At 39.6% G+C, this 72089-nt stretch overlaps 1 protein-coding gene across 5 annotated transcripts; it reads left to right on the top strand.

The window, feature by feature from the left end:
- Positions 1 to 38888: 38888 nt before the first annotated feature.
- On the top strand, positions 38889 to 71149 carry LOC131688954 (uncharacterized). 5 transcript variants are annotated; one of them, XM_058973611.1, is made up of 4 exons: positions 38889 to 39056; positions 48997 to 49534; positions 58650 to 58780; positions 70129 to 71149. In XM_058973611.1, the coding sequence occupies exons 2-4, from the start codon at positions 49390 to 49392 to the stop codon at positions 70276 to 70278; spliced, it is 426 nt and encodes a 141-aa protein (XP_058829594.1). In that variant the 5' UTR covers positions 38889 to 39056; positions 48997 to 49389; the 3' UTR covers positions 70279 to 71149. The 5 variants fall into 5 exon arrangements, with proteins under 5 accessions (XP_058829594.1, XP_058829595.1, XP_058829592.1 ...); XM_058973612.1 differs by lacking the exon at positions 38889 to 39056 and adding an exon at positions 39106 to 39123; XM_058973609.1 differs by lacking the exon at positions 38889 to 39056 and adding an exon at positions 39176 to 39522.
- The last annotated feature ends 940 nt before the right edge of the window (positions 71150 to 72089 follow it).

The raw sequence follows: 72089 nt of genomic DNA, 5'->3' as shown, positions 1-72089 counted from the left end.
GATATTCAGAGGGTGGCTTATTTCCGCATCAGTGTAGCAGCAGTTGTATCAAGGACAGGGGAGAGACAGGGAAAGAAGAGCAAAACTTGCAACTTTCGCTCGAAGGGGGGGGGGGGGGATCAGCGAAATAAATTTGCGCCTCAGTCTAGTAAGTCGTCGAGTACCGGATTGGCGGATGGTATTCTTCGGACCCGCGGGGAATCCTTCAAAAGTCATCGGACCTCGAGTCGCTCTCGCTTCAGTTTCCGGCAGGCAGGCGTAGTGGTAAGGGCGACGGCGGTTACATAGTGGCACTCTGGAGCTGATCGGTTCCACAAGGCAGGAGGAAACTCTAAAAACGAGAAATAAAAGAGAGGGGCTAAATTGGGATATTTATCGTTTTTATGAAGGTATAAATAAGGGACATATAGGGGAAATCACGAGTTGCCAGCATATCTCGGACTGGTACATTGGGTGGTCTACCTCGGGCCCGAAGGGATTCCTTTAACTGAGACCTGGCGTCACAATACCCGGCGCATACCCAGACAACGTGTTCGATGTCGTGATAGCCCTCGTCACAAGCGCACAGACTACTTTCCGCAAGCCCAATACGCCGCAAATGCGCATCCATGGTGTAGTGATTGGACATAAGTCGGGACATTACGCGAATAAAATCCCGACCCACATCCATCCCCCCGAACCAAGGCTTCGTTGATACCTTTGGGATAATCGAATGTAGCCATCGTCCAAGTTCCCCATTGCTCCACGAGGTTTGCCAACTGTTGAGCGTCCTCTGACGACAAATACTAAAAAATTCGTTGAAGCAGATTGGTCTTTCGTATATGTCACCATTTAATGCGCCCGCCTTTGCTAATGAGTCGGCCTTTTCATTGCCCGGGATAGAACAATGAGAGGGGACCCAAACAAAGGTAATCTGATAAGATTTTTCAGATAACGTACACAAGGACTCCTGTATCATCCCCAGAAAATACGGGAGTTGCTTTTTAGGCTTCACCGCACGAAGAGCCTCGATAGAGCTGAGGCTGTCCGAAACGATGAAGTAGTGATCTGTGGGCAGAGTGTCGATGATCCCAAGGGTGTACTGAATTGCAGCTAACTCTGCGACGTAAACTGAAGCGGGATCATTGAGCTTGAATGAAGCGGTGATAGTATTGTTGAAGATACCGAAGCCAGTGGACCCATCGAGATTTGATCCGTCAGTGTAAAACATTTTGTCGCAGTCGACTTCTCGGAATTTATTATAAAATATATTGGGGATCACCTGCGGGCGTATATGGTCCGGGATTCCACGAATCTCTTCCTTCATGGATGTGTCGAAGAATACAGTAGAATCAGAAGTATCTAGGAAACGGACACGGTTGGGATTGTACGAAGAAGGATTGATGCTCTGTGCCATGTAGTCGAAGTACAAGGACATAAAACGGGTTTGAGAATTAAGCTCGACGAGCCTCTCGAAATTTTGAATTACCAACGGGTTCAGAATGTCGCATCGGATGAGCAATCGATATGAGAGTTCCCAAAATCGATTTTTTAGCGGAAGAACGCCCGCCAGCACTTCGAGACTCATCGTATGGGTCGAGTGCATGCAACCCAAGGCAATGCGCAAGCAACGATACTGGATTCTCTCCAGTTTGATGAAGTGTATGTTCGCAGCGGAGCGGAAACAGAAACACCCGTACTCCATCACCGACAATATCGTTGTTTGGTACAACCTGATCAGGTCTCCTGAGTGAGCACCCCACCATGTTCCAGTTATTGTTCGGAGAAAATTGATCCTTTGTTGGCATTTCTGTTTCAGATACCTAATGTGACATCCCCAGGTACCTTTAGAGTCGAACCAGACCCCGAGATATTTAAATGTGAAAACCTGGTTGATCGTTGCACCCATTAATAAAAGCTGCAGTTGCGCCGGCTCACGCTTCCTAGAAAAAACAGCCAACTCAGTTTTCTCCGTGGAGAACTCAATACCCAGCTGAAGAGCCCAAGCAGACAAATTGTCCAAGGTATTTTGTAATGGTCCTTGCAAGTCGGCAGCTTTGGGCCCTGTAACAGAGACCACCCCGTCGTCTGCAAGTTGCCTTAGCGTGCATGAATTGGCAAGACAATCGTCAATGTCATTCACGTAAAAATTGTAGAGCAGGGGACTTAGACATGAGCCCTGGGGAAGACCCATGTAGCTAAATCGCGATGTTGTTAAATCGCCATGCGAAAAGTGCATGTGCTTTTCAGACAACAGGTTTAGCAAAAAGTTATTTAAAATTGGTGAAAGACCATGCTGGTGCAGCTTCTCTGACAGAATGTTGATAGAAACTGAGTCAAAAGCCCCCTTAATATCCAAGAAGACTGATGCCATCTGCTCTTTGTTAGCATAGGCCATTTGGATTTCTGTAGAAAGCAACGCAAGGCAATCGTTCGTCCCTTTGCCTTTGCGGAAGCCAAATTGTGTATCTGACAGTAAGCCATTTGCTTCAACCCAATTGTCGAGGCGAAACAAGATCATTTTCTCGAATAACTTCCGAATACAGGACAGCATTGCAATCGGCCGATACGAGTTGTGGTCGGAGGCTGGTTTTCCTGGTTTTTGGATGGCGATGACCTTCACTTGCCTCCATTCATAAGGGACAATGTTACCCTCAAGAAACTTGTTAAATAAATTCAACAAGCGCATTTTTGCAGTGTCAGGCAGATTCTTCAGCAAGTTGAATTTGATTCTGTCTAACCCTGGGGCGTTATTGTTGCACGATAAGAGAGCAAGTGAGAACTCCACCATCGAAAACGGTGTTTCGTTCGCGGTATCGTGAGGAGACGCGGCGCGGCACGTTTTCTGTACCGGGACAGAGTCCGGACAGATCTTCTTGGCGAAAGCGAATATCCAACGGTTTGAATATTCCACGTTCTCGTTGGTACTATTACGGTTACGCATACGTCGAGCCGTACCCCAAAGAGTGCTCATCGCTGTTTCTCTCGTTAACCCGTCGACGAACCGGCGCCAATAACTGCGTTTTTTGGCTTTCATTAGACTCTTCATTCGCCTTTCTAACGACGCGTACTGTTGATAGCTAGCGGGTAACCCGTCTTCCCGGAAGGCCTTATATGCAGTGGACTTTTCCGCGTACAGCTCTGAGCACTCTTTATCCCACCACAGGGTGGGAGACCGTCCATGGGTATTCGCGCTGGGTACTGGTTTAGTCTGAGCTTGATTCGCACTGTCGAGAATCAAGCCAGCCAAAAACCTGTACTCTTCCTCCGGAGGAAGTTCTTGAGTAGATTCGATTTTAACGGATATCGCGGTCGCGCAACTCTTCCAATCAATGTTCCGTGTGAGGTCATATGAGACATTGATTGTTTCCGATGGTCTTGAGCCGTTAGCAATTGAAATCACGATAGGCAAATGATCGCTACCGTGGGGATCAGGGATCACCTTCCACATGCAATCTAACTGTAGCGATGTCGAGCAAAGCGACAAATCCAACGTGCTTGCGCGTGCTGGTGGTGTAGGAATCCGCGTCATTTCTCCCGTGTTTAATATGATCATGTTGAAATTATCGCAAAGATCTTGGATTAATGTTGATCTATTATCATCATGAAGACAGCCCCATACCGTACCGTGCGAGTTAAAGTCTCCCAGAACTAGCCGCGGTGCCGGTAAGGATTCCGTGATATTACAAAGCGTTCGGTGCCCTACCGAGGCTCTAGGAGGAATGTAGATGGAAGCAATGCAAAGGTCTTTACCTTTGATTAAAACTTGACAAGCGACAATTTCAATGCCTGGTGTCGAAGGGAGGTTAATTCGGTTGAAAGAATAGCACTTTTTGATCCCCAAAAGTACTCCTCCATAGGGGTTTTCTCGATCCAGACGAATTATATTAAAGTCGTGGAAGTTGAGATTTATATCGGAAGTTAACCAAGTTTCACATAATGCGAAAGCATCACATTTTAAACTATTTAGTAAAAATTTAAAGGAATCGATTTTCGGGAGGATACTTCTGCTGTTCCACTGTAGAACAGTGATCGAATCGGTGACCTCGTTCGATGACTTAGTCATCGAAGGATACGATCGCTGCAAGGAGGGGCCATTTAGTAGTCAACTGCTTCAGAAATTTTTGCACTATAGGGAGAAAACGTATCAGAAGGCTTTTAAGAGGATCAGTAACATTGAAAGCTGTGAAAATTAAGTCCACTATGTCAGAAAATTTCATTAGTCCGCTACTGGACTGAGTATCTGTTTGAAAAAAGTGGACACTTGGGGTTTTGGATGTCCCTGGAAGTGGTGGGTACTCCTTGTTAGAATTAATATTTCCAAGTCCTGGAGCAAATTGCTTCGGCTTTTGTGCATCACTTCCGTTGGATTTATTGGTAGTAGATGGCGCACTCTGAGTGGACGACACCTTGGCACCCTTACGAGGCAATGTAGGGGAGGCTGGATTTCTCCTCTTCCTGGATTCCCCTGGGTTAACCAAAGATGTTCCCTCTCGTGGGTCGTCAGATTCTTGCTGAACGTTAGCCAAACCAGCATAGGGATTTTCGGACAGGACAGATGGCGAAGCATTCTTTAGCATTTCTGCATAAGAACGCCTTGAGCGTTCCTTAAGGGAGCGCTTAATTTTATCCCCGCGCTGCTTGTACGCAGGACATGATTTAAGAGCATGTGAAGGGCCCCCGCAGCAAATACACTTTTCAGTTTCTTTGTCGCAAGAGTCATCCTCATGCTCTCCTTCGCATTTGCCGCATCGTTTCTTATTTCCACAATATGTGGCTGTGTGGCCCAACTGCTTGCAATTGCTACGGTACGAACAGGCGAACTGGTAGGCGAACCTTGTCAAGGAGGATGTAGTTGGGAAGAGAGGACCCGGCGAATGTCACCCGAATCGAGCCTGATAGAGAGTAGGTAGTCTTACCTGCCTCGGTGTTTGCGGTATACAATTGTTTGCATTCCAAGATCTTAATCTGTTCAAGTGAGGGGTCCTTAAAGCAGCCAACCCCGTGCTCCAACAGTTCTTCGCATTTCAGGCCCGGTTCGGACACTACCCCATCGATTTCACAGGCCACACAAGGCACGTACGCTTTAAATTCCCGCGTAAAGCGCTCACAGCAAGCAATCGCGTTTGCCTGGCCGAGATCACTCACTAGAACACGTATCTTGTTTGCCCGAACACGTGTTATCTGAGTTACGGCCGGGTAATTAGCAGTCAGATCTCGAGAAAGTTTTAATATATTAACCGGTTTCTCTCCGGTCCGAAAATATACCACCCATGGCCCAGAGGAACCTTCTGGGTACTGCTTTATACGGGGAGCAATGCGAGTATTAGGGGGATCAGGGACTTCCATGATTACATCAGATGGTATTTCGCCCTCGGCCATTTAAGCACGAGGGCAGAGCGTTGTATAAACGGGAATGTGTCTTATTATTTGATTACAAGGTAGAGTAAAAGTAAGGAAAAGGAAAGAAAGCAAACGAGGAAAAAAAATAAAGCAAAACTTATCTGCAAACAACGTCGATTGTTCCGCACCAGCGAAAACAATGTACTGGATTTACTGCCGGCACCAGCAGAATGGCAGCTAATGAACGAACAAAGGATGACCTTGAATCACTGAAATTTACACACCGAACACCACTGTGAAATATAACGATCCGTTCCGTTCAAAGGTTGGGAGACGTATGGACCCGAGTATGATGATCACAATATCCAAACCTCTATGTTTTTTTTATTTCGATTATAGAAGTTTTAACCCTATGTGCGGGGTCGGGACTCGAACCCAGGTGCATTGCGTACAAGGCAATCGATTTACCAACTACGCTACGCCCACCCTCACCTCTATATGTTCATTACAAACAGATTTCAAGTAATGTTTGTCTGCTGTACAGAAGATGCCATCGTCGAAGCGGCGTCGTCGAAGCGGTACCAGAAACTGCGTCAGGACTCATGAAGACTTTCAAAGCTAATCCAGGAATTTCGGGCATGGATGTGGGAAATATTCTTCAAGTTTAGCGCTATCCAGCAATCAAACTGGACCGTAAAGCAAAACATTATGGCCAAAATCGCGGGTCTGAATGGCGTATGATCATGATCTGAACAAATTCAATAAATGCAATAAAAGGCTGATGAAACGTATGTCAAATTTGACTTCAAACAGCTTCCGAGACATAAGTTTAATGTTGCCAAAGATCACTGAGGTGTTCCCAATAAGTATAAAATTGTTGTTGCGGACAAGTTTGCCGGAAAAAGTATATCATCTGGCAGGAAATTTGCAGTTACAGCCACAAGACTCCAATTTTCATCACAACCAACAACGAGTTATACAGCAATGATGGTCTGAAAAGCGTCTAGCGGCTAATTAGGTATCACCGGGGCTCTCCCCAGTTTTTGCCAGATTTGGCGAGTAACCACTACAGTAAGAATGTATAATAGCTGTACCGGGATAATGACGTCAACGTACATGAGAATGGGTTGAACCCCCTAACCTCCCGGAATTCCACACAATCGAAGTATATAGGAATTCCACCCAAACCAAGTCTATGTACTCTAAATATATAGAATGAAAACATGGCTAAGGATGTTATTTCAATGACTAGATACTGAAAAAAGCAGCCGGCGATGTTGATCAGCAGCTTGTGCAGAAATTAAAGGCAGGTATCGTGCCCAAAGTTCAAATTTTCGTTCGAGAGGAATAAAAACCGCAAAAACTCACATTGTGTCTTTAAACCACAATAAATAGGCATCATTTTTTTCTGACAACGTATTATGCTAAATCATACTTCCAAAAATCGCTACCCTTTTAGATTTTAAATTGGCCTTGCTTATTGCAGGATACATAAGTCAAATGATAAAAGAATGTTTTAAATTTTTTTTCAGACTGCTCATACCAAAACACAACTTTAATTATTTGTAGAAAAAATCCTTGTATCAATAGTTCACATGTTATCTGCGATTGAAAAATGTTCAATTTAATAAACTTCATAAAATCATATTGCAAAAAACGTGACGATTATTTTACGCTAAAGACCACAAGAATTTTTTTTCAAGGAAGTTGAAAATATTTGATGTTAATTTCTTCTAGATTTAGGAAATAAATGAAACAACGTAAAATTCAATTACAAAATAAAATAACTATTTTACAATCGAATCGCTATCAGAAATCCAACTGATAATGAAGACTTAACATAACTGAAATTTTTTAAGCTGTAGCACGCCCCCCCCCCCTGATGGAAAAGGCTGCGCACGCCTATCTTCTATGAAAAGTCTTACTTGACCGCTTAAAAACAACTTTCGGGAAAACGCGTTTAAAGATAAAGTACGGTGTATAACTCGATTGTAGTACCTTACTAGATAATCTATTATATCGGGTCCGCAGAGCTCACCTTTGCACATTTTGCTCTCTCTGTTGTATTCGGGCCTGTTTTGCCGCGACACCCACTTTGCGTTCAGAACGAGTTATACGTTCACTGTCGAGTCGAGTAGCACATCTTTCAGCTTCAGTCCCCAAGGTAATTCCCATCATCTCCATAGCTTGTAAGATCGATGAAAATCCTTGGTTGAAGATACTGACTACTAAATAAGTCACAACATTAAGCGCCTGCCTGCCAAAATTTGTGCGTTTTGGCGCTAAGGAACAGATTCCACTATTCAGAGACTCATTGATGTTTTGGGTGTGAGCTCCTAAGCATCTTTCAAATAATTCATAAGATGATAGACTTTTGTATATCCTGACATGTTCGAATGTTGCTAAAGTTCCTTTTACTTCAGCCTGACGCCACTTGCACCAACTGTCCTCGCCGGGTGAACACTTTGAGTGTTGGAGATTTTCGTTCGATGACGAGCAGTGTTCGAGGAAACCCAGATTGCATTTCGCATATGTTCTACAGAATTTGAGTTTCTTCAAATCGCCAGCCCATAAAATTTTGTTAGCTGGCCGATTGATTTGTGCATCAACTTTCCCTTTCCTTTCCCACACATACCTTTGTTTTCTTTCTTCAGTTTTCGTAATCTCGTTCCCATACGCTCCTCAACATTTCCAACGCATTCTTTCTTCCGTACGATAATATCACGCGGGTTTTTTGTAAACGGCCAATAAGCATACTGTCAAAATTCACTTTGAGAGAAAATTCCAGACAAACCGTAACTCGTCGAGACTGAATGCTAACGTTTTATGAAAGAGAAAAGTTTTCTCTTTCGTTTACTGCTGTGATTTATAATCGGCGATTATTCGTTTTTCTTGAATTTCCTCCCAAAGTGGATTTTGACAGCATGCTTATTGGCCCTTTTCAAAAAAAAAAAAACGCGAGATATCGTCCCGAAAAAAAGCAATATACCATTCGCAGACGCTCACATATACATAAACCGTAAAGAATGGACCGGTGAATTCTTTAAACAATGATTTTCCATAGACAAGCGCCATCGTGGTGCCGCCGCGCTTAGTATCTCAGAAACGGCCGGAGATGGGTACCTTTCGATTCCCAGAAACATGCCAAGGAATATGATTTTCACCAAATCCTCTCTGTGGCGTATTCTTAGGTACATATAGATTGAAAATAAACAAAGAAAAAAATCGATTATTTGAAACCGTGAGAGTAGAAACCCCCTTAAGTTGACGATGTTCAGAGTGATTGCCTAGCCTTTCTATAGGAGAAAGGCAAAAAAATCGAGCCATTCGTATTGAATCACAAATATACACTACCGTGCGTTGGTCTTATCCCAACAGCGAACATTTTTTCAATACAACAATAAAAATACTGAATAGCTCTAACTCGTCTTCAATATACTCAGTTGACGAACTGAAATGTAGATAAAATGTATACTAAAGATATGGTGATTTAAGAAACTTTCGTTTGGTTAAAATCATAAATTCTTCCACTAAAATCTAGTATCCAGACGAGCATAAACGGTACTGTCGTATTTTTTATTTATTTTTATGACATTGGACTACGTAATGTTCTATGTAAATCCAGTTTGTCTTCAAATGCTTTACGTTATTGTACTAATATTAAACAGTCAATATTATTTGAATAAATATTTCGATTTCTAGGGCAACTCGTGGGGTATCGGTTTTACCCTTAATTCCCTATCCCTCGTCTCTGTCATTGCATCCGGGCTTCCTTGCGATACAGACGTCCAGCCAACGCACCGTACAAAGATTCATTTATCGTTGTCACTTGCAGTCAAGCGATTCTGGAACAGTAGGGTCGCACACGTGGCTGTGTGGTTGTTTTGTAGCTCTACACATCGGTGATAGCTTCTCCTTTACATGGTATCACAAGATGTTACGACCGGATATTATTCATAAGCGTGCGAAAAGCGGCGATGCTTCAAGCTTTGCTCTGAGCACTATGTTCAGTGAGGCCAATTTAGAGATGCCGTATTACTTATTTCATAACTTGAATATCTTTTAGTAATGTATTGTTCCTCTTCCAATTGGTGTAGGACATAGTTTTGCTTTGTTACCCGGTATTTTTTCACTTTTCACATATTGTTACATTTTTCCTCACTTTGTCTCACGTTGATAATACTTGATTCTGATCTAATATTTGGATGCTGAATTTGACACTTGTTTTTACTCAATCCGCTATTCGTATGTAATCCATGAAACTAGCAGCACCACTCCCAAGATCTAGTAATGATCAGTGTCCTGGAAAATGCAATATACTACAGTCCGCACACACGTTTCCCGCATGGATTCGATACGAATGTACGGAATTTCTCACTGTCCATCAGCAAACGAATTTATGGCCATCTCAGCAAAAGGATATCTGTTCAGCCATCTCTTCCTCCTTTTCCTCATAGCCGTCGCATACGGACTGCCCGTTTGGCCGTGAATGGAAAATGTCATTTCCTCCGTTTACTTCTGTCAGCTGCTTCTGGCGTCTGGTACTGGCCGGTCGCCAACCGTACCGAAGCGCAACATAGGTTGAGTACTTTCTCCCATTCAGAACAGGAAGCATGATGAATTTCCGCCTGAGCAGTCCTGCAAATACGGGTCTTTTGTATGCAACTTTGAATAAGACAGGTGACCGATGGCTTATAGAGATTTGTTCGAAAGCTCCGATGTCACTTTCTGCTTGGATGGAGAAATTATTCTACTACTGGTTCAAAAATTTAATGCTCCTTGTGATTTAACCCAAACTTTATCACTGTGCGATCGGTAACAGGAAACTGGCAATTCAATCAGCGCAAAACAGTTTGCTCCAAAATATAACTGACATCCATTAAAAGTTAGCCGAATAACTCAATTTGGACTCAATTAAATGACTGCAGGAACTGCAGCATATCGCACAAACTGCCTCGCAACTCAAAACCCTGTAGCGCTTTGAAACCTTCTGTCCTTTGTCAAAGAAATTAACTTTCAGATTGGATCCATTCATGCAGTCACAATTAGTTTATTTCTAGCTATAGACAGCAGTGCTGCTTCGATCACCTGATCCCGTCGTACACAGCTGATCCAATTAGCCAATTATTTTGCAAAATTATGGCAACGACCTCCAAACCGAAACAGGGCGCAGTAAAAGGCAAAACACAATGCGTCTCCACTTGGGTGCAATTCGCGCTTGTATCGCATGGTGCTGCTAACCAGGTAGATCGAGATAATAACTATCCAATCTAGAAAAAGGCAAAACTTCCTTCAAGTTCAAAGCACATTGATTGTTCCCCAGAAAATGTACTGAGTTTGATCAGTTTATTTAACACGGTACGACACGGTAAAAAATGTGTTGTCAAGTTCGTGAACAACATGGTTCGAATTCTGGAACAGTTAAGATTTTACTTTACGAAAACAGGAGCTACTGTCTATAGCTTTTCTTCCCTATCGCTTAGATTTCGTTCATTTTTTTCTATTGCACCTGACCAGGCCGTACGCAAGGGGGGGGGGGGGGGGTGTCATCTGAGTTTAGTCATTCTAGAAACAAATCAATAAAGAAACCAAGGACGAAATTTTGCGAAGGGTGGCTGGAAAGGGATGTATGTCAAGTTGAACGGCTTCTCTGAAGGATCGGTTCACGTTTCGACAAGCTTCAATATTAGCAACAGTAGTGAGTAGACAGCAGATGTCGGTCAGCGGACTTGCAACGGCAGCTAAGGAGGAATAACACGAAGTTGAAGAAAATTGGGATATCGTTGTCTAGAGAAATTTTACCAATTAAATTTTACCGCCGATGATTATTCCGTTGGAGCGGCAGCGAAATGGATCGCGGAAATGGGCATCGATATAGAGTGAAATATCGCCGTCGAGAAGTTCTCAGCAGCAGTTAGCAGATAAAGAGGAACGACTAGCAATAAGAAGGATAAGAAGCACGGCGAAGGTGATTGTAAACAGATGTCTCAACAGGTGACGATATTTGCAGCTGACCTGAGCAGGTTAGATATATCGCGAAGGTTGGACAGCAACTAAGGAAAAGTAGCTATGGATAAAAACATGACGATTAACACAAAACAAAATAAGCAAGAACACAATCCTTACTAAAGCAGTACTTAACGATTGCCCCGGATGGATGAGGATTGCGAGGTTTAGGTTTAGTCAGTTCGCTTAACAACTACTAAAACCCAATCCGAATCCACCACGAGCCAGCAGGCAGCGCACAGTGGTCGGAAATGCCAGAAACGTCAACTTAATTCACTTGAGGCAAAACCATTGAATATATTCACAGGGTGTCTTTGGAGGAATTGTTCGTATGAATATTCCCCACAATCTGATAAAAATTAAATTGTGGCATGTCTTACTATGATTGAACTAGAAAAATTAACTTTTTTTACTGACGAGGTAGAAAGTTGGTGTCTTCGACAAAGTATTGGAAAATGCTCGTAATGAAGAATTTTGTTGAAAAACTTGAACTTGCAGGACTCAAGGCTACCGATTTATAAAGCGTTTTCTAAGGCAGCCCCTCTAAATGTAGTTTTTTAATAGAACTTTTTTCACTGTGGCTTTTCATGCAAACGATGTTCCAGACAAATGTTGAGGTATTAAAACCACATAATATTGTTGAAAACTGCATGTAAAAATTAAATTATCATTGACTGCATGCAAAAATATTGTTGAAGACCACATGTTTAAATTTTTCCTGAAATCGGCGGTGCGGCACACACCTCTTGTAAAAATACTCGTATTCGTGTTAGAGTTATTGAAGAATTTTAATTTTTTTTAAGCCAGGTTCAATTGCGTGTAAGAGAGAAAGGTGCAGACCAAAATGGACGAGCAGGCACTATTTTCAATGTCCAGACTACGCATAATAAAGGTAAGAAGGTTTGATGCGTGGCACTCTAGAGCCCTATTAATAGGGTTAGCGCCTTTTGTAATGTTTTTTTCCATATAAAAATCAACAAAAAAATTTTTTTTCGGTTTTTCGGTTCGTAAAATTTTATAAAAATAATGGTAAAAAATGTTAAAATCTTCAAAAACTTTGAAACGAATGAGTGTTTTTACTTAGAGTTTTAAACAATATTATGTGATTTCAATGCCTCCACATTTGTTTGGAACATGGTTTGAACGAAAAGTCACAGTGGAAAAAGTTATATTATAAAACTAAATTTAAGGGTGTTGCCATAGAAAATGCTTTGTAAATCGGTAACTTTAAGTTCTACAAGTTCAAGTTGTTTACCAAAATTCTTCATTACGCGCATTTCTAAAACTTTGTCAAAGACACCAACTTTCTACCTCGTCAGCATAAAAAGTTTTTTTTTTTACTTTGATCGTAGTAAGTGCCTAATTTTAAATTTTATCAGGTTGTGGGGAACATTCTTACGAATAATTCGTCCAAAGATACCCTGTGAATATATTCGATGGTTTGGCCTCTAGTGAATTAAGTTCTTATTTTTGGGGTATTTGTGACCACTATGCAGCAGTGTCTTTTGATGACTCCTTTTCGATAACAAATATTTACCCACTTCGTTGAGCTGAGTCGTTTGGTGCACAAAACTAGGTCCAGGCCTCTGAAAAAATCTTCAAAGTTTGAGGGTTTCTGTACGTTTCTTTTAAAATAAACGTTAAAAAAATCAAAACCCCCCTTGAGAATTTTTTGCGCACGGGTCTGCACCTGACTATTCTTTATAGTTCTAGAAATGTAAGTTGCTCCCGTGTTATTTTTAGTTTTCTGGTACCAGACATGAGCTCGTTCATAGCATTGACAACATAGATCATAGTTCGTATCACCAACTATTTTTTTTATTCAATTTGTTTATTTGATAAGGCAGGTTTGCGTTAGCTTAAAGGTGCCAATCTTGGTTTGTTTTACATTTCAAATTACTTAAAACTAGGGGATTACATATTGATTTTTTTTTAAATTAAACTAAAGAGAATTTATAGCTATACATATACACAAGGGGGTAACATAATTTTCGTAAGATTGGGGGGGGGGTCATTTAGTTTTTATGGCAATATAGTTTGACATTTTTAGGAGGAAGATTATTGAAGCAAATAATTTTTAACTCAAGGGGACAATTTTGATAACTATCTTAAAACTAGGAATAACTAGAGAGCGTGATTTAATTTTGTAAAGATTCGGGGGGATTAATTAGAGTTATTTTTTGTGGTAGAAGAGTTGGGCATTTTCAATGAGATTATATAATATAATAGTTGGAACTAGATCAATGGCATAGGATGTAGACTCGGATGGCCTTCACCAAGAAGAATTATGTACAGGGAGTCCGGGTGTTCTTCCTCGAGTCGTATCATGAACTAGTATTCCCGCGTCAATCCACAGGGGAGTAAATTAAACCTGATCAAAAGTAAAAAATCTCAAACTCGGTATAAATCGACCGGTTTTAGTTGCTTTTGGCGTTGCATTTCATCCTCAAATATTGCGAGTTTAATTCAAAAGTTCAGGATCGTCTGAAGCAATTTTCATTTAAAAAATCGATTTAATCGAGCTAGTAGTAAGACGAAACATTTCTTAACCATATCGCTGTTGGATCCTTCATCATCATCATTATTAAATCGTACAAAATCAATAACACAAATGAATTTAAAAAATAAAGCATAAAAGAAAAAAGTTATCAAATGCATAAAATGAGTAGAATGGTTAATACAAATAAAATTATTAACCCTCAAAAAGACAAGCTAAAATTGTGACTTCAAGAACCATCGCTTCTAAGACCCAATGAAATCAAAAACCTATTTTTGTCATTTTATCAGTGAGAGAATTAAAAGCCCGAAAACATTCGATCATTTGTATTTAAAATTACAAGTTCACTGAAACTAGAGAACTGTAACTAGGCAGGCCTCAGAGGTCCCTTGCCTTTTTGAGGGTTAAAAGCGCATTAAATGAAAAATTAGTCAATATATAAAAATAGTGATAACATTAATAAAATAAATTAAATTGACTCAAACTACCAAATCGAATGAAATAAATAAAAAAGAATGACAACATGAAATTAATAAAATGAATAAACAGTTCGATATTAATTTTAATGAAATTTTGAAAGTGATAGTTCCGGTTTATTTTAAGTATTTCATATGGAAGTGCATTCATCAACCATATCTCCGGATCCGATCCGAACAAAGTTGATAGTGATATGGTTAAATTATCTTTTATCTATTTGAGAGTCCAGACATCTCCAAAAATGGGTGGCGGGAATAGCGTAAATGGTAAATCGATTGCCTTGTACGCAGCTCACTTGAGTTCGATTCCAAACCTCACACATAGGGTTAGAGATTTTTCCAAAACATTTTTTTTCTAATCCAACAAAAGAGGCGAATCACCGTATGGTTAAAACCTCTATAAACACAATTTAAAGGAATCTTCAAGAAACCCATGTGATATTTATGCTGGATTGTTACTACTTCCTCCGGAATTTCCGGAATCGACATGAATGATTAATGTAGCCGAAGGTACGTTTTAGCCATTTGTTGTTGAAACAAGTAAGTAGGGAGAGTTTCCTCTTAATTTGAACATAAATTTTGTGAAGATCAGCTCAACAAACTCCACAAATCTCATGAGAATTTATTTCAGGAATTCAACCCATTCCTGTGGGCTTCTGACGCCATCGGAACTAGACAATGTGGCCAAATGGTACCTAAATGTCCATTAATGACATAATGCTGCAAATACAAGTAATTTTGAGGCAATTCTTACCGTGTCGTGATGACCAGGTTCCAGGGGCCATCGATTACCAGCGAGACCCTCGAGGAAGTGGAGATGTTGACGGTCGAGACAATAAGCATTGTGAAAACCTGGACGATTGATGTCAAGTTACAGACACAAGACGGAGGTAGTGCTGATCAGCAACCTTAAAAAAAACCAGCGTGTCGTGATCATCGTCGGCGGACACTCAATTCTATCGATGCGTGCGCTAATGCATCTGGGTGTGATAGTCGACGATCGGTTAAATTACAACAGCCCTGTCGACTATGAGGGCTGCGAGAACAACTAACGTATTGGCAAGGAACTTGGGAGAAGTAAGATGCAGCACGAGACGTCTCCTGGCGGGTATGGCGTACCGGACTGGGCTACTGTGCCGAACCGGACAAAGTTGACAAGCACGCCCAATGGGTGCTGGCATGGGAAAATTCGTTCACTCGAGCGACTGGTGTTAACAGTGGATCAAAAGGAAATAAAACTTTAAGCTCACTTATTAATCATGAATAACGCACCAAAGGAGAAGTCTAGAAACTTTACAGTAGTTCACTAGATGCTCCAAACTGCGAATGAACATTGAAGCTTAACATTTTTAAGAGCAGCGTCAAATCTTCGCTCGTGAATGTTTGTCACATAGCTTCGCGAAGCTCAGAAAGGTTTCTTGATGCATGAATAAAACATACTACATATATTTTCATTGCATTTTTGCTGACAGAGCGCGTTATGGGTAGTTTTGTAATACACTACAAGCAATTTGTTCGCCTGAATTTCTTTACGGCCCATTTGTTGATTATCAGCTAGTCTTAAATAGGTAGATGATTTTCCAAGTATTAATTATATTGTGCGAATATAAAAATGAAAAAAAAACCTGTTTTAATCCACCTAGCGGTGCTATTATGCCTTTCTCAAACATGAACACGAGAATTTTTGCGTTGTTTATATTCATTATAAGCTTCCAAATGTATATATTACATTTTTATTATACACGACATGACAACTATATACAAGAATAAAAATCATTATTCGAGTTCTAAAACTTTGTAAAAGAAAAACAGCCACATTAATATTAAATTGAAAAAAAAGGTGCGAAATCGGCAAAGTCCCAAAAAGTCGATTTTTATAAAAAAAAATTTTTCGAGATAACATAAAATCTCGACGTTTCATGCATTTTAAAGATGTTTGGCATCAAAAATACGAATTCGATTTCTGAAATTTCATGGGGTCCCCCCTTTGAAAAAAAATTTGAGTTCCGGCTTATATGGGCATTTCATATGTGACCGGACGATTTAGTCTATATTTCTGGACCCATATAAGCGATCCGTACGAAATTGTATAGACATCTATGGGGATATTATAGCTATCATTTGGGACTAAGTTTGTGAAAATCGGCCCAACCATTTCCGGGAAACTGATGTGAGTTCGTCAATTTTGAAAGATGGCTGCTTTTCCCGGGCACTTCCGGAACCGTCTATGGTGGTCAATGTAGTCAACGAAAGTTTGGTTGGCCGTCGGTGACCTAGAACAGCAAATTTAAGTTGTTTGAGAGACATTTTAGCGAAATTTTTACCTTTTTTGCTTTCATCGGAGTATCGGTTTGAATCACAATTTGCTATGTGATCGCACGCCACAACCTGTAACTCCGGAACCGGAAGTCGGATCGGGATGAAATTAAATAGCCATTTACGGGGACCGAGAAACCGATGTGACTGTTATTCTGAATTTAGATACTTCCGCCGGGGCTTCCGGAACCGATGATGGTGGCCAATGTGGCCAAATAGACTTTGAATGGATGTTAGTGACCTAATACTACAAATCGAAGCAGTTGTGGTCATATTTTGTAAAAAATTTTCACCTTTATACATTCATTGCAGAATTTATTAAAATCGACATTTTCTGCGTGTTCGTACTCATCACTCTGTAATTACGGAACCGGAAGTTGGATCCATTAGAAATTCAATAGCAGCCTATGGGAACGTTGCACCTTTCATTTGAGACTAAGTTTGTCAAAATCGGTTCAGCCATCTCTGAGAAAAATGAGTGACATTTTTGGTCACATATACACACACATACGCACATACACACACATACATACATACACACATACATACACACACAGACATTTGCCGAACTCGACGAACTGAATCGAATGGTATATGTCAATCGGTCCTCCGGGCCTCCGTTAAAAAGTCGGTTTTCAGAGTAATTCAATACCTTTCTATTGAGAAAGGCAAAAAAAAAACTGTGTGGTCCTATGCAAACCGCGAACCGCTCGAGAAGAGCTTCGCGAACGATTCCTTCCGCGATGGGGAAGGATAGAATAAGGACGCAACTGATGTGCTTCTTCGTTGGTTGTTATAGCTTTGGCTCGTGTGTGTTCGTAGCGACAGGTTACTAGGTATCATTTTGGAAGCTAACAGAATGCATCACAGCTGAAGAAAGCTTACTTCTGAAGTGCGAACGAATGGTTCGCGATGCGATTTTTCCAATACTTGAAAGGATGTTCGTTTCGCGAGCACGTACAGAACGATATTGCCGGATGCGGTATACGTCATTGCCAGTATGATTCCCATCTTCATCACTCTGGATCACGTGTAATGCTACCAGCAGAGGAATACACCAAATGCAAGGAGCCTGGTCAGAGTGAACTCGTTGGCTAAGTTGCAACAAGAGTGGGACAATGCGGAGAAAGTAAAGTGAATCAACTGGTATCGAGTATACTCTTCGGGCTGCAGAGGAAACGACGAAAGGACAAGCGCCGCCGCGAAACAATGAATTAAATTCTGGAAAAATTTCGCCGCTAGGAAACTTTCCGTCGGAATAGACTATAGACTCACCACCGGGAACCAGTTGCGTGATACGCGACGCAGCACCGGGTTCGTGTCTTCGGGCGCCAGCGAACCGGACACCAGGCTCCACCGGAATTGCAGTACCGACCTCGACACACTACCGGTTAGCTCGTGAGCAGGCTAGATCCACCGCCGGGGACTAGTTCGAATAACTAGCAGAGGGTTGTTCGGGCGTCAGTGAACCACAAGCGACACTCCATTCGAAGTCGCTGAACAGATCTCGGCACCTTCTGGCTAGTCCATTGAGTCCACCGCCGGGAACTAGATCGAGTATATAGAGACGAAGCGGGAAGACAAATGCTTCACAAAAATAAGCATCGGTATCGGGATAAATCCACCACCCAAGAATTCACAATAGGGTAGATTCTAATTGGCAGGGAGCTATTGGACTTACAAAACAGGCATCAGTACAGAGAAAAATTTCGCCGCCGGGGAATTCTTAGTCGGAGTAGGATAGTTTCTCCACCGGATTAGATCCGAGCAGATTTCAATAAATCTGGCAGCTAATTGGACACTAAAAGTTTGTCGGTGTCAGGAGAAATTCCTCCGTCGGGGAACTCTCAGTCGGAGTAGGGTAAGTTTACTGTCGGGGACTAGCCGAATAGATAGAGATGAAGCTAGGAGTTGAATGACTCACGGAAGCTTAGTGGTTCAGAAAATCATCATCGAAATAGCTCGAGAACTAAATGGTGACGTAATAGATAGAAACGAAAAGCAAGAGAACAGTCAAGAGCTGAATGGCTCTCGAGCCATTTCATGAATGGCTCCGATATAGCTGCGGAAAACTCGTGAGCAAAAGAAAGAGGTGTGAAGAAAATACAACGAGCCCTCACACGAAGCAATACTTTGACGTAGTTTCGTGGGGAAGAAGGGCAAAAAAGAGTGGTAGTGGTAAGGTACGGAGGTGAGTTGTGAGTCGCAGCTATTTCAACTTGAGTCGATTGGTATATGGGACTCGGCTCCCCGGGCCTCGATTAGAAAGCCGGTTTGCAATTGCATATGCTTTCTATATGAGAAAGACAAAAAGGAAACACAATTGTGTTTGTATTAGTAAACCAAGAAAATTTTGGGAATAATGAAGCAAAAAAAATGGTTTAGCTCTTAACCCTCTAGTGCCCAAATTTTTTTTGGCTTGAAAAATTTTTTGGAGGTGGGCCTCGTGATGAGAAAAACGAAAATAATGTTGAAAATTCTTGAAAGTAATGGGTTTTTCATAAGGGCTTTGTTTACGCCGGGATCTGGCCGATACTCAAGCCCGAGAAAAGCAGTGAAACACAGGGCGGACGAACTGCACCAGAAACGAAAACAAGCTTGGCTGGCCCCGCACAGGCCAGCAAAAGGGCGTTCTTTTCCGCCTTCTTCGGACCTTTCCAGTCCACACAACACCAGAAAGTCGCTTACAACATAACATTTATTTACGCTATTTACATGATTGTTATATTTAATTTCACTGCTTCTAATATTCTAAGTCCCGGTCTGTGGGGAAGCGGTCGTGCGACGTATGCACGGTTAGCGCGACGCACAGTCAGTTGTGCTGGACTGTCTTGATCGGCGATAAACTTTGTACTGCCGTACTGCCCTGCTGCTCCCAGAGGACATGAGACGGCTGAAGAGAAAGATGACCCAGCCGTGTGCGATCATCTGCTCTCGGTGCTGCTACGGCGACGAATTTGCATGGAAACCGTCGGATTGCAAAAAGCATTGTTCATCTCCAGTGGCAATTGGCAGCAATCAGCTGGGTAACGATGATGAGAGCTTGCCTTCGGTTTGCGTGTGCGCCAGCTGATCGAAATTGAAGGATAATTTAATCTGTGCCACCGGGGTGAAAATAAGCGATTTTGCACACTATCTGCGGGTGTCGATTTGGGGGGTCAAAATAATTATCTGGTACGATGTTCACTTCGGCGTGAACATTCTCCCCGCCTTGAATTATTAAGAAAATTCAACAAGTTGTTGCTTAGGCCACCGAGATGGGCCGAACCAATCGTGAACCGGAGATGGGTATACTAGGTGGACTCGTCGACGGCGATCACGCAAAAATTACTGTGCGGTCCAGTCTACTACCGGAGTGGTGATCCCGTGACGTCATAAACGTTCGTGGTGATGGTTAGTGATTTTATGCCGATATTCTGTCGGTATGATGCTCGTAGACGGTGTAGTCCGATATTCTGTCGGAATGGTGATCGTAGAGCTTCGTTGATGCGGCGATGTGTGCATGAGTGATAAAACGGTCCGAAATTCTGTCCGGATGGATGTGCGTACAGACCATAGTGCGGTTAACGATCACGATGAAAAACTGAAAGAATAGAAAATCTGTACGCAAACATCGTTGCTGCTGAGCGAAAAAATTGTACTTAACTATTGTCAAGTCACAGCCGGGGGGTTCCGAGAACCCGCCCGGCGAGGCTTGTGCTCTTTACAGATGCTTCAGGAACTGCTCGATTCCCCCGAGCTTGGGCCAGGATCTCGTCTGGCGACTCTATGCCCTGAGTGAGGGCCGGGATCTCGTCCGGCGGGTGTGTTTGCTGCTATGGCTTCGTTGATGGTGGTGACAAAACGGCTTCGTCGTATCTTACTGCGTGTAGTGATGCGATGTGATCAACTTTGTGGTGCAATCCGTACATCCGTGGACGGATTACACGCAAAAAGATGGATTCCTCCGGTCCAACCACAAGGAGTGCGTTGAGGAACAGAATCCCACGGAAAGTTGATCCAGTATCGGGTAAGCTGACGGATGACGTGAAGAATTTGGCGAATGTCACCTTCCGGTTGCATGATTTCTGGCGAATACGCGATCATAAATCCACCAAATCGCCCTTTGGTGGGACCAGAAAACACCAACGGTGAAATATGAAGCACTTGGTTGCTTCCCAGGTCGGAAAGTGACTCGACATCCGTGTGTGGTTGTGTGTGTGAGAATCGTCCTTCGGTCGTCTTTGACGGGAAAAGTGAAGCCAATTGCTTCCAGGAAGTACGAATCGTGCGTATATGTGGGTTGACGTTGTGCGCATTTTGGCCACCAGAGATCCTTAATGTGCCTAGTGTGTGTGTACGGGGTACGATACAGCTCTAATGCCGGTAGAGCAAATCTAGTGCAGGCTTATGTAGGGAAATACGATCACGCGCCGTTTCGATTGTCTGTTGGCGACACATACGAAGAACGGCGTTCTGTGCTGCACTAGATGAAGCGGCCGTCGGTTTGCCGCGAATTGATGACGTGGGATTTGGCATCTGATGCCACAATATGGCTGGTTTCGACTGTGAATCGGGCTGGTAGTCTTCGTCGTAGGGTGCTCACTAATATGTGATGACGTAAATGGCTCACAACGGTGCTCGTCCCGAAGAATCGCAGCGAAAGCGGGACGTGTTGTGGCCACGAATCGGTCCTGCTTGGACCTACTGTTACAGCGCGGTCGGTGTGTAACTTTCGCGAATTGTGTTTCTTCGTCAACGGCAAGAAAAAAAAAACTACCAGACGCACCGATTTATTCATACATATGAATGGAACTGCACTCACCCATTTCCGTCGATGATGCGATGGAAAACGCGTCCTACAGCTGACAGATTTGTTGCATAGCTGTCCAGCTGGCCGCCGATTCTCCAAATCAGCAGCGAAAGTAATCTCGATCCGCGTCTTCGCAGTATTGGAAAATGGGTGCAGTCTCCATTGCATTTTCTCCCACAGACCGGGTTGATCGCGATGGCGCTCGCGAAAACAAAAGCGCGATCGTTGCGCGCGTTTTGCAGCGGACCGCTTGGCTTGCGGTAAATGGAGCGCCATCCTGCGGACTTGAGGGTCATCCGGCTCGAAGGACCATGTTTACGCCGGGATCTGGCCGATACTCAAGCCCGGGAACCAGTGAAACACGACACACAGAGCGGATGAACAGCACCCAAACAGGGAAACTAAACTAACTCGGCTGGCCCCGCACATGCCAGCAAAAGGGCTTTCTTTTCCGCCTTCTTCGGACCTTTCCAGTCCACACAACACCAGAAAGTCGCTTACAACATAACATTTATTTACGCTATTTACATGATTGTTATATTTAATTTCACTGCTTCTAATATTCTAAGTCCCGGTCTGTGGGGAAGCGGTCGTGCGACGTATGCACGGTTAGCGCGACGCACAGTCAGTTGTGCTGGACTGTCTTGATCGGCGATAAACTTTGTACTGCCGTACTGCCCTGCTGCTCCCAGAGGACATGAGACGGCTGAAGAGAAAGATGACCCAGCCGTGTGCGATCATCTGCTCTCGGTGCTGCTACGGCGACGAATTTGCATGGAAACCGTCGGATTGCAAAAAGCATTGTTCATCTCCAGTGGCAATTGGCAGCAATCAGCTGGGTAACGATGATGAGAGCTTGCCTTCGGTTTGCGTGTGCGCCAGCTGATCGAAATTGAAGGATAATTTAATCTGTGCCACCGGGGTGAAAATAAGCGATTTTGCACACTATCTGCGGGTGTCGATTTGGGGGGTCAAAATAATTATCTGGTACGATGTTCACTTCGGCGTGAACAGGCTTAAAATAAGTAGGCCGCCTAGAGGCGGTGTTGGGCACCTGGGCGAATAAAAAACAAAAACTTCTTTTTCTTCTAGTTACTTCAACATAAGCGAATACAGATGGTTTCTTATATTTTGGACTCCATCAGAACGCAAAACACCTAAACTGTAAGGAGTATTTCGCTAGTGATTTGGTTGTTTAATTATTGACTTCTATTTTATAGTAGGGGAGTCCAGGGTCTGCAGGCGATGGTTTCACTTATCATGTTTTATGTTTTTAATTTAAGAAGATCGTGTAAAAGTGAATGCGTTGCTTAAAAGAGCGGACTGTTGTCTGTATTACAGAATTTTAAATATGTGTCGCGGAAATCTCGCCAATTTACGACTATACGCACAATGATGCCACCTGGCCATTTTTGATGATAAAGTATGGATCACGTGAGATGTTTTTTGAATAAAACTGCAAATCAATGATACTTGTTATTATTTTTCAGCCTCAATGCTCGTGCATTGTAATTTCGGCGCAAAATTTGTATTCAAAAGCTAAATTTTCGAAATTTTTCAGGTGAAATTCCAAAGTAAACAAACAAAAAAAAATTACTTGTGGTTACGTATATTACATATACGGCCGCGCTATCGAAAAATCTAGTCATTCGTGAAATAGCTTTGAACTCGCCCTAAATAACAAAAATGCTGAAATTTAAGAACGTTACCAAGGGTAATGAGTTGGAGCGGCATTAGCCATCTTTGTTCAACGTATTGGTTCAATTGGCGATTTTTGATATAATAATGGTTCATGAGAAGAAAGCAAATATATTGATGCCAATTCATACACTCAGGCAAAAAATACAGCGAATTTCATAGGAATATCTTATAATTTTTAGCCACAAGTAGCACGTATGTAAATCTTAAGATTATCTCATGAAACAGCATTTATTTGGTCAAATCGGTTTGCTATGATTTCATGTTCCATAAGGCATCTTTGAATTATCATAAGACATTATTATACATTTCTCTTATGTTTATGAGAAACATAAGATGCTCGTATGAAACTCGAACGACTGGCATATGCAATAACTTATAAAATGTTAAAGTAATTATACAAGTCGTATGTTTTTCATATTAATCTTATGAAAACATAGTTTTGTTACTTTTCTTGTCTTCATAAGATGAATCTTATGAAATTCGCTATGCATTTTGCCTTAGTGTACGCATTACATCAATTGTATTCCGAGTAATTAATGAAATTGTGAGGCACCCTTCCTAATACGAGTAAAGTAGGCTCTTCACTCTAATACGCTCGAAAACTCAATATCACTTACAACGTGTACGAAACAGAATTTAATGCAACATAAACACATTGGAGAATTGATTAAACAGTACTTGAAGTGCAGAACTAGAGACAGCGCCATATGTCTAATACAAAAGGAGAAAAAAAGATTCTGCCATCTAGCCCCAGATTCCCCTAAATATTATTAAATGATAAGAATATCCATATTCTAACTGCAACATCACCCAAAGTTTTTAAAACATAAGTTTTTTCATCTAAAATTGCACATAATACTGGTTTCGGTACGATAAGTAATCACTAAAGACTGAAATTTTTTTCGCTCAGGTGTCCAACACCGCCTCTAGGCGGGCAAAGTATTTTACCAAAAAACCTAAACCTCCGAATTATTCCAGTAAACCAATTTACATCTACAGTGAAATGCTAGTAACAGGCTTCCTTAAAAATATTTTTTTTAGTTATTGAAATATCCAAAAACAGTTAAAATTTGTTTAATTAAGATTACCACTAAACACAAAATTTTCACGTTTTCCTCGAATTTTCAACTTTGAGCTTCAAATGCCTTTGACAGAAAGCTACGAATATTAAAATAATGTGTGTGTATGAAGGGTGTAAGCGTTGGGAAGAAATGCTAGTGCGGATGACAACATTCAATCATGTTTTAGTAGTTTTATTTAGATTTTTATAGAGACCGCTTAGAGGCGGTGTTGGGAACTAGAGGGTTAATTTAAAAAATTTAGCACCCTGGTAAGGACAGTTTATTGTTTGTTGCACAGGACGTTCATATATCACGTGAACAAAAAATCTGCTTTTTTAACTCTCTCCTCCTCCTTCGTGGACAATTTTGTACTCCTACCCTTACCCTACGATGTCCACGTGGACTTTACAATTTGTTTCCGGATAATTTCAGGAAAATCGGGGTTTCAGAAATTTTTTCTATGTGTTAGGCTACTATGGCGAAGAAGGACTTCAAATAACTTCAAACACAGAATAATATATGCTTCTTTAGTTTTTCATGAAATTTCCAAGGAAATACCTCATTTCTGAACGACATTATGATCTTTTATATACACGTTTTAAAGATTCATCATAATAACACAAAATTGAAATTACCTATAGACTTTTGAATTGGCTCGAAATTTTAACCGCCACCTTTCAAATCTAAAACTAGGGATATTTGACTAAACTACAGAGGATTGAATGAAGTGATTCAGACAGAAATGTTTTTCTCGGATTTTGTTTCACAAGATTTCCTTTGAATTTTTGGCGATTGTTGCCATCGATGTTTTAAATTTTCACGCAAGCATGCACTCTCACACATTATTCTGTTATAAGCACTTTGACTATTTGGAAATCATGAAAAAATGTTTCATTTTCTTATAAAATACAATAATATAATGTATCCTTTATTTTTCCAAAAGGAAAAAAAATTGGATGCATAAATTTGCGCATAATGTGTTGTTAATTTTTATTTACGTGTGTTTCCGCATAAGGGCAGCAATTTGGTGTCAGTTACTGACGGGTGAACACGAAACATCAAATCCAACTTTTCTAGGTTAGGTACTGTGCCCTTATGCGAAAATAGCTACATCTATTTTTTTTCTTTTTTACGAAAAATAAAGGTTGCATACTCACAGGCGTTTGACTATAACGCCAAAAGACATGAGTTCGTTTCTCTATACTCGTCAGCGATACAGAACTTCTGTGCTTGGCTAATCGAGTTATCACTTGGTACTGGCTTTAGGTGTTCATACATGTTGTGTGAACTGTTTGGATCTAATGTCCACAAATTTGGTGTTAGTTTGGATATATCGTCTAACTGGAAGTAAGTTTGTGTCAATTACTGATGAGTGGATCATGAAACATTCAAATGCAAAAACATTTTCAATACCCCCACTCCCTTCCAAATGGACAAGAGTGGACTTTCTCGTCATCCCTAACCTCCTCTAAATTGTCCATGTGTTTTATGGAAGGCCCCTAGTTTAGCACGTTGTCCGAAAATCTAGTTCAGGGCAATGGATGAGGCTTCTTAACACCCCTATGGCTGCAGTCATTTTGCCAGCTGACGGGTAAATGATTGAGGAGAAATCCAAATATCAACACAGATCTTTCATTAGGGCCTAGGTCGCAATGTACTCAAATGGAGAAAAATCAGTTTCAATATTCGGCGATGCTTTTCTAAATGTAGTTTTTATTGTAGGTATAAATTACTTTATGATCATGTTCTTCCTGAAGCATCTTTGGTTAAACCTTATGACAATATAACAAAGAATTGAATTCCTATGTGCATTTAGTGAGTAGAAACTAAAAAAATGCTTACGCCCAATTTGCATTCCAGTCGTGATTTCGCCCTTCAGCAACCACCATTTGCGAAAGGGCTAAACCGTGAACATAATTTTCAGAAGGGCGCGGTAAATGGGCTAAACTGACTCTGTCTTGCTGGGTACGGCTGGGTAAATGGGCGAGCTTGACAGTATACTTTTTAATAGGGCTCAGCAAATGGGCGCATAGAAACCCAATGCAAATGAAAGGCCGCGTGCATCTTTTCTTCAAATTTCATGAAAATATTCGAATCTTTATGTGCAATAACTATCGAGTAGACATGATCATAGTAGATATTGCTTATCATTTATATAATAGAACTGCCGTTTAAAGAATAATTTTGTGAATAATAACCGTACGCCCCGGTTCTGTCTAAAAATGTAAGTTTAGCCTTTATATTCTATATGAGAAGAAGTGCCTAGGTCGAAATCTCGAAGAAAATGCATAAAAACCATTTTAACTAATTTTCACCTCAATCTTGTAGTATTTTTTTCGCATGTCATAATAGCGAAAACGCTGTTTGTTTACATTTGCGATTTAATCTCTAATGAAAGATCTATGTCGATATGTCAATACTTCTGGGTGTGTTCTACATCCATCAAATGGGCGAGTCAAACAATGCAATAAAACTATCGCCGCTCGTACAGCAGTCACAGATGACTGCTTTAACGAAACCAATTTTTTGGTTATTTATTGTACATTCTATATAATAAATTATAGAATGTATGTAAATATTTCGTAAAAGTATAAAACTCTAGATATTTCGTTGTAGTCAAAAACCTTTCCGGCTAAATTTTCTAACGGGACCCCTGTATTGAAACGTTAGACATATTCTACTTCAAAAAGTCTTTCTTGTAGTATTCCGAATAACTATATCAATAGGTGATACCGATTTTGAATATAATAAAAAAAATAACAAGCAGTAGACGTTTAGTTTAACCGCACTTGGACAAAGAATATTTAAAAATGGCGACTATTTCAGAAGTGGGCTGTTTACCCCTACTAAATTATGGGATTTTCGATTGATGTGCACCGGTGTAGTGGAGTGCACTGGTTTTGCACTTTCTAGCAGAAGTGTCAATGGAACAATACCCAGTTTTCTGCACTTCTGCTAGAAAGTGCAAAAATGGTGCAGTTCCAGTGCACTTCACTACACCGGTGTCAATCAATCGAAAATTCCATTAGTATGTAACTTCAAAGCAAAAAGTTCATTTTGCAATATCAGTTATCATCTGTTCAACATGTTCTTTTTCACGATGTGAAAGAAACTTCTTGTTGTTAAAAAGTTTGCGAATGAATGCAACATTTATAAGAATCAAATGTACATGGCTGCTCGCAACTTACATTTCTGTTGTTTCATTTACCAAAAAACAATAAATTGCTGGTTCATCCGATAAGGTAAAATGCTAACCTAACCAGTGTGTGACAACCATCAATTAACGAAATGTCATGTAACTGGATAACCAATCTGTTGAAAGCATAACCTCAGACATTTGGGCTCGGCTCCAACAGTTCCACAACCGATCTGTGCGAACCGTAAGAGTAAACATTTCAACTTGATAATCGTCGATTTTTTTCTGCGTACTTTAAACTACTGGACAACAGTTGAGTATTTATTGAGTAGGTACCCACCAACCTATATGCACAAACACGCACCGAAAACCCACCGGACCACATTTTTGTCGTTGCTTGTAGACTTGCGCTGTCGTCACCATGGGTTTCGTAGTTGCAAACTGACTTGCTATTTACAATGTGCTAAAACACATATCTCTCCTTTCTCAGATTGCTGTCTCGATGCTGTACCGGTTCGATGTTGATTGAAATTATGAATGAACGACCCGACGAGTGAAAGTATGCGATTTCTTTGTTAATGCGTTTTGATGGACTCGTTTCTTAGGTGCTTTTCAGCTTCGAGGAGCGCCAATAATTTAAATAATCATAGTTGGAATAAGATGAATAACACAAATAAAATTAGCGCTTTAATTTACAATGTTTTGAATTTGATTGAACTCGTCTTACTACAGGTATTTTCCGATATTTAGTTCCACAACTGGTTTTGGATTAGTAACCATTATCCGTACCGCGGATCGAACAATTCAAATAGTCGTAATAAATTCCTATGGACGCTGTTGCGTCTATCCATACACATTTGACCTCATTTCAAAAGCATTATTTAACAGATAAACAATTCGAACCATTTATGCTACACTTCATTTATGCTCCGGGGAAGGTTACTGTTGCCACTGAGAAGTAGGGTGTGTTTGGAGTGTTCGATTTATTAGTTTTAGCGACCTGTCCTGTTTAAATTGTGACTGGGGTGTTTATGAGAAGCCGAACTGGTTTCGTTATGAAAACTTGAACGGTAAGCAAAATCCGGTGGCCACGATGTGGGGAATTGCACATTAGTTTAAATATTTGAAACAAAAAACAACTCGGTCAAGCAAGATAAATTTGCGGCTTATCTAAATTCATAGGCTGGTACCTTAATTTGGGTGCCTTTTTCTTTGCTGCTAGATAATTTAGAATAGCTATATGAAAACAGTTAATGTGTATAAAAAGTGTGTTTCTCACGACGTATGTTGACCTTTTGAAGCAGAAAAAAAATTATAAATACGCTTTCACGAGGATATAGATTTATCGTATTATTTTTGAATGTCATAAGACGGAATATCAAGTGTACAATACACATACAGTGAATACCCGTTTTTATCGGCCCTAGTCCATTTTAGGATGTCAAATGGGGATATTGACAAAATCGGGACCTATTTTTTTCTTTCTTTTTAATACATCGAAGTTGTTTAAATGTTTCTTTTTAGTCCTTAGGCATAGCCTTTTAATCCTATCTGATTATTAAGCATACATTTCCTCTACATACCCTTATATGAGAAATAATTGAGGAAAGTTTGAACCTATTTATAGGTACAAGTAGCAATGGTTTTATTACAGCAATGCTCAGGAATCAGGAATCAGAATACATTAGCTCAAATGGCACGTCCGCCGTGTGTATTCGGGGATTTGTGCCTTGCCGTGTCTTCTCATCATTTCGCTGATCGGATGGAAAGGAGGAGGAGCACAAGGACAAACAGCTAGTAAGTTGAACTCTGGAATCACTTAGAATTCCTGAAGTCACACCTGATCTCACAAGTAATTCAAATCGCCTGCGAGAAAACCTGACGCTCTTTACCGCATTGAATTAGGAACTTCAGTATGTCTCTGAGTTTCAGTCGCCTAACACTGTGTCGTCTATGCAAGGATGGCCGAAAACTCGAAATCGCAATTGCACTACTGCTGGAAAGTTGCATATCAGATGATATGAGGTCCCTTAGTCGGATTCACAAAGATCACATGAAGATGACTCAGTGCACTAAATAGTACTCAGACAAGGTAGATATTGTTGACAATGCTTTGTACTTCGACGTGGGATCGGCACGCGATCACTAGCTTGGACCGAGATTTATCCGCGCTAAAGGCCTTTATTGCAGCCTGACTATCGGAGCAGAAGTTTATAACTTTGCCGGACAAGCTCTGTTGAAAGGTTCCGATTGTACCCGCACATTATCGCGAAGATTTCTACTTGGAATACAATACAGTATCTACCTAGCAAGTGAGATTGTTCTAATCTCATTTCACGACAGTAGACACCAGCATAATATAACAGGTCAGTATAATAGTCCACTTACGTTTGTTGTTGTCTCTGCATATAGCCAGACAACAACTTCACTCGAGAGGGAATCTTCATATGGAATGTCCTATAAGGAAAACTACATGTGACTATAATATCGCTGGGAGCACCCCCTGTAACTACTAGTGATTAGTTACACAATATTGGACAATATTGACATGACAGTATTGGACATACAATTGTCATATAAATTAGATACACTTGGGTTTAAGACACTAGGTCGTTCCAAAAGCTCGTCTTCACTACCGGATGGCCATGCATTTCGATGCAAAGTTCAGTAATTAGTATTTGGTAATTCAGCGAACTCGTAGGTTGGAAATCCAAGCTCATTGAGTTTCCTCAAAAAGCCACCGGCAAATGGGTTGCATAGCAAAGGTGACAGAACGCCACCCTGGGGACAGCCGAAATACTAAACTTGCTTATATCTGTCAGTCTCAATGTCAAACAAAGAATGAGGTTACTAAGCATTGCGTTTATCCAATACGAGACACATACAGATACTTCATGAGCGTGTAGTGTTTTGGGGTGCGTGCTTTGGCAAAACACTCTGCTGGTATTTGTTTCAATTTGGGAAATATAAAAAATGAGAAATTAGCTCTGTCATTTTTTACGCGTTGTTCTCGGTTGTAGTTCATCTTCTTGTGGTCTACTCTTACGTGTTCATGGAACCTTTGGAGGTCCATGAACAGATAATGTATATCCATAAATCTAGCCAAGGCGCGATGCGACAACCCACGAGGGTGAACAAAATCCTTTCGCGAACGGTTTGCTGATTTTCGTCCATCTCGACCGGAATAACACTACTGCTGCAAAACTTAGCGGATGTAAACAACATACTCTAAAGAGAAACTGGGTAAAGTTTGGTTCATTTCGGTTAAGTATGAACAAAGTTTCGCAAGTTTGAAAATGTCTCATTAATTAGCACCTCAATCTTTATACCGACTTCTACACTTTTACTTTCCGTGGTGTGCAATATAGCAGGTTGGATCCCGTACGGATGGTGCCTTTGTACAGCAGGGTTATGATGATCGTCATTTCGTCAAAATGTCGACAAGTCAGCTCAATACCGCAATATATACAGCTGTGGATTGAAACCTTACTGATGTTGAGAGCAAGCTGGCGGTTGTTTTAGGGTGTCAGGAGTAAATCGTACCCCCAGCCATTTTCGGTGTTCACATTCTTTTCCTTATATTGTTTTGACGTAAATCATGTTTTGCCCGTTTTTCTAGATTTTTAGAAACGTGTCCAATGGAAATTATACAGAAAAAGAATGACCGGAACGGCGAGAATAAAGATGCGGCGAAAATTCACCTTTTATTGCATACACTGAGAAAAGATATGTCCTTAAGCAGGAATCGAACCTGCGATCTTCCAGTATCTAGTTGGGTACGTTAACGACTCCGCGGTCGAGGAACTGTGATGACATCATCACAAATTTCCCACAGTATCGTGATCACCGATACAGCCTTAATACCTACTAATGGACTCATCGACCCCCAATGTCTCCTATAAGCAAATCGTCCCCGCCCTACCTTTTTGATCGGCCAAATCTCACTCGTAATCTATTTTAAGCCCCACTGGCTAGGTCCGGGCTTGATATATTATTATCACTGAGATAGGTCTATTCGATACACAGTGATATTTTGGCAGGAATGGAAGACTGAGCTATTGTTTGTCGAAATTTTGGATCCTACTGAACCCCATTTGTGAACCGCATTTGCGGCCGCCTGCTTTTTGATCCGTATTGTACTGTATCACCTGCGTATGTAAATATGAACACTTCCTTCGAAAAAAACCGCGAGTGAAGGCTACAGGATCCCCACAAAGAGCGTGTTTGCCAAATCTGAACCTTGGGGGATTACTCGATGAAAAGATCAGATGTATTGCTACCGACACCGACCCGTACGCCCTAACTCCCTAACACTAAACGGTATTATATGTTTTATCAATATGAACGATATATTCCGGTACCCACGCCCTTTTGAAAAGTGACCTGACATTGATCTTGTGGGTTCTATTGCTCGAAAATCTTAACTCCATAACAGGTGATTCGCGTTTCTAGTGCCAAAAGATCCTGACTCCTGGATTTCGTTGCATATTGAAAGCGATACTAAATAGCGACTGAGTTCATTGGTTATTTCATCGAGTTAGGTCTTCACAGCTCGATTTGCGGCACTCAGCGAACCTATTCTATAGGATGTGGTCCATTGGTGTTTCACGAAACGCTCATAGTGCCCAGTGGCGTAGTATATTTTGAAGAAATTTGAAAAAATTGAATATGTTCAACAAAAATATGCCTAATATATTAAATGGAATTCTCAAAGTTTCATTTGCAAAAGTTATCGTGTGAGAGTATTTCCTTGTAGTGAAAATTGGCGGTAGACCTCGACACCTACCGGTCGGCTCGTTGTGGTCTACCGTCGAGGACCACAACGAGTAGATCGCGACGAAGGGGGGAGCTAAATGGTTTCTGGTATCGTGACAAAACTGGGAGCTTATTGGTTCACGAAACGGACATCGGTACCGAGAGAAATTCCGCCACATTCTGTAGTCCTTGACTGACGGCGAACATGGACTGGAGAGTGTGGCGAGAAGTACCTCCATAGCGACCACCAGGCGATTCGCTACCGAATTGGCCAGTGGAACCCTGCCACAGCACGGAGAAGGGCGACCGGCAAGCTAAAGTGAAAGATGTCTTTAACAAAAACTTCTTTGTTGAGTCACTTCGGCGAACAGCGTTGACGCGACTGATCTAACACAAAGGATTTTTTTTTATATTTCGTTTATTTGACACGGCTCATAGCGGTAGCTTAACGGAGCCTTGGATCTTTTATATGTTTACAAATGTTAAAATAAAATTATAAACAAATATTATCATAATACTGGATCTAGTGCGCGCAACTTTTTATTGCGAGCGGAGACCTTCTTTCGCGGGGTTTGCTGACAATCTGCATCTGGGGGGTCATTTAATTCTTTTTTGTTTTCAACGTCCGGGTCGAAGCCGGCTTGGTGTCCGTGATCAGATGTTTTTCCCTGTTTCTTGCACTTATTGCTGACCAGCGTGAATCCGTCACTGTTATTGTTATCCTTGCCAATGTTGCTTACAGTTGATTTTGCGGTACTGGATGCTTCTTTTGTGGTTGTCATTATGGTCTGTACAACCGCTGCCACAAATTTGGCCACCGTTTGTGGTTCAGGCATTGGTATTGAAACCTCTGTTTTGGGTTGGTTTGCCGTAGATGAGTTGGCAATCGGTTGAGATGCGTCTTCCTCTGCATCTTCCGCGCAAGGTTGTCCATGATGAGCTGTCTGATTACAATACTTGCACGTAGGAGTTTGCCCCTCATGGGTGCATAGCGTAGTTTGCATAATTTTTTTTTATTTCGATTATAGAGGTTCGCCTTTTCGGGTTAGAAAATTCTCTTATGAAAAATTTCTAACCCTATGTGCGGGGTCGGGACTGCGCTGCGTACAAGGCAATCGATTAACCAACTACGCTATGCCCACCCCCTAGTTTACATAATTGAAGTTCCGTGAGTTTTGAGTTTTATTGTCAAGTAGAATGGTATAGGCCTTTCAACCCGCATCCTCACTACTGCCGTTAGGAGTACCCGGGAAGAAGTTTCTCCAAGTATCAGGTGTAACGGATTCTACTTCTTCGTATTGCGACATGCATTTTGCAATTGGCTCAGGAGGGGTACGAGGCGATAGGTCATATAACCTTACATCTATATAATCATTCTCAATATATACGGGAATCTTAATTCCAACGTTGTCACTTTCAACCACGTGTTTTAAGTTGTTCTTCAAAACGAAGCGCTCGGATTGTGCTAACGTGTTGAATGATATTAACACTGCACTGCGAAGATGATGATACTGAAGGTACAACACTTCCGTAAGTCTAAGTTGCATTTTTACCTTCAGAAGGTATTCCACTTCATTAAAACTCAGTCGTTTTAAACAAAATTTAAAGTCAACGACCGCAGCGTTGGGTCGGAGTAAAGCTTTTTCGTCAACTTTACTCATGATGACAAGAATAGTCCGATGTTTCCTTTGTTCTCGAGACAATGCACACTAGATCGAGAGGCCTGTTGTTCACTTGGCTCGATTGTACGTCTGACTGCGGCAGAAGTAGAAAGTAGACTGGAACAAAAAAGATTGTGACGGTTTGTGACGTAACAATGCCATGAAAATTGGAGCCATGCAGAAGACGGCGTGCAGCTCATTGTTTAAATGAGTAGCTCTGTACGCTACACGCTACTCGTCTTAGAGCCAGAAGGCGGGCTCAAAGAGTAAGATCGGAGAGTGAGAGAGGAGCGCAAGCGACGTTTCGAGAAGCTATGGACGCTTTAAAAAGCTTAGCAAGCCAATTTGCCTGTAGCTGTTCTGAGAAGTAGACGCGTACTGAGTCGCCATGATGAAGATGAGGGCCAGTCGACACCAGCTGAAATATGCCCGGGAAAGCTAAAGACAATTGGGTTTCTTCCCGAGGCACTATCCAACTACCTGTTCACCGACGCCGTACAGTGAAGAAGAAGGAGCACACACTGCCGAGTGGCAACCGAGTGACTAACGACGAGCTCAAAGAAGCATCGATGCGACTAAAATCAAAGAAAGCCCCCGGTCCAGATGGAATACTAAACGTGACGTTGGCATATCCGGAAATGTTCAGGATGCTACTGCAGAGGTTATATGATAACAATTTCCCCGAAATGTGGAAGGTACAGAAGCTGGTGTTGCTATTAAAGTCAGGGAAGTTACCGAGCCATCTAGCCTCGCATAGGCTAGTGCCGCAGCGCTGCACAGAAAAATGAGCCAAATCCTAAAGAGCTACTTCCAGAGTAGAGTATTTCTGTACGAGACGAACGAAGGGTAGAAGTCAATGCGAGTCGCAATGGGCATTCCTCAGGGCTCCATTTTCCGGGATGTACGGTGGGGTTACTAAGGCTACTCGGAAAAATGAAAATCGTGCGTTTCGCGAACGACCAGTCACTGACGGTGATGAAAAAGACCCTTGGAGAAGTGGAGGTGTCGGTGACGGAGACAATAGACGCGATCGAGAGCTGCATGAACGGGGTCAAGCTGCAAATAGCTCACCACAAGACGGATGCGTTGTTGGTCAGCAACTGCAAAGCGGTTCAGTGGATACAGATCACCGTCGAAGGGCACGTGATTTCATCGAAGCGTGTTCTGAAGAAATTGGGAGTGATAATCTACGACCGGTTGAGCTTTTACAACCACGTTGATTACAGCTGCGAAAAGTTGGTCTGTAATCTAGTGTTTCATCATCGATACTGCTATATGGGATTCCTGCCTCGAGTGCGGCGGCGTCATACGAGTTGCGATTGCATACAGAATAACATCTTCGGAGGCAGTATGCCTTGACGCCGAGATGATCCCCATCTGCATTACCCTGGCGGAGGATATCAAGTGCTACAATCAATGAAACGCTAGAAACGCGAGGAAGATGATGAAAATCGACTCGATGGTGACGTGGTAGCAGGAATAGGACAATACGGAGAAAGTGAAAGTGGTCCTACCGGCTCATCCCAAACCTGTCGACGTGGTTTAATAGAAAACACTGAGAGATGACCTTCCACCTGAAACAGCTCCTGTCGGGCCACGGCTGCTTCAGAAAGTATTTTCATCGGTTCAGGTACCACACGCCACCAATGGAGTGTGAGAACGTCGAGGAGACACAGGAGCATGTGTCCGAGGTTTGAAGCGACGTGCAGGGAGCTACTTAAAACGGGAGGACCGGACATCAACCCGGATAATGTAGCCTAGAGAATGACAAGTGACGTAAAGACGTGGAACGCAGTCAACAGAGTTATGATGTAGATCAGGACCGTCTTACAGCGGAAACGGCGTGATGAACATCCAGTGTGGGTTATCAAAACGCCAACGAACCGGGCGCCACGCTCCATCCGGAATCACCAGACCGACCACGGCACCCCACCGGTTATTCCGATAGAAATATAGCGAAAACCAAAGAAGAATCGGTATTGGGAGAACTTCTTTCGCCAGAGAACTCTTCATCGGCGTAAGCTAGATTCACCGCTGGGGACTAGACTGAGTAGACCGCGACGAGGCACTACCAGTCGCGGGTCATCGGGGCACCAGTGAACCGGACGCCCTGCTTCACCGGAATGGCTGATATGACCTCGGCACCTATCTGATTGGATAGGTTTCGGAAGAACTTCTCTCGACGGAGAACTCTCTGTCGGAGTAGGTCAGGTCTGTCGTCGGGAACTAGATCGAGTAGCTCGCGAACAAGTCGGAGAGCTGAATGGCTCATCATGTAAGTAGTGCTAAACGGCACAAGAAGAGAACTGAAGGGCTTAAAGAAGTGGCGGTGCCAAATGGCACCGGACACTGAGCCAAAGGGCTCAAGAAGTTGTGGTACTGAAACCAAAGTAGAATCGGTATCGGGAGAACTTTTTTCGCAGGGGAATTCTCCGTCACCGTAGAGTCAGATTCATCGCCGGGAAATAGACTGAGTAGACCGCGACGAGACACAACCAGTAGCGCCGGCCTCCAGCAAACCGCCGAAATCGCCAAATTGACCTCTGCATCTGGCTGGTTGGCTCGCTTTCGAACTTCTCTTGCCGGGGAACTCTTCGTCGGAGTAGGCTAGATCTATCTTCGGGGACTAGACTGAGTAGTTCGCGAACAAGTCGGAAGCTCAACGAGAAAGTAATGAGCACTAAATGGCACAAAGGAACCGAAGGGCTCAAAAAATTAGACAGTCTGAAGTTAGCCGCCCAGATTGTTCTCGTAGGGGAAGAGCACTAATTCTAGACCCACAGCTAGCTTTTCTACTACCATACAGAAATTGTCACGTTGTGTGGATGGTCGAAAACTGGTAGTGTGTCGAGGATGGGTTAACCCTACTGAAAGAACTAATTACTAAGTAATTGTATAGAAGTGTGTGCTGTGCACATAAAAAAAACTCCACCCGAAATAATTCCATAAGGTAATGTCGGGGAGGAATCAGGTTCCATGTAAGGGTAGTCGTATTAGCGGGTCGGGTGGCTACCCATACCCGTTCCCTGAGTTGTTGGTTTTGGTACATTTTTTTTCTGCCCAGGTGGTTTTTGAATTTGGTACATTTTTTCTGCTCTCTAAAAACTTATGTACATACATACATATATTGTATATATATATACAAAAAAATCTTACTACGCCACTGATACGGCGGTTCTTGATAGTTCAGTTACATCCGTACTATTATTTCCATCAACTCGTAGTGAGAATACTGCTTGTTCCCAATTACCATTTCAACCGTAACCGCAATAAATACCCTTATGCTGTCGAAAAACGAATGGGAAAATAGCTTGGTTTGGAAGTAACGATCGCTCCGAATGCTCAGATCGAAAACCATCGAACTTTGAACATCTATAATTCTATTCAGAAATATTTGACGGCGCCAGTGGTTGAGTGGTTAATGTGATAGCCACTCATTCCAGTTGACCTGAGTTCAATCCCAGCTGAGGTCATGTCCCCGGTCCATGAGTTGATGGATCGATATCTAGTCCAGATAAGTGGAGTCACCTGTCTGGCGTCGGTAAAGAAGTAGAATCCAACTTCTATACTTACTAACAAACATCCTCCTCCCGTTATACTTGTGGAGTGCGCAGTAGTATATACGGCCTCTAGCAAAAGCAAGTGTCGGACTAACATTTCTTCCCTTTCCTTCCGCGGTCTACGTTCGGGCCAGGCCGGCGCCAGGATTGATTAATGAACACTTTAGGATTACCAGGAGTTCCACATTGAAAGATGTTTCGCTACTCTCAAGCATAACTATCTACTGATTCCCTGTGCAACTTCAGTTAGTCGTACAAGCTCAAGTTCAAGCTCAAGCTCAACCTCAACCTCAAGCTATAATTCTGTTCAGAAACATTCGAGAACAATGCTTGCTATGGTAAAATCCTTCTACCTAATATGTAAGTTGCATACTGTAAAAAATCTGATTTTTTGGAATTGAAAATGCAAAACAACCTTGAAAAGGTCGTCGACTTCGGGCCGACTCCACACTTGCGTAGATGCGTGGGCTGCTGGCGTACAGGGAGACTGGCTGATCAAGATCGAATCACCTGGATGTTTGAGTTTAAGACCCGATATTATTCAGCCATTATGATGAATGATGATCTTTTTTGGTTCAACCTCCGCCACGAATAAATCCTGAATAAAGGCCTGCGCGTGATGAGCATTTGCATCGCTGTCGATGATTAAATGAATTTTACAGCTTTTTGTTATAGTTTATAGTTATATTTTATAAATATTTCTAAACTTGGCGATAGTGACTTTTTCCCGTAGTTAAGAAAGTAGGTTCAATTGACTATAAATACAACCTTTGGCTTAGCATCACCTACTATCGCCTATCTAATGAATGCATATAGTTTCAATGCTACATGTAAGTGATTTGATACCAGCACATTCAAACTATCCTTATTCCTCATACAAAATACCGCTCAAAGCTTATTACAAAACGCTGTCTCAGTTCAGTCCTGAAGCAGTCATAGTGAATTGCGCCAAATGCTCCATACCCGTAAGGCAATGGCCCCGAGTTTTCTTCACGCACAATTGCATTCGTGATGCGAACAAACGTCAACAGTCGTTTACTATACACATGGACTAGCTCAAACCAGTCAGTCAGTCGGTCGATCGCGCAACCAACGAACCCGAGATCAGTTTGAATCAACACTCGTGGTCTTCGGAATCCACTTTTCAAGCGATAGACGTTCGGTCGGCTATTAGGAGAGCAAACATCGATAACTAACTCCCAAGTACGCCCGGATTCTGAAGCGAATTGTGTCGGTCAATGCTCACGCTTGTGACTTGGCGGTCGTGACAATTAACAAGGAACGCGCGCGGAAATAGCCAAACGGTACACAAATCAAACGAATATAAACTTTTAATATTCATATTAGCATTGGAACGCAATTTCGTTGTCACCCTGCCGCATGATAGGAGGACAGTAAACGTTTGCGCGCTTTTCTGTATTTGGTTGAACCAAGTCGCGCGGGGGATTGTAGTTTCTAAGCGTGTTGCGTCGGTACCTTGCCGAGTTATGTCTCCCCCTCTGGACAGTAGCAGCTCCGCGCAGTCTCGGCTGCCGGTTGGTGGCGTAACGCGTCGTTCGCGCAAAAATAGTATAGTATGTATAGTGAAAAACGAAAGTAAAGTTTAAGTCGTCATCGTTGTTCAGTTGCTAGTGGTCACCGGTTTGGTGTTGATGGAAAGACGCACCGCAACTTCAGAGATTTCACCTCTCAGACCGCTCGATCCACGGTTTATCACGCGTCGTAGTCTTGAGATGCTGAGTGCTATTTGCGATTCGAACTAGGTGTGTTTGTGTAAGTCTCTGTCTTACAATCAAAACACAAAAAATAAAATCTGCCCGGTTCGCCAGAGACGGTGGCGGTGAGTTGAGGACGATATTGAGTGATAAATAAATTACAGCGCCATCGGTGACTTCCAACCGTCGCCCCGAAGACGACGAAACTTGTTTACCCCCACGGAGTGACACCATCTCAAAGTGCTGCAGAGGACTCTCGGATGCTGACTCTGATGGCTAATAGGAGTGGCTCTCCGAATGGCGGTGGCCTTCCTTGCCCTCTGATTGCTGGCTGTGACTGCGAACGATAAAAAATAGCTGCTAATTCGATCAGTATCGGTTAGTGATTTGCCACAGAAGGAAGTGCGTTTCGGCAGATCTTAATAGCTTTTCCGCTATTCCGCGAGTTGTGCATATAGTTGAAAGCAAAAGTAGCTAGGGCGTGAAGATCTTAGTTCCTGTGTGTTTCGCAGCTTCAGCTTCAGGTTGGCCTTGATAGGAGTGGTGCTCCGGCGCCAAGTTATAAACTACCCGAACGAATACGTGCCAGTGGAAAACGCCACCGCTGTGTTACATCAAGTGATTTGCACCAGCATTTACATAATTGCTCACTGATGTTCCAATCGCACCGACAGAAGAAATTAAGTGGTTTTAGGTGTCTTATGCATGCATGCATGTTGCCGTATATGATGTTAGCATCAGGTGTACCTACTATTGTTAAACAATTGTTTTTATTGTTCATATGCACATATAAATGCTAGTTATGTTTATGCTAAAGCTTAACAAAATGCTTTGATCCCGGTACTGCGTGAATAACATCATCAATTTGACTCGTCGGTTACATAAAACGTGACTGCAGTTGAAGCTAGAAATTAATATAATGTTAATTATGTCGCTTTTCGTAGGGTTTTTACGTAGTGATTACTTCATAATTCTATAGACTGCTGTAAAAGCTAATAGGCAATGCTAGGGATACAATCGGAGTTGCGTGGCTGCACTTGTTCATTTTGATTCAAATATATTCAGTCAACGAAATAATAGTACGGATGACCTAAAATCTACAGCTGATTTTTTAATCTGAATAAAAGTTACAGCTAAAAAAATTATTTGCGTGTTGCTTAATCAAGGATTTTAATGGATTGCCTTGTACGCAGCTCGCCTGAGTTCGTTTCCCAACTCCGCACATAGCGTGAGAAATTTTTGTAAAGAGATTTTTTTAACTCGAAAAAAGATGCAAATGACCTTGAGGTTAGAACCTCTATAATCAAAAAAAGAATCTGGTAAATCGGCTTGACCGCCCAGATAGACACTAAATCGAGTTTCTTTGTTTTAAATTTGATATTTTTTTAAAACTAGGGGATTACACATTAAAACATTTTTTTACAAAAAAACTTGGAGAATTTAAAGCTATCTTAAAACTAGCGGCACATATCGATATGCAAGAGGGGATAATATAATTTTATCAAGATTAGGAAAATCGATTAGAGCTACTTTTATGAGTAGTAATAGAGTTTAGCATGTTTTAGTAAGAAAATTATTGGAGCAATTGGTTAAACTAAGAGTGACAATTTAACTACCGCTATAATACTAGCAATACGTTTCGATAGGGAGGGGATAATTGAATTTGTGAAGATTAAGGGGATCGATTAGAAATATTTTTATGAGTTGTAATACAGATGGGCCTTTTAAACGAGATTATTGAATTTAGCGATCAACACTAGATAAACACATGGAGGATTCAATAAGATATTCAGTGGACTGGGCACAGTCTTTCAAAACGTCGTTTTAGTGCTCAAAATTAATAGCGTCTAAGCCGTTAACTTTAGGAGTATAGCTTGTTTAGAAAAGTTCCTGCCTTTATGATTTAAAATCTACAGGAATATATTGTTCAGTAATTAATTCATCCATAGGTGATATACGAAATTCATTTCCTGAATTAATTAAAATAGAAAGTTTGTGTCTTCGGCAAAGTTGTAGAAAATATTACTATAATAGAAATTGCTGAAGACACCATATATCTAACATAAATAGTTTTCGAGTTATTGAACATGTTATATGGAAGACCCCTTAAAATTAGTTTTTTATAACTTTTTCAAATTATTCTACGTTCTTGGAATCTTTCACAAAATTGTTTGCGACGTTGAATCACATATTTTTGCGGAACAAAATAACTTCCTATCTGTTGTACTTTTTTCACTTTTTTCTACGCGAAATTAATAATAAAAATGATTCTTTTAAATTGAATTATTACGACTACACCTTCCATTGAGCTACCTTGATCCCTATCCTTTTGCTGTCGAAATACTAACCCGTGTGACTAAATTCGCTGTCAAGGAAGATTGATAGTATCAAACGAGGACGTGTTTACATTTTTTAGAAAATCAATTAAAAAACCTTTAGAAGTTTCAAGATTGATCCTTTATATTGTTATATTTAGGATGATGATAGGTTTATGGAATAAAAAGAGAATTTTATTCTTCATTCTATGATCCCAATGTATACGTATGTTCATGCCCCAAAGAGTGCTCATCGATGTTTCTATCGTTAATCCGTCAACGAACTGGCGTCAGTAATTACGTTTTTTGGTTTGCATCAATCTCTTTATTCGCGTATTGTTGATAGATAGCCCGTCGTCCTGGAAGGTCTTATATTCGACGGCTTTCTCTACGAACACTTCTGAGCGCTCTTTGCCCCACCATGGGTAGGGAGACCGCCGTGAGAGTTCGCGACTGGTACGCGTTTAGTCTGAGTTGAATCGCAGTTAATTTCGATTGGCAGATGGTCGTTGCCGTAGGGATCAGGGATTACCTTTGACGTACAATCTACCTGCAGCGAGTCCAGTAGGGAGATAAGTCTAAAGCACTCGGGCGCGCTGAGAGAGCGGGAATCTGTGTCACCCGTTTTCAAATTGATCATATTGAAGTTGTTGCAAAGCTCGTGAAGTGAGGTAGATCGATTAACATCATGAAGCCAACTCTATGGCGTACCATTGGAGTTGAAATTATCTAAACCTAGCCTTGGTATGGGAGGAGTTTCGCAATATCGCAATGCCATCGGTGGCCAACTAAGGCTCTAGGGGGAATGTAGGTGGAAGCAATGCAAAGATGTATTAAATTCTAGTTTTGCAAGCGATAACTTCAATGCCTGGTGTCGAGGGGAGGTCGATTCGATTGAAAGAACCATTTATCCCCAAAACTACACCTCCGTTAGAGTCTTCTCAAACCAAACGTATAATATTGAAAGTGTGAAGTTGAGACCTATTTCTGAAGTAAGCAATGTTTCGCATAAAGCAAATGCATCGCCTTTTAAATTGTTTATCAAAGTTTTAAAAGAATCTATTTTCGAGATAATGCTACTACAATTCCATTGTAGTATAGTCATCAAACCCGTGACCTCGTTCAATAAATTAGCCATCGAAGGAAACAATCGCTGAGAGGAGGGGCAGTCAACTGCATCAATAATGTTTTGATTTCGGGGGAAAAACGCTTTCAACGCTCTGAGAGTCACTGTGCGAATGAGTTTGCCGTTGTTCTCCTGTTCGATTAAATTGCACTGTTTTCTCCTGGCTGTTGAGTTCTTGAAGTGTTGTAGGATAATAAACCCTTTTTCATCATATTTATATTGTCACCATTTGAAGCCGTTGGTTAGAGCAGCGTCTGTCATCTTTGTTCGACGCATTGAGTCAAATGGTAGAGCACGCGAAAGCGTAAGAATAGTTTCACACTTGAACGCATGGGACTCTATGTGCATGGCTAAGGCCGAACAACCTTTAATAAACGAGGACGATGCGCTAATATCGTTTCCTCTCTTCCGCTTGACAAAACTGAACACTCAGTATTCCATTTTCATCTCTTCTCGACAAGCACTACGCGCGGCATGCAAGTGTTAGGGCTCTACTTAAGTAATCAGTCGGACATCGTACTTTAGACGGCCAATATCGAGCCCGAAACCGGTCGAATCCCTTTTTTCGTTTGTGAGAGTTATTTTTACGAATATAAATTCTTCAAATGTTCTACCTACTTGAACAATTCTAAACTAGGAGCAGTTTCCATTGGTAGATTGTAAATTATGTATTTCCTAAAGGTTCATGAATGCTTAAATAAAGATTTTTGTTGCCAATAACCTTGAAGATTATTATATTTAAAAAACATAAGACTTTTTTGATCTAAATAGTCTTATCGTGTGTTAACCGGTTAGCAAGATTGTTCAATGCCTAAGAACCAAAAAGGTCGTATATTTGCTTCGTAGAAAACTTATTATTGAATACCCTGGGAATTCAATTGGGTAATGCAATGAAAATTAGTGGGCTACCTTTTACTACTGTTTCTGAGAACGACGAATTGCTCTGGGCTAGAAAAATCAAACCACGATATTTTTAATTTGGATGTTTTGCGATATATAAAATATCAAATTTAAGGAATAATAAAGCAAAAAATTATGCCGCATGATACCACCTAACCGTTAATTATGACAAGATACCAGATCAGTCCAAAAAAGGTTGAACTGTTTCACCATATTGACAAATTACCTTCAAAACAGGGAATGTTAGGACAAATTTCGACGATTTTCGTTTTATTATAAAAGTTTTAACTTTAGGATCATTCGTGTCTCTCTCCTCTCGAAATTACATTTTGGATTTGACCCTTCAAAAATCCTGTTCAGGGAGTTGGCAGAATTCGATCTTGTTAATTTTTAAGAAGCTCTTGACACAGGATACGTAGCATGGATACGGGTCTTGGTCTAGTCTAGTCTAGTCTATACATACGCAGCCAATATATGTAGGGATCCTGGAAAGTTGCAGACGTTTCCTACAATTTGTCTTATCAATTTTAATGTTTGTGGTATATATGGTATGTGACACAAACATTAAAGCGGCCAGGCCAACTGTGCAGCGTACAAAGTGAAGATGATTCAAAATTATACGGCAATTAAATTTTTAAATGAAGAATTTAATCAACGAATTATTTGAAACCATGAATAAGGAAGAAACGTGGACAACCGTACCGACCGTTTCAATTTGATGGGGATTTGATATATCGTTGGAAATGGCTTGGCTAAGAGGGTTGTCACTCCTTTGCTCCTAGGTTCCTGGGGTGGGACAGAAGTATTCAGCCCTGTGCTAGCTAATGAGCCTAGGTTATAGCGCCTCTACTCGCTCTTTGAAAGGATAAAGAAAATTGGCGAAATCGGTTAATTATTAGTAATATAAATAATAAACGCCGAAAAAATACAAACCAACCAGGGTTGTTAAAACGATACATTTTCACGATAATTTATCGGCGTTACTCGTTAACGATAATGTATCGTCGCCTTCATCGTCATCGTCGATACTTGTATCGTCGTATTCATCGTCTTCGTCGTTTCATCGGTTATCGCGATACATTTTGCGTTACTTTCCCGTTTATTGGAGTTGAAGTTGATGCGGTTAACTTTAAATTGTTAAGGAATACCTATTGAAGGACATGTTGTTGGCAGCTGAAAATCAATAGTTTTGGACATTTTATATGCACAGCGGGGTGCGACGATGCGTCAAAATGAAATTTTTTCAACTTTTCGGGAAAGTGTTTTATATTGAAGGGAAAGTTGTTGGCAGTTGAAAATCCATAATTTTGGACATTTCAATATGCAGACGGGTTCGACGATGTGTCAAAATGAAATTTTTTCAACTTTTCGAGTAAGTTGGTGCACAGAAGAGTCCCAGCTGCACAGTGTTTCCAAGCGGCAAAAAGGTGATTAAAATTGTTTTGACCATGAAGAAAACAAATGTTGGGCTATTGTGTAATTAATAATTTTTAGCACGCAAAAACATATATTGAAAGATCTACTAAACCACTACTATTAGGCCATTCACAAATTACACTACACATTTAAGTGGTGTGGTGATTAACAGATTTTATTATAATTTTAATTTAAACTAGAAGATTTTGAATTTTAAAAAGGAGAATATACATATTTCCAATGTTTGATTTGCTTTTCTAGTTGGGAAGCTTTTAGCTCCTCCGTTTCTTCTCTCCACTATGTAACAAGACGCTACATGCTTCCTTCTTTTACCCTTAAATATGTAGTGTAATTTATGAACGGCCTCATAATAGAGTTTTAGTCGTTTTTTGAATACAGTGAAGACCCGTTTTTATCAGCCCCTTGGAGAATTTTAGGCTGATAAAACGATGACATTGACAAAATCGGCTCATATTTTTTCTGGTCCTGTAGAGACGAATCGAAACAAAAACACCTGGACTAACATATTTTTTTTATTTCTTTTTAATAAACCGTAGCGGTTAAAATATTCATCTTTAGTCCCTAGACAAATCCTCATAACCCGTTCTGATCATTTAGTAAAAATTTCCCTTAAGGAGGTCTTACAGTAGAGTGTTATTATTTTTATATATTTTGCATTTCTAAGATAAGAAAAATATGCTAAAGAAGGAATTTACTCAAATTTGACTTAAACGTACACACCAAAAAAATATGAATTTTATCGTTGACGTAATTGCAAGCATGACATAATTTAATAAACCGTAATTCACGAAATGCCGAAATATAACCGCGCTCCGTTTAATTTTACATGAAACATATACTTTACATGCGCAATGACATAAAATTACACGTACTGCTATTCAGAACAATCGCCATATGTGGCGTAAAATTACATGATTATCGAAATTCAACGACTAGTAAAATTAAAATGAAACGTAAAAGTAAGTCATTTTTAATGCTCGTATATGTCAGGGTCAAGAGACGTAAATTTACACGATTTTTTCTAGGTGTGTAGGTTAGAGCCCACCAAACGATTTTAATCGTGTTTGTTTTACAGATTCGTATTGGTATTCGTCTGCGGAAATTTGCGGCTTCCTTTCCAAAATATTGCTTTTTGGACACTAAATCATTTCATAACTTCTAAGTTGTAAGAGATACAAATAAACTTACATTAAAAAAATTCTGTATTTTCTTAAGCTGAACAAAATCTTGGAACATTTTGAAATTTTTCAAAATTACCAGCAAAAGTATTTTGATAAAAGCAATTTTCAGGGGTATATCAAAGAAATCTCAACAAATGTAAATTAAAATCGACAGATAGACACATAGTCTCTTCAGCGAAGTTAATGCTTAAGATATTCTCAACAACTTTGCCAAATAAAGTTTTTTTTTTATTTTCCTAAATGACCAAACAAAAATTTGCTTCTCAGCTTTAGAGGGATTAATCACCCAACTAATACTTTTTGAATGCAAAAAAAATATAAATAAACTTTGCTGAAGACACTATAGCTAAAAAACGTTTTTCGTGGTTCAACGAATTTCTTTCGACTTTTTTCCACTTTGGAAACACGGTGTACTAGTGGATCCTCCTGTGAATTGAAAATGTCCAAAACTATCGATTTTCAATTGCCAACAACCTGCCCTTCAATATAAAAATTCGCAAAAAGTTGAAAATATTTGCATTTTGACGCACTGACGGTACATTGAAAATGCCCAAAACTATTGATTTTCACTTACCAATAACTTCTTCAATATAAAACTCTATTGATTTTTAATTGCCAACAACATGTCCTTCAATAGTTATTTATTTCTAAACAATTGAAAGTTAACCGTATCAACTTCAACTCCAATAAACGGGAAAGTAACGCAAAATGTATCGCGATAACCGCCGATGAATTATCGACGATGACGATGAATCCGACGATACATTATCGTTAACGGAGTTTCCGATGACGTTGACGGGTGGTTAACGTTATCGACGATGACGATTAATTATCGATTAACAACCCTGAACCAACAGACAACTCACCTTCGACAAAAATCCATACAGGATATAGACTTCTATGCTCCAATGGGCAGTACAGAATAATGAAATCAGAAACCTCACGCGGCGTTCTTTGCGTGTTGACAGAAAACAGAAATAACTGTTCCGTATGTTTCACAATTGGCCAAAACGATACTAAAAATCGACTGAGAAGTCACTTCTATTTCAATTTGGTTCAAAACAACAATGGTAATTCCTCAAACAACCCCACAAACACGAAAGATACAAACGATAAGAAACCATAACCAGTAACATTAGGAAAATCCTCCAGAACTTTCCAAAACCGCGGCGAACGGCTTGGGACTGTGTACCACATTGAATATATTGAATACTGTCATAGTAGTACTTATAGGTTATTTCGGTGATACGGCGTCCTTCCCATAAACAACTTACAATATGTTGCGGAATCATCCTTATACCAACTCTAGCTCATAGTATACCGTCTGTTTCGACGTCTCGTTGCTCCCGTTTTTGCTGGAGTACCGCGTGTAGGTCTGCATTCGCCATCTAGTCCTCAGAAAAACCACGATATTTTTCGGTGTAGGTGAAAGGTGATTTTCAAACAACCAATTCATCTCTTTTCGCGATTCCAGCAATAAATTCCTGCCCAACCGCAATTGTCCTAGCAGTAGGTATTGAATTTGGTGTCGATCCTTCAACCGAATATGGTTAACAGGTGGATTTCCCGAAGGCACTGTCGCTCTGCCATCTTCACATGACGCACTGTGGCAGGGTAAATGTTGATAGGAACATGTGTGTTTCACCTTGTCAACAACTAGCGACGAGTATAGATAAAAAATTTATAATTTTACTATTTTCAACTTTTAATTGAAGAAATATCCCGAGGAAGAGAGATTTTCATTGTGTAGAAAAACATGAAAGCCGATTACGCAGCGATCGTGACCCTAGTTAGACCACACACTATACAGGAAATGGTGGAGATCTGCACCAGCTACGAAGAAACGAGGATGCTTCTGGACAGGCAACGCAGGATTCCAATTCCGGTAGTGTACATATAGTTGAGCTGGAGGAGATCTCGGCAGGCGGATTGGTCGACGGGCAAAATTCGTCGTTCGATGAAGAAGGAGCACATTCGCAACATGATGAGGCTGTCCATCTTACGCCCAGTTCCTTCCTGAAAAATTGTTAAGCTTGTTTATCGCTGTGTTTTGAAAAATGTTTAAATTTATTTTCCAAAACAACAAACACTTCAGATTCAAATTCAAAAAGAATGATATAAAGACATATTTGATTAGGCCAAATCTGCAAATGAAAGATTCGCTTTATTTACTTTCCCATCCGATTATTACTGCAAAAGATGATGCATTATCTAGCTTAATTTTTAATCGACATTTGACTCTGAAGCTACCAGTTATATTTTTCCAGTACAGCTAAAGTATACTTGCACTCAATGATCAAAACCAAAACCACGTTCATGAAAGCTATACGCAGCCGCACCCAATCATGTCTGGATCAGATACAACAAAAAAGTCTAGATCAGATAAAAAAACAAAGGCTTTGATTGATGTTTCATGTATACCCTCCAAACGACCCCAAACTCTTCTTGCCAATCATCGTCCGTTAAGATTTAGACTTCTTGGCAGTATAAATACATTCGCACCCATCATAACCGCCTGCGCACAAGATATGCAAATGAATTAGCGACATCCAAGATCCACCACGCGGCAAATCTTCATTTGAACAGAAATCAGTAAACAAAATATGAACTGAACGTCAATGTGATGATCGCAGCAAACGAAGATTCGTTTGAAAGGGTAAGACTAGTGCGAATGATATTTGTCTACGGAATTACATATTTATTACTTTTCGCATATTGATTTAAATACCAAATTAGCAGAATTATCTTCCTCAATGTCATCGCTAGTCAAGCACCGGCGACGGCGACATGTCGGCTTTGCCGTATTCGAGCGCGGTTGAATGGAATTACTTTGCGCTCGTGTGAAGTGGTTAGAGGCTTAGAGTAAAGCTAAGTAGAGGTTCGTCGTTTCTTTCGCCGAGTAGGTCTTTGCTACGCGCACTCCGCCAACAGTTGGTATTGGAACACGCAGTGAGCAGGTTTAGAAAAGACGAAGAAAATGCTAAATATCATGCAAATTGTTACAAACAATGAGTGAAAAACATATGATCTTCCATACAGGGGGAGCTTAGTGTGAACCTGCTGGTGATTCGGACGGTCGAATGAAAACGAACCTGATCTACCGGTTGCTGACGCGCAAACTTCAAAATATGCGCATGTGAATTTTCGAGATCGATAACAATTCGACGAACAGTGTGTGGTGGTGTAGTGACGCGTGAAATTTTGATGCCAAAAAAGCTTGTGGTGCCAGTCTGATAGTAGAAAAAGTTGAATTGTTGTATTTTAAGCCAGGGAACTGTCATAACTGCCATAGCAGAGTATATGCGGATAGTTTTCACACAGTTCGTTCCTGTCGTTGAACCGGTTCAGAGGAGTGACAGCTAGTGACCGTTTTTATGTAACTCGCAACGTTATTGAAGGAATTAGCGACGAAGAAGCTAGTCGATAGTGAAAATGCGTGAGAATATCTATCTGCTGATGGGGACAGCATGTGCCCTGCTATGTCTGCAAGTCGTTCGGACGGATTTAAGCGAGAACGATACGGATTATGACGAGGAAGGATTTTGGATCGGGCATGGACTAGGGAGCAGAAAAGAAGGTAAGAGTTCTATACAGGATAGCGTGAATGATCATTAAAAATGTGCGTAACGCACTGCTACGACGGCATGATGAAAATATCATCCTTTTACGGCTCTACTGACATCCTTTCCCGGGTTCTTGTGGAGATGAGATGACATTTGCGGTATTTGTAATCACATGTGCCAAAATAACAATCCTTGATGAGAATAATAAGGTCAAGGTGTCTTCCTAAAAATATATTTCTTTTCTATGATATATAAAACGAATTAAAAATGATCGGTGTTAAGTCAGCCCGGACTAAGTGACAAAATATTGATTTCGAGAAAAACGAGTTTAACATTTGAATCGCAGCATCCTTTACATTATCATTGGAAAATTATTTTTGCCATAATTCTTGTTTTTTGTAAAAATCAAATATAGCTGACGATATTCTTTATCCAGTGCTATCATTATCTCATTTTTTGATGTTTTGCGACGTAGTCCGGTCGGACTTAACACCGACCAAATTAAGTGCGTTAGGAAAGTACAAAGAACTTTCGTTAAATTTAGTCAATTTAATATCTGAAGCTAATCAACCATTTATAGATACAGCTAGAACTTGAGTAATGGAAATCTGTGTCATAGTTGAAATAGTTGAAAAATATAAAGTGATAAAATCTCATACTCCTACATCGCTATTTGGCGGAATTTAGTTTAACCAGTAAAAAACAGTTTACTATGCATTTTATTTATGTGCAAAGATTTTACTAGACAGCATATAGAAGATACTCATCATCATCTTAGTACCTACAAAAGTTAATTGTTTAAAAAATAATCATAATTCTAAAGATAGTCAAATATGCATTCATATTCGCACGAAACACATATTTTTTAAAAATCAATGGAGGTTTCTATAATGGATAACACTGTTGCTACAGGGCTTTTTATGTTCAGGACTAAGTTCGATTTTCTCCTTTCGAAACAACGACCATTTGAATCAAAGATGATGAATTTGGACTCGTAGACAAATTTTACGATCTTTCCAATATTCCGATATAGTGATTCTGTGTTGTTTAGTTATTAAAAACTTATCTTTAGCTCTTCTCATTGGTGAGCGACTTCTTGCTCAGAACACAGGCATTGTAATTGTCTCTGTTCTCCATACATTACGAACCGTACCACAGCAGACTTATACTTCAATGCTCTGATTCAGTTTAAGAGTCCTGATTGTTAGATTGTAACGTCAGCTATATTTTGAAGCCATACACACTAGACTGGTTCATTATTTTGGTATCGATTGGTTGTGTCATCGGACCCTCCAAAAATTTCAAAGTTTTTATGGAAGTTTGTATGGAAAATCGGTTAACATTGAAAATAAATTCTTAAAAAACCACCTTATTATTCAATTAATCAGAACACTATATATTTATAAAGGTATTCTTCTACTGAACACATTCGGAGAACAATGCAAGTTTATGAAAATTCGTTTAGAAAAGTTATTAACAAAAGAACCATAGCAACCCTGTTTGAATAGCTACATCGTTATACCAGTGTAAACTAGACTTGCCACCCACCGCGTATGGCAGATACAGGGTTGCTATGGTTACTAATCAAATCCACTTGTTTTGAAGTCATACTGCTTCTTTAGTAAATAACTTTTCTCAGCGAATCTTCATAAACTTGCAATGTTCTCCGAATGTGTTCAGTAGTAGAATATCTTTAGAAATATATAGTGTTCTGATTAATTGAATAATGAGGTGATTTTTTAAGAATTCATTTTCAATGTTAACCGATTTTCCATACAAACTTCCATATAAACTTTGAAATTTTTGGAGGGTCAGTAGACACAACCAATCGGTACCAAAATTTGCACAATTACTAAGGACCGTAAAAGGAATCAGAAAAGCCTGGTGGAGCTAAAAGTCAAAAATTAAAACAGTCTAATAAACACTCATTCGCACCACTCCATGGTAGCGCTGGGCGACGATTTGCAAAAGTCTACGGTTTTTTATGCTTTAAAAATTCAAACCATCATTTTTTTGCAATGGAATTATGCTCACCTATGAGATCTATCTGAGTGTTACAAAAATAATCTGACAACTGCGCAGATGTAAGCCGCTGAATGATAGTTGATGGAATTGGGCCCCAAACGCTCATTTTACCCAAAAGTGGTGAGCGACCCCAACCAAAAATTCATTCCATAAAATGGAAGCCTCAAGCTTTCCAAACCACATACCTGTAATTTTTTACTTTTATTTGTTACCTCAATATCGGTTTTTCTATTATTATATTTTTGTTTTGAGGATGGCAAAAAATGAAACACGTTGTATCTCCTTTCTAAAAAAAAACGAATCAGATCCAGCTGTCAAAATTACTGTTTTTGAATTCCACAAATATGTATGACAGTTAGAAAGTCTTACGATTTTCTGAGAAATCGATGGAGTCCAAATTCCCCCCGATCTTAGTAGCCCCGGGCTCCCCTATTTCATAGATGTTTAAGAAACAGTGCAGCACTTTATTCTGAGAAATTTAGTTATAGATAATATAACTCCACCCAATTTTTTTCAAAAATAGTGCGGCTCGGGGCGGGCATATCGTAGTTGGTAGTTGGTTCGATTCCCAACCCCGCACATATGGTTATAGATTTTGCTAACCTGAAATAAGACGCGAATTACCCTAATTTGAAAATCTCTTTAATCGAATAAAAAAAATAGTGCGACCCTCTCCTTAATAGAGCTAAAATTGGCTTATTATTTTATATTGATTTAAGCAGAATCTTTGGGTTTAACGCGAGCAAGCTAGCTGTTCTCGCTGGTGCGATGTCCAATACCAAATGATTCCATATTTTTCTCCACCCGTCATAAGTAAAAACGCCAAACTGCTCTGTCAACAAGTTGTTGGATAACCCCTACCCCTCGGACTAGAATTTCTCTTACAGAGAAGATTGACGTTTTCCTTTCAACTGTCACGACGCACAGTGGCGGGTCTTCAAACAAAAGTCGGACAAAACCTCAAATGTTACCTAATTTGGCTGAAAATCACAATTTAAGCTAATTTTGAGGTGCTGAGCTCCTTTTTGATGTCAAAAGTCGTAAAATATTGAATGCATTTTTCCATACAGTGTCGTTGAACCTTTCTTATAACTATGATCCCGTTTTCATGATAGATTTTCCGTTACTGTTCACCAATGTCAGCAATACCATAAAAATGAAGAACATTACTTTAAATCCATTGTATAACGTGTTGGTTTACTGTAAATTGCCTAACTATTTTACACAAAACACCATGCGCCTCCATATCAGCAACAAAGCTTCAAAATCTCCTTAAACCTTTTTGCGCACCTAGGCGCAGAACGAGACCATGATATTCGAAAAGTAGAGGTTATTTCCCATAGAATGTATACTATGTGACCGTTCCGAAATGATTCCGAAATTTGTACAGAATACATTAGTGAAAAAAGTATTTTTGATCTGACCACCTCAAACATATTTAAACGAAAAAGTCATAGTCCCAAGCAAATTTATCAAATGTATTTTTTTCACTAACCAAGTCCTTTCGTTCTACTACACAATGAAACTAGTTTTGCTAAAATCGGACCAAAATCAAAAGATCGACATGCATTTGAAGTGAACAGAGCAATGGTGGTTTCGGAAATGAAAATCATTAAAAAGTCCGGACTTTGCTACAATTAACCTCATGTTAAAAATCATGTTCTTATCCAATGATCATAAAATTTTGAATATAAATCATTCAATACATGAGAAATTTAGGAAATATATAAAATATCAACATTTCAAAAATAAATTTTTGAGGTTTTGGCCAGCCTCCAGCCACTGTGCGACGCTACACTGACAGTTATATATTTGAAGGAGGTCTCACTTCGCTGTTGCCAAATGCGTTGTGGAAAACGACGTTACAATAAAGAACATTGTGACTATTTGAAAAATATTTATTTGGATCAAACTTGTTTCAAGTCTTTTATAACCAAAATTCGTAGTTTGTTCAATAACAACGATTTTGATTGAAATAAATCTGACCGAATATTCTGCCTGCTCATTAGCACTAGAATAAATTGTCATAATTGGTTTGTTTCAATTGGATGTTGATTGCTAATAAATCACTTATTGTCAATCAATGACTCAATAACATTCTCTCAGTTTGTGCTCTTAGATTATGCACACAGGTGGATCTTGATGTTGCAATTATAAGAAGCATGTTAGTCGCTTTCTGATTACAAATTGATGTCTATGGAAGTGTACACACGTCTCGAAGAAATAGCAGGAAGACATCAATTGGCCGAACCGGAGAGCGACTAAAATGGTGTGACTAGTTACATCTATAAGTTAGTATGAGAATGTGGTCTTAGAATGCAATGATACGTTTCGATTATTGACCATGTAACGAAGCGTTGTCTCCCGTTCTTTTTTGGTGTTCATCGTGGAGAGATGATCAGATAGTAAGAAAATAAGAAAAGACACAGAATCAATCAACGGATAGATGATAACGTATGTTGCGGCACAGCCTTATTTATGGTTGCTCCCTTTGTTGTCATCCTTATCATCAACACAGTTAGTGAGCACAATCTCACTCCTCACACTCGCGATGGTGAGAAAAATACGGAATGCGAGTGGATAACATACATCCTCCGTGTTGCCAGGTTGCCAATCATAATTAGAATAATTTACTTTTAATTTTAAAGAAATATGTTTTATGCCTTGAATAAACTAGTTGTAGTCTAGCCACTGCTCTAGGCAGTCGGTCTTTAACCCGTCGTGGGCTTTAAGGAAAATTACCCGTCGTGGGCTTTAGTGGAAGATTTACCCGTCACCGGGCTTAGAAGAGTTTTCACCCGTCGCTGGGCTAAGCAAAATAATGTTGTACGAAGATAATTTGTGTTTATTTGTAACGGATTCCTAGAACATGTCGCGGCAACCTTGAAGTCTGCCAATGTTCATTAGTTCGCTACGATGGGAATTCCAGCTTCCGACGACCGATTAATCTTCGTACCTGGAACACAACGTAGGGTAGGTGCCTGACGAAATATTTGTGATATCAAATTTAGCCACCAAAAGCAACTCCGTAGCAAAGTATTGCAAAAGTTTGACATGAATGGGAAAACTGTCATGAATTTAAAGACGGAAAATTACAAACAAATTTATTTCTAAAACAAGAAGAAAGAGTCACAATGACATGATGTATCCTCATTTATGCGTCAGAAACGAGTGATGTTGAAATTATTGTGCTTAACCATATTTATAGATTCGTGTTAATTCGGTGATGCTTCTATTAAACAAGTTTTACGTAAATGACAAGATATCAGTAATCACACCGAAAACTGAAACTTACAGAAATAATAATCACTGTTTTGCTAAAAATTTGCCTGCTACACATAGTAGAAGAACGCTTTCCCTTAAGCTTGATTTAGTTTTGGTAAAACAAAAGCTCACAATTTTAATATTTCACTTCTTCCAGTTATTTTCACCCACATACTTTCATCAAAAGTTTAACATATAGGAACAATTCTAAATTCTTAGCAGCTTCCTTCAGCAGATTAAATAATTGAAATATATGTTAAACACTGCGCAGAAGTTGGCAAATTTATTGAAAACCTTGTAGAATATAAAAATATAAATCACTTTAAAAAAACTCCAAGAATACAATTGAATAAGGCCATAAGCATGTAAAAATGGCAACCTATAGGATTAACTAAATTAGTAGTTGATATTAGGGTTTCTCATATTTCCTAATCATCTGACAATATTACCGAACACATTGTTTGGAAGTACACAAAACTTATGAATGTATTTAGTTTCATATTTAAATCATTATGAAATTGATTGAGCGCTGAATTAGTGTGATGACGCAGAATAGGTAATTGTGCCTGGATAGAGTTGAACTGTTTCACCAAATCCACAAATCACCTGCCAATTCAGAAATTTCTGGGCAACTTTTGTTTTCTAAGACAGGTTTTTGATATGGAACTTTTTTTACCGATTCCGATTTGGTGTCTTCTACACCTTGTAATCGTGTAGTCCAGAGCACCTTGCATTTTTTAGCAACAGCAGTTTTTGAATTGTTTCAATAATAACCATTTAAAGTTTCACTCAGTTATCAGCGACCATCTCGCGTCATCATGATCAGTTCATTTATGCATTCGATATTTTAGCCCCTCCTGAAACAAAGCCCTGGCTACGAGCCTGGTGGCTAACTTCGTTGCTCAAGATCCAATCCTACCATTATCGATCAGTTGGATAAGGCATAAGATCCCTTCTTAGGCTACATTCAAACATGTCAACTGTTTGCGAAGCTTGAGAACCGGCGTAATTCTGTTAGGTCGGATTAGCATCCGACCTAACAGAATTTTCCGAACATGTGGAAAAAAATTGTTGATTTTCCACATTTTTAGCGTACTAGTCGTGGCGCTGACTGAATGTTGCATACTCAATAATCATATGGATACTATTTAACATGCTGATTATTTTTCGTATGATGTAAACAAAGTATCCGGTATTTGGTTTGGTTCAAACCAGTTTGATTGTTTTGTATTGTGATTGTATTGTATTGTTATCTTATATTACACAACCTTTTTTTCCTCCTTTCTTTCCATTTTCATCAGGCAATTGATGTGATAACATGGCATTACATAAATAGTGTAATAATGTAGGGTACGTACCGGTTGAGCCAATTTGTTCTGATTCATGATTCCAAATGAACTGTTTCTTAAGACTGTAAAAAGCAAGGAAATTGTACCGATGACGACATAGAAGTGTACGATAACGCAAGAGATGGCAGCATCAGTAGACAACGCTAAAACAGCAGTCTACTTTCGACCTCTGCCGGAGTCAGACTTTCAATCGAGCCAATTGTATGACAACTAGCAGCGTTTCGATCTAGTGTGCATTGTCTTGAAAACAAATGAACCATTGTATTTATTCTTACTATCATGAGTAAAGTCGACGAAACAGCTCTGTTTTGATACAACGGCGTGGTCGACTTTAAATTTTGTTAAATATGAATGAGAACCTTATGAAGGTAAAAATAGAACTTAGGCTTATGGATGTTCTTTACCTTCAGTATCATCATCTCCGCAATGCAGTATATTTATCATCACGTACCACTTCTGTTCTGAGCTAATTGCAGAATGCATATCGCAAAACGGAGAAGTAGAAACTGCTACACCTGATACTTGAAGAAACTTCGTTCCAGGTATTCCTTACGGTGCTCTTGTGGTTACGACGCTGCAGCGCGCTGGTCGAAAGACTTATTTCCTTCTACTTGACAATAAAACTTAAAGCTACTATTAAACAAACTGCATTATGCACCCACGAGGGTCAAATGCTTTGATGTGAATGTAATGCAAGCGCGTGTATTGCGTGGAACAAATCCCTAGTAATAAACCCTCTCAGTCTATGGTTACTAGGGCATTGCAAATTTTTTTTTTGAATTCTCAAAGGCCCCTCCTCTCATATTGTGACAAATGTCAAAGTAAGCTCAGATGCCCAATCTCACATCATTTGGACAATTTAAGACCACCGCTCAGTTCGCTTGAATTTTTTTAAATTGGTACTATGGGAAAATATGGATGAAAAATAATTAAATACTATAACTTGTTAAGTAGCAATCAGAAAATTACAATTTATACCTCTTTTGAAAGGAAATAATCTTAGTATTTAAATGGAGATACATTTGTTTTTAGGAAAATACGGGAAAGTAGGGTACTGGGTCATTTTGGCCCCAAAATCCCCTATTTTTAATGATTTTTCTGTTCCGTGATGCAAATCATACATATTTTGTAGTTTTTCTAATGTGAAAATATCTCAGAATTCGAACGGAACTCTTTTGACCTTAGTCCGAATACGAGAAGTTGGGGTTATAGGGCTTTTTGTCATTCATATTAAATTGTATCATTTTCTCATGCATATATCTCTAATATTCTTCAATCAATTTTTATAAAATGTAACTTGTTGAACGTGTAAAATTCTGAGGAATAAACCAAAAATAAAAACATTAGAGGTAAAATTCAGAAAAATCAAAATTTTTGATATTTACTCTACAAATCTCATTTTTCTTCATTATTTGTCCTAATACCTCAACTTCCCCTACTTTGCCAGGAATACAACTTTTCTCATGTGATCCCTAAGCATATTTTACACTAAAAGTGGTAAATTAAAAATGAGTTTTGTTGATAAATGGAGTTAATATGCGCGATTTTATGATAAAAATGTGAAATCGACACTATGTATGTCGGATAATTTGATGTTACTGAATTTTACTGGCAACGAATCTATTTTTGTTATAATCCTAAGGATTTTCTACGTTCAACAAGGTATAGTTTATGAGAATTGAGTGAAGAATAATAGAGATATATGCACGAGAAAATGATGAAGTTTAATATGAATGACAAAAGGCCTTTTAACCCCAACTTCTCGAATTCGGATAAATGTCAAAAAGGCTCCGATCGATTTTTGTTATTTTTTCACATTAGAAAAACTACGAAATATGTATGAATTGCATCGCGGAGCAGAAAAATCATTGAAAATGTGGGATTTTAGGGTCAAAATGACCCAGCACCCCACTTTTCCGTATTTTCCTAGAAACAAATATATCTCCATTCAAATACTAAGATTATTTTCTTTCAAATGAGGTATAAATTGTAATTTTCTGATTGCTACTTCAAAAGTTATAGCATTTAATGTATTTTTCCTCCATATTTTCCCATAGAACCGATTTCAAAAAATTTCAAGCGAAGTGGACGGTGGTCTAAAATTGTCCAAATGATGTGAAATTTGGCATCTGAGCTTACTTTGACATTTGTCACAATATGGGAGAGGGGGCCTTTGAAAATTAAGAAAATTTTTTTTTTGTAGTACCCTAATGGTTACTACCCACTCGCGCTACAAGTTTAACCAAATACAAATTTAAATTTGGTTTAACGCCAGCCCTAGATTAAAGGGAACATTTTTGAAAATTGTTCATTGTCTACAACTATATTAACTTTCAAAGTTTGTAAAAAAAAACAGAGAAGCGCGTGAAAATTACTGCTTTAGAATTAACAGCCCAAAGTCATTCTTTATACTTGGAATCCGACATTACCTAATCATACATGTATTATTTTAAAAATATTTTCTGATGTTGTTAATTTTAATTGTTTCCAGGTGATGAAATCCTCAAAGTGATGTATAAATCCGTTGGCCCGTTCAACGAACCACAGAACGTCACCATCGTGGAAAAATTCAACGCTGGCGAAGGCGAAAGTATTACCTTCACACAGTTCAACACATCGCGGGTAAGTCAGTGCAGAGCGGGATCAACCAATGCACATGAACATGAATAATAACTAATAATGATTATGTCGATGATAATGAGTATGCCGGAACCGAAAAAGCGGCAGTAAGATATGTTGATGAATAAAATGTGAAAAATAATGAGAAGCTGTAAAAACTGATTTCGCACAGATTGCTCAGTGAACATTCAGAAACTGCGATTGCCATCTACTGACAATTCCATTTGCACTTATAATTTTTTTTAGATTAGTTGCAAGGATTTATAATTTGATTTCTGGTGAGAAAGTCTGATTTTGTAATCATTTATCGGACAACTATTTTCTTTTGCAACAAATACTAAAAGCAGAAGCAAGACATATAGTCTGACGAAACGTATAAAACAAAACAATAAACGTACGTAATCCCATTGCTAAAAACTGGACTGATTGGGCGTGTTAAAACGGTTACTATAGCTAATGTGAAGAGTTTCGGACCACCGTTCATTAGCGCTGGCTACATATTTTTCCGCGTCACACATAGGCTGCCGGCCGGGTGTTGCTTGCTGAATCCACCATTACGAATGTGCACTGAAATAACATTGGTAAGAGTTATGACCGGCCGGCATCGGGAGTATTATTATATTCGGTATGGCAATAAGCCTATTTTGGCCCGATATTTATATCGTTCCTATCCTATGGATCAGTATAATAAGGAAAATCGCTTGATATTAGAGAAATACTCGTGTTTGAACGCAATAAAAACTCGAATTGAATTTCCAACCTACAATTTCAACGAATGCGTTGAATAAAGATGACAGACGCTGCTCTAAACAATAACTTCAAATGGGTAGGTTGATAATGGAAGCAGGGTGAAAATAGGCTCATTACCCTACATATAACAACGTACGTCTAACAGTAAAGTGCAATACACTCGCGACACTCGAGTAGCATGCTACTAGCCGATCGAGAAAAGCGCTGTAGACAAAACACACGATTTATTGGTGTTACTTGCATATACAGGGGTTGCATTTTTTACGCTCGATTGAACGACCACAAAATGAATTTGTCTGATCAAATGAATTAAATCGAAACCCATACCTACTGTTTATTACGTGAAGTAGCTATGATCGCGTTCAGCACGCATTGCTGTTCCAACGTTTGTTCGTGACCTCTATCGCTTTTGTTTGCTTTATAGACGTTACATTTTTCGTCGAACGCCCACGTGATCTGGGCTTCAGTAACCGCTCGAGGTGTATAGCAGGACATGATTAAGGTAGGGCTACTTGTTGGTTTATCGCAGAATATTTAAATATATTCAATCGCTTCCGCAGTAAAGTTTATGTTAATCCCCAATGCTACCTAGGTTCTATAGAAAATATATTTCGATAGATATATTCTGTCTGAATATACAAAACTGTTTTGAATAGCAAGAGTGTATTACTATGCACAGAGTTTAGTAGATGTGGATGGTATCAATACATTTGCTTTCAAAAACCAGGACAGTAGTAAAACTCGTGAGCTATAAACCCTCGCTCCCAAAACTTATTTTATTGATGGTCGTTTAACAGTAACAAAATTCTACAATCAAGTACATCACCATGCTCTCTTCTATGCTATTCATGTACCTTGCATTGTTCTCATCCAGGGGAATAGAGTCATCTTTAAGATCTTATTTCACATGCTCTGGGGTCTCAGTCTGTGTGTCCTCGCGCGACTCCTCAACATGAGTACGGCATACTCGATGGCAGGATAGATTGTTTGTAGACAGCCATCTGATTCATCATGCTCAGTTTAGATGTTCTACATATCAGCGAGTTCAAAGACTAGATGAGTATATTTCATTTGTTGATGATTTTGTCAACATGAGCCCTGAAGATCAAATTCTGTTTGGAGTGAGACCGAGGTACACTACTTCGTCAGACCAATGAATGAGAGCATCTGTAAACCGAGGTTTGAAATAGAAATTTTCGATTTCGAATGCGGAAACAGGATGACCTGAGATTTGGTCTCATTTATAACAATTTTCTAGCTTGTGAAATATTCAGTTAGGGAATCCAGACATCTCAGATATATCCCACATATTAATCGGCGTTTTATTCATTTTCAATAACCACTCGAAACTTTCGGGGATTCGCAACAATTACTATGTTAAAAAGCAATGATTATTTTCAGCAATATATTTAATACCACTTTTTACTCTCTATTGTTGTTTCAAAAATTTTATTGTAAAAAATTTCGTTAGTACCAGAATTTCACAAAAAAATTGCCTTACAATTTTTTTCCGTTTAACTATACTGAGGTAGGACCACAACATAGGTTGGCCCTGAAGTAAAAATTAGATTGGTTTTTATTTTGTTGCAATGAGTTTTTGACAACTCCGGGATCTTTGCACAACTCTCTGATTACTTACCGTACCAATCATACTAATGCCGCGATGACGTTTGTTGTATCAATAAGTCGTTTCTAGCTCATTAGGTTCATTGCCGTTTGTCACGAGCTTCGCAGAGCGCGAAGATTCCTCAGGTTCTCTTCATCTTGGTTGATCTACCTTGCTCGCTGTGCCCATTTGTGCCAGTCGGATAAGTTTAGGGAACAATTTTTACCGGGTTGTCGTTTGCCATTTTGACGACGTGTGAACAATGAATAGTTCTCCAAACTACTGCTGCAATTCGTGGTTCATACGCCATCTCTCCGACCATGGATCGTTCGCAACACCTCTCGTTCGAAAACGCTATGGCTACGTTGCAACTTCGCCTGCATAATCCATTGGCCAAACGGTCCAATGACCATTTTGTAGCTTATTTGCTTCGTACCGTATCGTACTTTGTTCGACCGAATAACCGAGCCCAAAGTGACAGAATATATCTCTGAATTTTTGCTTCTGGTGAACTCATTGGCGGTCACCAGTGATCCCAAGTACACGAACTAATTGACCACCTCGATATCGTTGCCATCAATCGACCTTCTCGGTGAGGCGCGGCATGTTTCTTCCTTCAAACCTCTTGCTCTCATGTATTTTTTTACGCATTTTTACTAGCCCAATTCGTTTTGCTTAAACCTACGTTCAGACGTATGTCTCCACCATCGTCTCAAAGCTACATGCCACAATATCAACGCAATCAAAGATAAGATAAGAAGAAAGATAACCAACTCCAGTGAAAATTTAAAGACAGCGATTACAGCCTGTACTAGTTGGATTTTTGCTCACCGCAGTGCCTATACTTATGCTCTCGATCGTATGATATTTATTTATTTATTTATTTAGTTATTCATACATTTATTTGTTTATTTATTTATTTATTCATTTATTTATATATATATATATATATATATATATATATATATATATATATATATATATATATATATATATATATATATATATATATATATATATATATATATATATATATATATATATATATATATATATATATATATATATATATATATATATATATATATATATATATATATATATATATATATATATATATATATATATATATATATATATATATATATATATATATATATATATATATATATATATATATATATATATATATATATATATATATATATATATATATATATATATATATATATATATATATATATATATATATATATATATATATATATATATATATATATTTATTTATTTATTCATTTCTTTAATTACTCATTTATTAATTTTTTATCACTCCTTCCAAAGCAATATAGAACAGTATACAAGAAAGCGTATCACCTTACCTTAATCTTTTCCGAGATTCAAAAGGACTCGAAAAAGTCCGTGATACTCCGACGAAGCACATCACTTGCTCTATTTTCGCTTCGAACAATCGCGTTACTGATATTCGTGATTTTTCTGTAAGGCTTGCACCAGTGAAATCCGTTTAAGATTGTTCTTAGAACCACCTCGATACGTGAGATAGGCAGTGACGGCCAATGGGGTATAACTTATTTAAGTTTTTGCTAAATAACCTTTTGACATTTTATGATATTCATAAAAAATAACACTGCTCTACAAAATAAAACAACTTAAGTGGGCTTAGTCCGCATATTATTTTTCGGAAAATAGAAGGAAAATGATGAAAAATGGCGTTTTTCGCTTGTCTCTAGTACATCAGAATCGGTTTTTATGAGCATTTGACGATTTTTTTTAAAATTATTTTGTATACCAATAGCCACCTAGCGGGTTTGAAAATCACTAAAATTAAACAAATATGTCGAGTTAATGGCAAGTTATGGCATATATTTGAAGGCTGAATTGATTGGCGTATTTACATTTTGTATATAAAGTCTTATTTTCATGTTAGGAACTTTGAAGTGGAGAACAATGCAGAAGAGTGAGGTGAGTGTTGAAAAACTGCTATTTACTCTTTAGATCACAAAATTCCGAAATAGTCAAATTTTGGGCAAATATCCTCGAAAAAGTTTTACAACAGAATATAGCGCATCTTCTGACACAATCGTTTTGTTGAAGATGCCTCCTAGAAGTAATTATGGAGAAGTAACTCTTCAAAAAATAATTAGAGACTTGGCATCATTAGGAAAGTTATCATTATTTTTATAATGTAAGTTACAAAAAAATCATCAGATGCTCATTAAACCTCGTCCTGACATACTAAAGACGTACAGAAAACGCCATTTTTCATCATTTTTCTTCTATTTTTCGAAAAACAATGTGTGGTCAAAGCGCATTTGAACTGATGTACTTTTTGGAACAGCATTATTTTTGATAAATTGCTAAAAATGTCAAAGTTGATCTAACAAAAAAATAATAACTTATACTCAATTATCCGTAGATTTCTTTCACTTTCTTCAGCAAAATTACGCCCCTTAATTCGGCTCAACTACATAAAGTGTTGTCTGTACTTTTAAAATTTGGTAGATACCCAGTTTTGAAGAAAAATACTGAAAAACGCCAAAAATTTCACTTTTTACTAAGTTTTAATGGCTCTGCCGCTCTTATAATTCAAAATTTGTACAAACTAACTAACCCAACTTCTCCGTTTGGATCTCCAGAAAAATAAAAAAATGCTGAAGAAAAATCTAAGACAGTTCAGGACCACTTCGACAGGCATAAATCTGAATTTTTATCCAAAATCGGCCCATTTTTCAAAAAACCAAAATTCGCCACCAGTAGGAAGCGTTTTAGCAAACTCACTCCGAAGAAGGAAGTGGTCCTAATACCCTAACCTTTCAGTTAAGAAGTGAGCCCGATGACTTTTTTAACATGATGTCATTTTGGGACACCCTAGTGTCCATGCTCGACGAGTGTTATAGGCTAACATTTCTCGGAAGGCTGTAAAGACCGATGGCCGTTGTCGTTCGCAACGAACGCAACGAAGTGCAGACTATCCGGTTCGATCACCGGTTTGTACATTGTCTGCTATCTGGGCGTTCATGTCGCCTTAAATCAGTTTAACATTCCACTGTGAGTATAGAATTGCATAGCTGTCATAGAAACGCCGCCTAAAATGCATTTTTCTCGTTTTGTGTGGGCAGTGAATGTTGATAATACGGTAGTTGAAGAAACGGGCTTTTGATTATCATTACACACAATTTTCGCTGTTACTTGATCAAGCGTGGACGAATCTTGTCCAGCACTATAAAGCCCAGCGTGTTCGTTGTGCCACCGCTCTGGTAGAATGTGGCTGGTCGATATCCGCTTTTTCACACCTTCTGTCCTGCCAAACAAAGTTCCTGCAATGCTACTACCCCGAAGTTGCGAGTTTGGAGCTCGTCGTGCAGAATTCGGTCGATCTCCTGGAAACCAAATATCCAATAGCATTCTTTTTTTGTCGCATGACTTGATTGTTCCGATCCGTACGCAAAGTGATGTTTCCGGGCGGCTTTTTGGACCTGCACAAAACTACAGGAGGCGACGATAGCCTACAGATTAACCGTTGTGTGTCCAACAAAAAGAAAACAGGCCGACAGGGTACCCGGGTACCCCGTAAATTTAACCCTTTCATGCCCAACTTTTTTCTAGTGCTTGTAGGCTTTCAAAACTATTTTTCCTTAAAAGCTGTGAGCTCAAGAAACACGAAAAGTCTATTTTCATAAAGATAGGTGCTTCCCTTGTAGTGCTAGAAGCTGTTCAATTTTTACCTTCCAATGCTCAATACAATTCTCCAAGAATATTTACAATAGTCCAATTGCATGGAAAACGTAGCCAATGACAGTCTAAATTGATAAGTTTTATCAGTTTTCAATAATATTGCACCATAACGAAGATATATGAAAAAATCATTTTCCGTGGTAAACGTACACTGTCCCTGGCAGCACTGCTCCATCGGAGTCCAATCAGACTAATTGCAATAACTTCAGTTCAAGAGCTGATCCTTGTAACTGTTATTACTCAAATGGAAGGCAATAGTCACATTCATTAGCCTTACTCATTTTTGTGAGCAAATCTTGCCTCAATCAAAAGTTATAGCTATTTAAAAACGTTGTTGTCCACAAACAACATGGGCATTAATGGGTTAAAAGACCATAACTATGTCCATTTTAACCGAATTAGAGCACTTTTGGATGTTTTGAATTTAGGAAATCATTCACTTTTAGAATCTGTGAAATTGAGCCTGACGGATGCATCTGGTTCCCACTACTCCGGATTTCCGGAGGGATATTCTAGTCCTGGGAAATAATTTGTTAATAGATACTAATAAAAAATTCTTGGAGCTGTCTCATAAATCAGGATAATATCTCCGACAAATATTTTGGAAACGGATGAGTTGTTTTTGCGGTGTTATCAATTTGGAGGATTGATCACCTGATTTTGCAGCACGGGAAAAATGCTCGATCGTTAGATGGATTCTAGTGCCGTGTCGATTTCCACCAGGGAATCCAGTGGTACATCGACGTTGATGTGCTGGTCGATGACTCGTTGGAACGTCTGACAGTTTGTGCGATGCTTCCGATTGCTTCGATGGTCTCAAGTTGTATGTTTGGCAGCAGATGGAAGGGGGGGGCTAGAGGGCTAAAGCTCCCCTAGAAATTTTTCCAAATATTAATTTAGGAAAAAACATGTTTTTCGGTTATTCTTAACAAACTTGTTTGGTTCGAACAAATTAATGGCAGAATGAAGAATTGCTGTTTCAAATCACCAAAGATACCAGTCACGACACCTTTTCAGTTTGCTGAGTGTGATAAAAACAGTTTCTTTCTTGCTGTGGTGATCTATCGGGATGAGTGAGTCGGAGAAGCAAGAAGGTGTGCTCCAGCCAAATACCGGGGTTATTAACTTCCGGCTTTGTCGCATAAGACGCATAAGGCACTCGTGACGTGAAACATTTGCTGAAGGTGAAAATAGAGGCTATGCTGACGGAAGTCGCCTTTATCGAGTACTACCATGTCAGGCATTCAGTGCTGAGTATGTGCTAACTTGTAGCACGTGGTTTCTGTGACGCCGCTATAATTAAGATCCCCATATACACTGAAGTTTTTTTTTATGCGGGGGATACGTACCGCATAAAAAAAATCCGCATAAAAAAAACCGCATAACTTTGAAAATCCGCATAAAAAAAACCGCATAACTTTGAAAATCCGCATAAAAAAAAACCTCGTAACTTTGAAAATCCGCATAAAATAAAACCGCATAACTTTGAAAATCCGCATAAAAAACCGCATAATTTTGAAAATCCGCATAAAAAAACACATAAGGTGTGAAATATTTTTCAATATTAAGAGCCATAGTACTCAAGGAAAAGCAAGGATTTGAAGTAAGAAAGTTTAGAAAAAAGCGTGGAGTAGGGTCATATGAGCAAGCTTAGAGTTTCCCGGCTACTTAGCTCTTTTTCTTCTGCAACGCAGGAGTCAGGATCTTTTGGCATTAAATGCGAATCATCTGAGTCTGCGGCATGTCCAGACAAGCGTAAAGTCACTTAATGACTTATGCTGTCGGAACCGTGACTCCTTGGAATCGCAAGACTGACCTCGGCACCTAACCGACCAGCATCGAGATAACGATTTCGAGAGAAATTTCAACGTCGGGAAATTTCTCCGTCGGAGTAGACTAGGCCCCCGCCGGGGACTAATTCGAATAGATCGGGAAGTAGCGCCGGCAGATGCTCGTCGGGGCGCCTGACAACTGGAAGTCACTCCACCCCGAATCGCAGGACCGACCTCTGCATCTGCCCGGGTAGTATCGGTTTCGGAAGATCTTCCACTGCCGGGGAACTTTTCGTCGGAGTAGGAAAGATCCACCGTCGGGGACTATTCCGAGTAGTCCGTAGCGAATCGCCGGCTTGAATCATCGGGGCGCCAGTGAACCGGACGCAATCCTCCACCGGGAATTACTGGACTAACCTCGGCATTCTGCCGGACTGCATCTAAGGAAGAATAACGTGTCCGTCAACGGTTGCAGGAGACATTCTTTCGTCGGGGAACTCTACGCCGAGGTAGGCTAGCTCCACCGTCGGGAGCTACGCCGAGTAGCACCGAACGCGACAGACCCTGGTCGTTGGGGCACCAGTGAACCGGAAGCCACTCTCCAACCGGAATCGCCAGATCGACCACGGCATCCAACTGGTCAACGTAGAGAGGAAGGCATGTAGAATATCATGCCGTGCAGGACTGATATGACGGTTACGAGACAAGCGAAATCTAGCACGACCAGCTAGACCTGGAATCAAGTGAAGTGCATTAACACGCCTCCCCCCAAAGTAGTCATTTCAAATGGAATCCGGGGGATCAGGCAAATGTCGGACTTCTTGGTGGAGTTTAGAGGAATAGAGAGTTATCTTCTCTGTTCAGAGTCCCTCACTCTGGCACATGATGGACGAAATCGGTAGTATGGTCTAACTACTGAACGTGTGCCGGGTCGGTGTAAAAGCTTTATCACCAAGTAAAAAAAAATACACGCTCAGAGACTGTTTTTCCGATCTCGCCGAACTGAGTCGAATGGTATAAGAGATTCGGCTCTGCGGGCCTCGGTTAAAAAGTTGAAATTCCGACCGATTGCATAAGTTTTATTATGAGAATGGTAAAAAGGTATTCAGTCATTTTCTGTTTTTATTTTCACTGCATCAAGAATACTTCTCATATCCTTAACCCAAAGACTAGTAATTTATAACCTAAAATAAAAATATGAACATTTTATGTCTTTTGTTTAAGCATGTGCATTCACGAGGATCTATCTTTCGATAAAAGTCGCTTCAGGTGATGCCCTAGAAATTAAAAGGAAGCTGCATAAAAAGAATCGCATAACTTTGAAAATTCGCATAAAAAAAACCGCATAACTTTGAAAATCCGCATAAAAAAAAAACCGCATAACTTTGAAAATCCGCATAAAAAAAGTCGCATAAAAAAAATCCGCATAAAAAAAAACCGCATAAAAAAAGACTTCAGTGTATACACATGGACGATGAGAAAATCAATGTTCGGCTTCATGAGCTGATACCAGGAATATTAAAAGATTCATATCACATTTGGAAGAAATGGAATCCACTATAAATCTAGGAAGTAATTCCGTATTTCAAATGGTGTTTTGTGGTAAGAATCTAAGCGGACCGACGAACCGTTACCTGAACTCCAAACAATAGGGATCTTTAATTTGGGGTCAGTTTTTCATATGCGTTGATAGTTGGTGAATTTCCGGGTGCACCCAAATTATTTTTAGGTCTAAATTTTTCTTTTCTGACTTTTAAATTCAAGAAAAACCAAGTTAAATTTAGTCAACAAACTGACAGTTCTCCTACTAAATGACGTATCTGCAAATATTTCGTTCGCTTTTTTGTTAATCGGGACAGCACCCCACACAGCATGATCTGGTACTTTTGCAATCCACTAGCACCTTGCAATCCCAAGTTTCATCTGCAAACTATAGTAGATCTGATTAGGCAACCTATAGAGTCGTGTAAGTCGCATTAGTTTGGATGTGTTATTGTCCTAAAAGGGAACAAACTAAAAAATGATTTTTCAATAGTTTCGAGCATAGAAATAGAAGAAGGATTGAGATATTAACTCGCAGTACTAATCTGCATCAGAATATGCCGTAACCCGAACACCCCTAATTGCCAATTTTGTGGTTGGTGTTCAGGTAATATTGACGCTGCGTCAAGTGTCTCAAAATTAACAGTCAGGACCATCCATGAGTAAGCCCCCACTCGTGACTACGGGTATGAAACAAGGATGAAATCAGACGTACACTCGTGAACTACGAACCTAGCTGATAAGCAGAAACGTACACAGTAGGTGTAGGACTAACTCTCGTGGTTTTATCTTTACTGTCCTTCGGATGTCAATTGATTCTAAGCCACATATTGGTCAAAAATTCATAATAAACTAAATGCTGCAACCAGCATCAGCATTTTAGTCGCTTTCGATGGTGTCCAATTAAAGTCTATGTAAGCTTGAAAAAAACTTGACGATACAGTGAACAGACCTTAGTAGGCTGAGAGCAACCAAAATGTTGGAACTGGTTGAATCTATAAGTCAATAAGTTGGGATTATTATTTCGATTTCATGTTTTCAGCAAGTGACAGTCTTTCGTTTTATTTTTGTTCGCTATGGAATAAAATGAGAGAGATGACCAAAAATTACGGAGAAAAGAGAGAGAAAATAATCAATTGAAATCGACTCAAGAGAACTTCTAATTAGTTTTATTCAAAAAACAAACCAATACTGAGCAGATTAGTGTCAATATATTTGATCAATTCCCTTCTATGTGTCGGAAGCAAGAGATGTTGTAATTATTGAGCTTATTCATGTTTATAGTTGCTAGTTATTTTGATGATGTCATCAATAATTCTTTTAACAAATTTTACGTAAATTAGAAGATAGTAGTTATCAGTGTTAAGTGGTTTTCTTTCGATTTGTTCTTTAATAGATTAAATTCTGGGCAGTTTCGATTGCTTGATTAAATCATTAAAAAAATTAATCATATTGATCACCATGCATATTTTCTGTTTGGGGCACTGATTTGCCAGGCCAGGACCAGCCTTGAAAATAGTTTCATTTAAATAGAATATATAAAAAAAATTGTGTTAGCATGACGCTATAGAACTGATAATAGTGGCAAGAAGCCAGATCAATAAAACTCTGTTGAACTGTTTTTGCGCATCTACAAATTGCCTGCTAAATTAGAAGCTTTAGTTTAGTTTCTCTTCGTTCGAATATTCTAACAATATTTTTCTATTTTCATTTTTTACCGTAAGCCTTTAAGCTAAATATTTCACAATATCACTACAAGGAACACAGCTGGAAACATATTGCGTGTACCGATTCTGAGTTAGACATTATTATTAGGTTACATTTTATGTCCCAATATTTTTTTTAATTTTCAGCGATTCCCTAACTATTTGCTTCGTCTCCAATATATTTACGATATTATGTAACCTAATTTACATTTCTTTTTTCAGGTGCTGCTGTACTTCCGCGAAGTGGTTCTCGATTTCAACCCAAAAAATTTCTACATTAAACTGAACCTGTACAATATTACGAACCTCCGACTGCAACGAACGGTGTACGGTCATCGATCAAACGCAGTGAAACGACGAAATGTATTGTAGGTAGTAGGTAATAAGGATGTACTATAATTGTTGTAAAGTTAACTTAACGTCGTAGAGCATCATGTATTGTTAAGAATATATTAGTATTCAGTTGAAATCCGATACATAGAAAGAACAGTCTAGCACGGACTAACAAAGCCAAAAATATTATAACTTCAACCATTCGTAATTTATCCGACAGCAGCCGCTTTTTCTGCTTGTTTTTGATAGAGCAATATTTATTAGAGTTTGCTAGTAAATCGTTGGTATGGTACAAAATAATATGTAGTGTAATCTCCTTCAAATCGACGAACGAAAAGCAAACATACCTCATACAAACCACCACCCACTGCCGCAGAAACTGATACAACCATGTGTCAACGATAGGAATGGTGCCAAACAAACAGTATCACCAAGCCGATGAATAAATACTCACATTTAGATGCACTTAAACCCGTAACCTGAGTCGTGACAAATCCCATTGAAAGTAGCAGTTATGAAAATAAACGTGTAGGTTATTACAATTACGACAATCACTTGCTAATGACAACGACAAACGAAAGTTTCCCCCAGCATCGATTGAGTGTTATTATTATCGACGTTCGGGTCTGAGCGGTGACTCCCAACAAGGATATGCTGATGGAGGAATCGAAAGTGAGTTATGAATAAGTACTAAAGATAGACACCGTTGCATATATGTATTTACCATACCATACCATGTATACCGCCAAGATTGATAGCTTTAAGCAATCCGGATGTCAATTTGTCTCCTTATGTCAGCTGGTTGATTATGCAATCTCTTCTAGTTCGTATGTACTATGTTTGTATCTGCCTGTTAAGTTTTTAAGCAAATAAATGAAACTCTGAGTGAGTCAAACCGGGTGGTTATTTACATTTGACATTTTTGACGAGGTTGATTATATTGTGTTCTATATGTATTAACATATTTCTTTGATAATTTAAACTTTGTTTTCAGGATAAATATACTTTGGAGTTCTTATTCGAGCTTGAACGTTTAGCAGCCTACGCAAACTGTAGAAAATCTGGTCGCAACTGCAACACGCCTTATTACCTGGTGGCAAAGTTGATTATCACTTACCAGTAGTGTTCCGAACTTTACGGCTTAATTTAGACCCACCCAACCCAGCGCCGTTAAGTCGGTTGTTCTCAGTTTAATATGTTATTTCTTGTTCTTACGTGCAGTCGCAGCAAACAATCGACTCCTAGTCAGATTTTTGGTTAAAATGGTACTTAGAAGTATTATTAGACTGTTCTGTAATTCCCGCTATATTTGATCGTGTATCTCTTCACAACTGTTCGATCTAATTAAGTTCCATAGCATGTAGGAGAGTTGTAGGTTCAGAAGTGTAGAATCTCAGAATTGGTTACAAGCAAACGTAAGCAAAAGTGAGTGATGACCGGCAGTTAAACTTTATTTTTTATGCAATAACGAAAGTTGCATGATTTATTTCTATGTCGGCTTTGGTACAATAGGGAGAGCTACACCCGAGCAATTCATTTCATTTGATTTGATTAAAACGTTAACACATCGCGGCAAAGGTCAGCCAGTTTAGTCATCGAAAGATATTAGGGACCGTTCATAAACCTGGTCCACGGCTGCTTGAACCAGGTATCAAAATTCACAAGCGAAAGTTCTCGTGTGCATGATTCCTGGTGTTCAAATCCATCTGCTTCGGTGAAACACGACTTTATCGATAATACTTCTGATACTTCGTACAGCTCACAATCATTACATATGCGCCCTATATTAGAAAATAATGAACTCAATTGTGTCAAAATGAAGTCAATATGTAACTTACCACAAAGTTCTT

This window comes from Topomyia yanbarensis, chromosome 3, assembly GCF_030247195.1.
Source record: "Topomyia yanbarensis strain Yona2022 chromosome 3, ASM3024719v1, whole genome shotgun sequence".
Lineage (NCBI taxonomy): Eukaryota > Metazoa > Arthropoda > Insecta > Diptera > Culicidae > Topomyia > Topomyia yanbarensis.
This window is presented reverse-complemented; position numbering and strand designations above follow the sequence as displayed.

Bases quoted from the DNA above. Each gene is read 5' to 3' on its own strand.
- LOC131688954 (XM_058973611.1), top strand. From the start codon at position 49,390: ATGCGTGAGAATATCTATCTGCTGATGGGGACAGCATGTGCCCTGCTA. The intron at 49,535-58,649 runs GTAAGAGTTCTA...AATTGTTTCCAG, and splicing joins ACTAGGGAGCAGAAAAGAAG to GTGATGAAATCCTCAAAGTG. The intron at 58,781-70,128 runs GTAAGTCAGTGC...TTCTTTTTTCAG, and splicing joins CACAGTTCAACACATCGCGG to GTGCTGCTGTACTTCCGCGA.